The sequence below is a fragment of the Thermobia domestica genome, chromosome 3 (assembly GCF_964235325.1).
Source record: "Thermobia domestica chromosome 3, izTheDome1.hap1.1, whole genome shotgun sequence".
Classification (NCBI taxonomy): Eukaryota; Metazoa; Arthropoda; class Insecta; order Zygentoma; family Lepismatidae; genus Thermobia; species Thermobia domestica.
The window spans coordinates 129,691,292-129,763,380 of NC_137456.1; the positions used below are offsets into that span (position 1 = coordinate 129,691,292).

At 34.9% G+C, this 72,089-nt stretch overlaps 1 protein-coding gene across 1 annotated transcript; it reads left to right on the forward strand.

Annotated features, from left to right (window-relative positions):
* The first annotated feature begins 26,390 nt into the window (after positions 1-26,390).
* RpL39 (ribosomal protein L39) lies at positions 26,391-59,975 on the forward strand. Its single transcript, XM_081751692.1, has 3 exons — positions 26,391-26,549; positions 39,967-40,070; positions 59,847-59,975. The coding sequence occupies exons 1-3, from the start codon at positions 26,547-26,549 to the stop codon at positions 59,893-59,895; spliced, it is 156 nt and encodes a 51-aa protein (XP_081607818.1). The 5' UTR covers positions 26,391-26,546; the 3' UTR covers positions 59,896-59,975.
* The last annotated feature ends 12,114 nt before the right edge of the window (positions 59,976-72,089 follow it).

The window sequence follows — 72,089 nt, forward strand, 5'->3', positions numbered from 1 at the left end:
TTTGAGAGATCGCACAAATGACTCTATATCTGGATCAATCCAATAATCACTATCATCTTCCGAAGAACTACCAATAGGAGATTCATCCTCAGGTTCATGAAGTTCTTTGTTATCCAAGTTAATTTCAGTTTCTTCAAGTGGTGGTTTCTCACAAACTATTATGTCACTCGAAGATTCCAGTCCAAGTTGTTGTTTTAACTTCTTAAATCTTTCACTAAATTCTTCTTCAAAGGATTCACTCCACTCGTTAGCATTTTTGGTTTCACCTGAATCTACCAGTTCTAACACTCCATCCTTATCGGCGTACACTTCACCAGTTGCTAAGACGATTTTAGATATTTGCTTCTTTCTAGTTTGATCACGAAGTCCATTGACACGTCCAAGTTGATCCACAAGACCAGAAACTGATGTTGGAAAAGTGTTAACTATTGTATCTTCAGGTTCCGGATAGTCCAAATTAGGAACTGGTTCACACTGGATTCCAATCTCCCTAGCACCAGGCACCACTGAAGGAACGGAAGGGATGAAGTTGTTACGACGACGGAAGCCATGTAGATAAATACAAACAGGCTTCAGACCCTCATCCTTCAAGCCGCTCGAACCATTGATGCCATCTACTTCAAAGAAATTCTTTAAGGTCTCCATCGATCTAAGAGGAACGTATCTTCTTTGGTTACGAAAATAAAGTTTATTTCCAAGTACGTCAAGCATGGCACCAGTTGAACGCAAAAACGGAGTACCCAAGATAGCATCACAGGGTAATGAAGCTATCACCACGAAGTCCACTTCAAATCTGAATCCACCTAAGTTTAAGTCCACAGTGACTTCTCTAGGTTCTGTCACATTAGAACACATCATTGAGTTCATTTTCATCGACGGAATCGATCGTTGCCTCTTAATCAGATGACTAATTTGATTAATTAGAGTCGACGATGCTAAATTTACAGAACTTCCGCTGTCAATACAAAGAGGAAGTCTCTTATCACTAATGGACCCAATCACAAAGGTTGCAGAACAATTATCTCCACTAGAAGGCACTCTGTACGTAGAAGAAGCATTTACACTCTTTCTGTCATTTATGGATTTCCCAGGACTTCCTGTGCTGAGACTGAGTTGGTTAGACTTACCTGAGTTCAACCTCACATTATTACCACTTACACATGTCTTACCCTGTTCAGATTCAAAGTTTTTCTTATTGACATTATTTGAAAAATTATTTTCAGAAACTTTTTTAGAATTATTATTAGATCTATAATTCATGGTATCCTTAAACCTATTCCCTCCATTAGGACAATTAAGCTTAAATCTATTGCTTTTATAAGCATTCTCAGCTGATGGACCACTACTGGCCACCCTTACCTCCTGATCTTCATTTGCAACAAAACAAGTTTTTAAGTTTCTGTTTTTAGATGAATTAATTTCTAAGTATTCCCTTTTTGATCTTTTGTACAAATCAAGTTGCTCAATTATATTTTTCATTTCAGTAAGGTTTCGTGGAATCCTATCTGAAAAACATTTATACCTATACACAGGATTCAAACCATGAATGATAATTTCCAAGATTTCAAACTCGCTTGACCCTACATTTAAGACCTTGGCTGAATTATACACGTCATCTATAAATTGCATCACATGTTCACTAGGTTTCATTGGCCTATATACTTTAACTCCTATTAAATATCCCCTAACATTTAAAGAAATAAATTTATTCAACAAAGTCATCCTTAATTCGGGCCAAGTTTTATTTAATGTAAGACTATTCATTATTTCTGTATACAACAACCCTGAAGTTTTAACAGAAACTGAATACAAAATCATTCTTAAAGGGAAATTGTAATTTAAAACAAGATCGTTTAAAATAAACATCAATTCAAATACTTGAAAACTATCATTACCATCAATCTTTTTCAAAGAACTAAGTTTAGTGTCAATAAGAACACTAATCTTATTGAAAACATACTTATCTATTAAAGGATCAAAAGATTTCCAATTATCCCCACAATTTGTTACTACCGGAAATCTCTCAGGAATACTGTATGTGTTTAAAGGCATAAAGGCTCTAGGAGGTTCACAATATTGAGACCTTACTGATTCGTGACTATGTCCATACGTATTAGGAATACCATCAAACACTTGAGTTCCCACTCTGTCTACATACTGAGGCGGTTGTTCAAGGTTCCCTGAATTTTGTTGGTTAAGTACCCTTTGTTTTACTTCGGTTTCTATTTCAAAGTCGTTTTTACAAATATTGTGACCACTAGACTTCATTTGAGACCTAACGTCTCTTACCTTAGGGATAGCACCCTTATAATACAAGGGAGGAGGCGGAACAAAAAATTTTCTATCATTTCCCTGACTTTCTTGATTTAAATTATCAAATTTTATTTCCTTCTTATTTAAATGTTGATTCTGATCTGGCATGTGACAATAATCATTTACTCCTAAACCACTAAACGCCACTGGTATATTAGGATTATCTAAATTATGACCTTCATCAAATGGTTCTTGATGATTAACTTCAAACGACCTACCAGGCTCAAACCTTACCGCCTGTTCGCTTCTATGACTAAGATATTTATCAATAAAGTTAGGTTGTACTGTAAAATTTCTATTCGCATAGCGATGAGAATCGACAACTCGACTAAAAGGTTCAGAATTTTGCGGTAATTTACTAGAAGCACCTAATCCTGCAAAGCACCTGTTTGCGCCTTTACTATTACCCCCATTTTCTATTGTCAGTTTATTCAATTCATCGCTTAGTTTGTAAACAACATCATTTTCGAACCTAGATGGCGCTACAATATTCTCCTGTAGAAACTGAGTCGACATGTCAGAAACTTCAACTACTTCTATCATAGGATCTTCAATAATAACTGAAGTAGCATTTGAAACAACAGATCGATTGTCAAATTCCATGTTTAAACCAAAATAAATAAACAAAATGTAAATTAAACACACAATACAAATTAAATAAGGAAGTAGTAACACAAAAATAAATTCAATTATGACAATATATAAATACTCCAATTTAGCTACACTACAACTACTTCTACAATGAAACTCATTCATTCAATCTCTAGCACGCAAGCCAGTACAAATAAAGGTTGACAAAATTTTTATTAAATTTCACTTTATTGAACAATTGTAAATAGAAAGCATCCACAGCTGACAGCTTGTGTAGTTGCAAGTCACTCGTGTTTATTAATAATGGAGCTATGAAACTTCAAACTGTTTCTCAAAGGATCTAACTCTGATAATTTTTAATAAATTCCAAGTAATTTCTCTGAAATTTTCAAACTCTATATAAGCAAACCAAATTTTTAGCAAAAATATAAATGCAATCATCAACTGAACTGTGTTTAACCAACAATAACTTCAAAAAGGCAAACGCGGAGATTAATATTAATTTTGGACCTAAAAATCCTATCCCCCAATCAAAATTCCGATAATGACACCCACAATGAAATATCCTACACAAATTAACCTTTAATCAACTCTAGTAAATCCGGAATTTAACTTCAATCATGAAATTATTAACAATTACTGTAATTCTATTTACTCTGGTCGGTGATCTTACAATAGGCTTAATCTACAGACTAATTTATGAATCACCGAAACCAAAAATACATAACTGTATTGTAGTTTATCTTTTTTGTCACAATTCTCGGTATCGCGGTCAGAATGTTTCCTGCATCTATTAGCTGAAATAGTTAAAAAGGAAACTAAATGTGACCCCGAGTGACTTAACCACACCTGATTGGACAAATCCTGTAAAAAAGGTATTATTATAGCAAGTAAATAACAACTAGGTACCATTCACACCAGCACACAATCTTAATCCCTAAACTGAGTGAAGGTGGGTGATTAGAATTACAGATTTTATTTAATGAAATTCCAGAAGTGTTAATTTAAAATATTTAATGCAATTCAGATTCCTTCAGAGCAGTTATAACAATTAAACAAATTCTTAATAGGTTCTTAATTTCGAAGGAGGTGTTCAAAATTTTACTTGAAAAACCTTTACTCTAGCAACTACAGTTAATTTTTGCAAGGCAGAGATCATTTACAGTAATTAGATTTTAAATGAAGATAACACAATCAAAACTCTCAATTCATTAAATATTAAACGCTAAATTGAATTCTATAATTCATAAACAGCAAGGTAACAACCACGTCAATCAATTTAATCCAGCTGTAACAAAAAGATATCGTAACTTTCGAAGTAGCCTCGTATATTTATTAAAAATTAACCTTTGAACTATTTCTCTCTTTAATTCTCTCAGTAATTCTTAGTTAAGGAATGTACGCAGTGCTTTTACTACTATAAAACTATTTAACTAACTACAATACTTTTAACTAGCATTACTACTTCACACTTACCGTAATACAGCAGGAAATAATAGTGACAGTATAGCAGAGGTAGTTACCATTTCTCAACTCCAGATCCTCTTGGGTTTAGAGACTGTTCCTTACAATACAATTCCATACAGTACAGTGCACGCGAATATTTCAAGCATTTAAAAATTAAGCAAAAAATTTATTCGGTCGGAAAGCATGTTCTAGATTTAATCAAAATTATTCGTTTTACTTCAATTTTACGTTTGATACCTAGCCGAGATATCCAAGAGAGCTAAAATAGAAGTATATGCATTTAACAGCAATTAATTACTGAACTAGGTAACTAGTGACGTTTTCATTAACAGCACTGTAAATTAGTTAACTTATTTCCAAAGCAGGAAATACCAATTTATATTTTACTTTAGTTCTTCAAAACTTTAAACACGTTATTAGAGACTGTTTTAGATTTTAAATTTAAATAGAACGAAATTAAAAGTAATTAGTAATTTTAATTACCATTAATTACCGACAAAGTTTAGTAATGAATGAAAAGAAGTTATGGAAATCCTTCTTATATTAGTTACCACGCGAGTATGCAATTTAAAAGTGGAATTTTAATACTTGATTTAACGTTTTATTTTTCTTCCCCCATTTAAAGTTACCCAGTTAAATTTCTTACTCGACCTTCTGTGGTACAACGAAAGCAAGAAACGCACTAGACTCGATGACGTAATACACGTGTTCCGTCTCTCACAAAGCAGCGTTAGGAATTTAACGTAGTTTTTAGCTTTTAAAAGGTTTTGACTACGGAAGTATTATTAAGAAGAAATTTAGACCTTATTAATTTCATTCACTTGCAAGATACGACTTCCTTTAACACAACTTCACACACTAGAAACACAAGTAACTTTTTCACTTTTAAACTGATTAAGCTTACAGAACTTATTTAAACACAATTTAATTTTATATTTCTGAACTCTTAGTAATTTAACACTGAGTTTTAGAATCACAGTTGTAATTAAGACACACTTCACAAGTTTAAACGAGGCACAGCTATAACGAACTCTCGACCACGTTTTCTAAAAAGAACAATTTTCGGCGCGAAGTAATGATGTCTATTTCTTGAGTCCAACCCGTGTTGGCTCAATAAACTACAATACAGTTATGAGGCGCAGCGGATCAGAATGCCATATATAGGAGCAAGACTCTCGCTACTGCGCAGCGCCCAACTCATTACATACGTCACTCCAGACCCCTGCGCTAACTGAAGTGGTTGTGTAATTTAAAAAAAAAAAGAATTGATTCTCTGCCGTATTACAAGAATAACCAAGCTAACATATAAACATATATATATCATTTTAAAGCTTTTTTCATGCTCTTTACAATGAAAGTACTCTCATTTCAATCCAACAACATATAACAAAACAATTCTTCAAAAACAAAAACAATAATCTTTCTTACTTTTTTAAAAAAAGAAAACAAAAAAGTAATTTTCATACTGAAACCATCAACAAAAAATGTAACGATTTTGCAATCGTTACAACTATTTTTATATCACATTAAATACAGTCCTAATCTATATTTGACACAATAATACCAAAAAAATAATAATAAAGGAAACGCGCTCGGTCCTAATAAAAATAACTTAGTTTTTGTTTTCCTTTGCTTTATAAACAGATTACTTTTCACATCCACGGAATCCTCCTCGCTTAGAGTTTTGCTACATAAAATCCCGATATTAACATCAAGGAATTCTAAGTGGAGCGATATCGATTTGTAAACTAACTGCTTTGCATTTTGTCTATCTATACATGCCTTCATTGACAAATTATCTTTTCTTGATCATATACTAGTATGAGTCATTAACCATGTATGACATATTAAGTATGAGATATTAACCAAATTCTGATTTTTCATAGCAGTCAGTGCTTTTGGATAGTAATTTAACAATCTCACCATTCGAAGGAAACACAATTAATCAACAACTGATGATATTAAGATACTGATTATATAACAGTATCTAGAAATATCTGCTGAATTGAGTCAATGTCCATGAGTAAAAAAAAAAAAAGTATTAAGAATATTTGTGTGAATAAAATATGAACAGATACTTTATCTCAAAGTATGCTGACAAACAGTAGAAATACTATGTAGATTCTTATGTCTATCGATGTTTATAAAAGATATTCATTATAATTAATGCATGTGTTCCATTTCGCCACTAAAGCTGATTCTTAAAGGGTCTCTGATTTTTGTAGGAATCATTCTTCAACAACAGCCCGATTCCTTATATAGCAGTAAGCTAGTTACGCCATCTTTTGTAAAACCGCACGAATTAATTCCTAGACCAAATATATATATATATATATATATATATATATATATATATATATATATATATATATATATATATATATATATATATATATATATATATATATATATATATATATATATATTGTTTACCTTATGGATTAAATATCTGGAAATCTTGAAGTGACATTCTGGATATAGGGTGAATAAAAATAACTAATCAGAACTTGATAAATTCCGGTATTTATGTTGGCTACCTTCTATTGTTTGTAGATAGTTTTGTTTTCCTTTTTAATCTTTTCAAATCGCCCATGATTCATTGAGTGTTCAACTTGCAATACATAAGGTGGACTACAGAGCAATGATATCATATGTAATGAATCAGTTGTTATGCTGACGTTCTACACTAATCCTAGTATCGTACAATCCTCTTTGCTATCACAAATATTTCATAACTATCATGAGTTTTTTTTTAAAAGAATATAGTAACACCACTTTAGACTTTAAAAAATCTGTATACTGCGTTTCTTCCGAGTAAACTATAAAAAACTTCAAGATTACAATAAATAACGCTAAAATAATACACAACATACTTTAACGAACACTGTAAACACAAAATCATTCATAACTAAGAAATGTAATTTATAAATCAATTAATATAAGTATGTTCAATAAAATTCACCCATTCACGCTTTAATGCAGATATTTTAAGTATAAATATATCAATTTAAAAAACTAGCGTTTGATAAAAATTCGAGCTCAAGTTCGAAATATGTTGATGTAATTAGAGTTGGGCATTAATCCATGTGAACTACACAAACATTTCTGTCAAACTATATTGTATTGTCTTTTTATAACAGTAGATATGATCAATGTTAAGTCATTATTCAGTAATTAAATGAATGTAGCACATACAATATTTGTTTAATGCCATAAATCATATAAGATTATTTATGGTTGTATTTGCCACTTCAATATTCTCATTTTTCAATGTTGATAATATTAAAATTATTAATACACTTGTTTATAATTAATTGTTTCAATTTAGTTATAGATGTTATAGGTAGATAATGTTGTAAATAGGGAGAGTGTAATTTTGGGAATAAGACTTGTCCTTACCTGTGCAATTTCTTTTTAAAAAAAAGCTACACAGTTTTGTACAGAAGTGTTTCAGAATAACACTGAAACGCCTATAACAACCAAACTTTGTACGGTGATAGCCTAAGACATGCAAATGAAATCTAGGTGGATAAGACACCCATTGTACCATTTGGGAGGGTTCGGGTGAAAAGAGGTGACATTTAAACTAATCAAAAATCACCGATATTACTATCGAATACATAGTTTTTGATATCGCTTAGATAAATAGGGACACAGCTCATGCCGTGTAAGCTTATGGTCGTCCTTCAACGTAAAAATATCATGCATTTAGCAACTGACGGATTATTCAGACAAACATAGGTCCGAATACACATACATTTCTCAGAACGTAATATTACGTCAAACACAGAATGTGCAACAAGTACTCCTGACGGATTTTATTCCGACAAACACAGGGAAGGGGTTAATAGCCATATTATCATTTGAAAAACTTATTCATTATTGGTTTTCTTGAAAATTCTTCTTCTTTAGTGTTTTTAGTTGTACATTTTTTTTTTATTTCAAGCTGTTTATGATTATATACACAAAGTGGACGCTAGTATCTCCATTCCGTTATAAAATTAATATTTCATGCAATGATTTATAGTGAAATTAAATTTAAAAATTAATATTTAAAAAAAAGCACATAAAGTGCGTAAAAGTTACACACGCTAAAACCACTCAAACCCTGACATAATCTTGTTCAATAAAAGCTTTAAAGTTGAATGATTAACAATATTTATGAAACTTTAAATTAAATCAACTTCCAAATTGGAATATGAATTTTCTTTATAAGTTCATAAAATATTTTAGATGGCTTCACAGAAATAGGTAACTGTGAAGATCTGTTATCTTTTCTCGTTTCAGATGGACGAAGAAGACCCTGACTATCCACCGAGACGCCCATGAAGGAGATGACAACAACAAAAGGTGAATTATTTAAATATAAGTAGATATAGATTAATTTAATTTAGTATGTAAGCACATTCGGGTCTTATTACTTTCTTTTGTATATAAGGAAAGTAGTGAGATCTGAACTTGGATTCGAACCACTTAGAATTAAGTCCCGTAGAAATAATTAGATGTAAGGAGATACATCCAGGTACTTAATACTTGTCCGGATATAAGTACTAAGGACTTGGATACCCTGATCGCGAGTCGTGGGGGATGGGGAAACTAGTTTTAATTTTTGTTTTTTGCTTGTTTCTTTCTTTCGTTTCAGATCCCTAATGTATATCCACAGAGACGACCAGGCAGGAGGCATGAAAGGTAAATATTTTAAATATAAGTAGATATAGGTTAATTTAATTTAGTATGTAAGTACATTCGGGTCTTATTACTTTCTTTTGTATATAAGGAAAGTAGTGAGATCTGAACTTGGATTCGAACCACTTAGAATTAAGTCCCGTAGAAATAATTAGATGTAAGGAGATACATCCAGGTACTTAATACTTGTCCGGATATAAGTACTAAGGACTTGGATACCCTGATCGCGAGTCGTGGGGATGGGGAAACTAGTTTTAATTTTTGTTTTTGCTTGTTTCTTTCTTTCGTTTCAGATCCCTAATGTATATCCACAGAGACGTCCAGGCAGGAGGCATGAAAGGTAAATATTTTAAATATAAGTAGATATAGGCTAATTTAATTTAGTATGTAAGTACATTCGGGTCTTATTACTTTCTTTTGTATATAAGGAAAGTAGTGAGATCTGAACTTGGATTCGAACCACTTAGAATTAAGTCCCGTAGAAATAATTAGATGTAAGGAGATACATCCAGGTACTTAATACTTGTCCGGATATAAGTACTAAGGACTTGGATACCCTGATCGCGAGTCGTGGGGGATGGGGAAACTAGTTTTAATTTTTGTTTTTTGCTTGTTTCTTTCTTTCGTTTCAGATCCCTAATGTATATCCACAGAGACGTCCAGGCAGGAGGCATGAAAGGTAAATATTTTAAATATAAGTAGATATAGGTTAATTTAATTTAGTATGTAAGTACATTCGGGTCTTATTACTTTCTTTTGTATATAAGGAAAGTAGTGAGATCTGAACTTGGATTCGAACCACTTAGAATTAAGTCCCGTAGAAATAATTAGATGTAAGGAGATACATCCAGGTACTTAATACTTGTCCGGATATAAGTACTAAGGACTTGGATACCCTGATCGCGAATCGTGGGGGTATGGGAAAACTAGTTTTAATTTTTGTTTTTTTGCTTGTTTCTTTCTTTCTTTTCAGATCCCTAATGAATAACCCTAGAGACGTTCAGGCAGGAGAGGACAGCCACGACAGAGTCCTACGAGTCATAGGGGGGAATGGGAAACTAATCTGTTTCTGTTTGCTTTTGTCTTTTCAGATCGCCTACAATTCAGTAGGTTTTGATGGGGAAGGAGAGACGAGTGTTACATTCATCAGGGCCAGATGAGAGTATCTGATGAGGACTTGAGATGCATTGAATTTCTAGGTAAATTAAATTCTTATTGAATAGATCGTTAAACACTGTGTAATAACTTAAGATAGTAGTGAGTTACGGGTTTATATTCCCATCGTTTCTTTTACAATCAATGATCAATATATTTCGGATGTGGAACAACATATATATATATATATATATATATATATATATATATATATATATATATATATATATTGTTAATTTTATTACTAACTCAATTTTCTTACAGGTAAGATTTCGCAAAAGAGAAAGTTCTTTACGTTGTTCAACTATATTTCTTGTATTTCAAAATCATCTCAAGTACTTGATAATGTTTTTGAAACACAAGCAACTGATTTGCTAAGTTGAAACATTTAGAAGCTTTCTTTTTTCATAATGAAATCACTATTTTTAACCACACCAAATGCAATTTTATTTTCATATGTCAAATACAAATTGCATTAGACAGTCCTAAGTCTGTGTAAAGTGGGAAGGAAAATTGTGGCTTCAATTTCTAATATATAGAAATTCAGTTCGGTTGCTAGTAGAGTTTGTGTTCTGTACAGTAGCCTGTTTGCAGTTTAGCATTTTAACTCCAAGGCCATGAGATATGAAAATATGATATATGGACGTGTAGTTTAATCTGCGATCTGAGAACTTGTAACTATCGGGAACTGAATTTCAGTCTCGCTACGAGCTGTAACAACGATAACCATTTTGTCTCTATTGCAGTTGTAGGATAATAAAAATCACAACATGAACTTATAGTTCCGTATTTTTAAGTAAGTTTATACTGAAGTTGTCCTTGATTGCATGATAATATATACTGTATATATACGTCACAGATAAATGACAAGAAATTTTGACTAGGACTGTAGAAAAATAATATCAGTCAATCAGAAAGAAATTCTGGACATTTTCCTTAATAAATTTGCTCCTAACTGTCTGATTTACTTGAAATTTAATATTTACCATCTCTTTAATAAAGTTTTTCGAATAATAGCAAATCGGCTCTTAAAGAGAACACCCTTCCTCCAAACTGACACTAGACATGACCACAGTTAATGCGAAGCTCCTCTTAAACAATCAGCCGAAGAAAATGAAAGCTCTTTTCCAACGTTCATTGAATATTTTCTCCCGAAACGATGAATTTCATTCAGTCTCTCTCTTTTTATATATATATATATATATATATATATATATATATATATATATATATATTGTTGTTGTTGTTGTTATTGTTGATATAAGGAAAGTTTAATATAAGGGTAATTTGTGTGTAATGAATGAAATTTATTAATGATCTAATACGAAAAGCAAAAGATGAGAAAAAGGAACAGGGAAGAATGGAGAAGATGAAGAGAAAATTGCCAGTACTGGTAAGGAAAAACAAATCCAAATTTTTAGTGTAGTATGGGAACCTAGACACTCATATTTGCAAACACCTTTGAGTGATTAAATTTGACATAGACTATTTTCAAGACTGACTAAATCTCATATTCTTTCGACTTCTAGATTTTCCACAAATATCAAAGCCAATTTACATTGTAGTCAATTTTACAGATTCAAGATTAAGAACACCATTCAAATAGTAACCACAAATTATCTTCGAGAACTGCAAAATACACTTGGCAATATTTCTGTATTTCGAACATACCTTTATCATATTTGTAACATTCACTTTCATGTTCCCTGAGGACAGAAGTTTGTAAATAATCATCTGTTATTTTTTCAAAACAAATCGGTCTTCTCGCAGTAATAGCTTGTAAATTTTACATGCTTCTATTTTGCTTACGTTTTTAATTCAGTAAAACTAATTAGAAGACCCTTAAATCAATTTACAATTCTCAGGATTCGGCATCTTGGAGATATCATGTTTCCAAACACCGTAGAATGATAAAATTGACTAGAAGTGTATATCTTCTATCTAATTTACTTGTAAACTTGAAAGGAAATTGAACGCAAAGAAATTACTTGTAAAGTAGGCTTACAGATTTGATGTGTCCGACTAGCTAGATTATAAACATAAATTATTATTTTTAAGTATATCTCTATACATAAGAGCTCTCCATACAGCAGAAACAAACTACAATGTAGGAAACTATCATATAAACTACAAAAGTCATAACTTCGTTGATATGTGTTTACACATTTAAAATTATTAAGAACGAAAATGTAGTGAATATTGTGATTTGAATTTTATAGATGTAGTAGTTCTATGCATCTTGAAAATGTCAAGTATAATATTGTAGATATTAAAGTTTTGTACCGTTTTCCATACCGAACAGAAAGAAATATCTTTGAAAAAGCTTTTTACACACAGACAAGAAAACGAAAGCGCAACACTTGCGGTATCGACATTTGCGGTACTGCGACATTTGCGGTACTTCGAGTATCAACATTTGTGGTACTGGGACATTTACGATACTATTTAAAATAACTTCTTAGTCTCCAAGCTGAGATAGGATATTTTCGGGTATTTACTTAGAGGATATACACACAGTATCAACTGCTACAAAAAGATCAAGTTTTATCACATTGTTGTAGCCAGCAAGTTGTTCTATGGGAAATAACATGACTTTTAAGGGGACTCTGGCTTTTTGCATACTAAAAGCAGACTAAAAATCTTTCAGAATGTATAACCATTATTAACTCACGATACATACATACAAACCTAAGAAGTTGACTTACCTATTAATGATTTGAGTCTACGGTCCCACCCTTCAACAACACTATTATTCTGTGCTATTGATTTGAGCAGTTTCATATGGAGATGTCAAACCGGGATTGTTTAACCACTGTTCTTCAAAATAATCTAAAAACCTGTCAAGTCTTCCGTGATGTGGTGCATCTTAAATAATGGAAAGCCGCTCAACATCGACATCATCTACAGGAAGAAATGCGAGAGCAGAACACATTATGCGAAGAGTCTCACCTCTGGAACCGATTTACAGCCATTTGTGAGTCCGAATTCCTGAACTTTCCTCCACAAGCATTGATTAAAATGGAAATTACACCCGCTAATGTGCGTTTCCGATAACAGTGTTCTTGGAGATGCTGTTACTGCTAGCTCGAAATCCAATTTGATTAATTTCGGGTTCCAATCATTAATATTAGTCTTCACCAAACTGAAATACCTCTGATATGTCTTACTATCTCTTGCTGGTAAGAGCCTGAAGATAAAAAGGACAGCATTTGTTTCCTCCAAGTTACTTCCGGCCGACTACAACACTTAAATGTTCGGTTCATGATAAACATAATGTGCTCAGTTGTATACTGTCTTCCCTTCGCAGTGCAAAATATTAACATTCTTCCTTCTTCTGTGCTGTCATCTGCTAGCAGGAAGTTTGTCTCGTCATTTATCTTCATAACGTACACACGTTTTACAGTGTGTACCGCAAATGTCTCACTATCTAAGGAAAAGTTTTGAACAGTACCGCAAATGTCTAAGAAAAATTGGTTTTATCATTGTACCGGAAGTGTCCTGTACCGCAAATGTCCTGATACCCAAGAAAACACGGACTTAATACAGATAAAGGAATGCTGGTCATTGGAAGAGATCATGTGATCACCAATTAAATTTTATTTAAAAAAAAATAAAATTATTTTTCATTCCTCTCTGTTTAAAATACTTAAACGGAAAAAAGAGAAAGAAAAGAAAAGAAAGCTCAAATATCATTTAAAAACAAAAAGTTCTGCTATGAACTGGTAACTAAAATATGTAAATAAGTAAAGACGGAAAATAAAACATGAGATCTGAATAAATCGCATGACTTTCTTCTTTATAATTTTAAATTGTCTGGTATCATTAAATGGTATATCGAGGTAGACCGTATATGATTCAAAATTACTACAGAAAGGTTGAGAAGCGAAATGTTTCCTGATGTTTCTAATTAAAGAAAAAGTACTTTTTTATGTTTAGTTTGGCTACAGAAAATGAAAATTTTCTCTCTTTGTATCTTCATGATAGACTATTTTTGAAACAATCTAGAGAGAAGGAAGTAATTCCTGCCTGGGATGAAAATCTTTTTTTTCTCCGAGAGGGGATAGATTTTCGTCAGGGAGGAATCCCTGGTATTCTACAGTGAATAAACACATTGTTTATTTCATAATATAAACACAGAACTTGTTGACGTTATCTGTGTATTTGTTTTCCTAATCTTTTAATTTTCCACCAATGTTACAACGGTTCGTATTTTGTTCAAGTTTTGAAGCTTCTTGAATTTTAACTATTTTGTAACATTGTACACTTTATATATATATATATATATATATATATATATATATATATATATATATATATATATATATATATATATATATATATATATATATATATATAAGAATAATAAAAATCATGAGAAATTGTAAACTCATCCTTTGTCTTGCCAAAATTACGTATATACCATCTCGAGTTACTCACGGAGATAATGAAATTTCGAAATATGCTTTTCAAAATGACCTTTATGTTTGCGAAAAAAAGTATATTTTTATTGTACATTGTTATAACTTGAAACATGTTTCAAGTTCTTACCAATCAAACTCTTATAATATTATTAGCGTTCACTGCAAAAAAAATTCATTTGTGGGACTGATAGATCTCACTAAAAAGAACAAAATGCTATTTAAGAGTGAAAATTCTCATGTGTAGTTTTCGAGAATTATATAAACGTACATAATCCTTAAAAATTGCTGTATGGTAGCTATGCTACCTATTAAGATTGAACTGGTAGTGTAGTATACCTTCATGAACTTATTATGGCATTAACAATACAACAGTAAACAGCATGGATAATGAGATATAACCCAAAATTATGATTAATCGTTAAACTTTGTTCAACTGTGATATTATCTAAACATGCCATTATATCAATCGATAGAGTACATGGAGGTGAAGAAAACTGAAGAGTCCATGGGGAAAAGGAGAAATGTCCACTTTGGGGCCAATTTAGATTATCATGCCATCTTGTAGAGCACGCTGAGTAGTTTCATTCTATATATCAAAAAGGGGGGAAAGGTTTAGCCTATGGTTAGCCTGCTATAGCCTTTTAAAAATCCTTGTAAAATGGAAGAAGGCGGTATTGTCATCACTTATAGTGAAAAAAAAGGTTGATGTCCACTATTGGGCAAAATTTAGATTTTCATGCCATCTTGTTTTGTCACAGACATGCGTGCAATACAGGTATATTCAATGAATTATATATACTAAATGAGTTAAACATAAACCACTCTTGCCCCAGAACATGATTCTAATGTCGTCAAACTTGCTTAAGAAACTGCACCTTTCGTAAGCAATGTCAGACAGTCGTTTATACGACGTTGACTATCAAATCAACAAAATCAATGAACCTTTGTACCCCACTTGTTCTCCTTGCCCCACTCTCCCATACTTGATACTGATTCGAGGATAAAAGTACATTTCAAAAATTTTCGTCCCACAACAAACTGCTAGGTTTAATCGGTTGAGAACACAACATTTTAATTATTGGTGTGATTTAGAAAATCTTTTCCTTTATTTTAAAGGGAAGTTGCATATCTCGGGGAAAAAAAACGGGATCTGCAAGCTTTGAAGGTCTTATGCAGTTCAGATGCTCAAACTTTCTATATGGAAGAAATAATTAGCGGAGTAAAGGAAAATGAAAACGAAAAAGGAAGAAAACAATCTAGCCTCGATGCTGAGGTCCCCATTGATCACTCTATAATTAAAAAAAAAAAACAATCGCCTCTTTTTCCCATTGTTTTGCCTGTAAAGACCAGGTTTTCCGCAGTACAAATCTCACGTTGTTTTTATTTTCTTTCTTTTTTTTTTGTGTTCTTTTCCTTACAATAATATACATTGAACATAAGATTTTGCAAGCTAATTTCCAATATAATAACAAATTGGTAAACCAAATTTGAAGCATTTTCCACTATTAGTTTAGGAAATGAAATGTTTTGAACTTTAAAAATCGTTTCCTGAAAAATTAGTAAAAATGGACATCCTCCTTTTGCCCTGGACTCTTCAATTTTCATACGAAGATTTGGAAGAAATAGAGGAAAACTAATTTTCATGATGTTAAAAAGTATGTTATTCATTGCTAATTTTTTATCATTTGATAATCTTTTATTCTGCTGGAATAGATTTTCCATTTATTTATGTACCGTTTATGAAAAATATATAACGATAAGTAGCAGATTGTGTCTATTCTTGTTTGGTTTTTCGTAACAGTGATACTCATACTACTTGTAATGAGACAACAAAATACATCTTTTATCTGTCCCATTCGAGGGTTAAATATTTAACCCACGGATGCAAATAAGCACTCGCCCACCCGTCCGGGGCAAATGGTCCATCGGTGCGGGCGAGTATTTGATATCATACCGAAGGTAAGTAAATCATTTCTATTGTGGGATGTGGGCTAGTAGCCTTTTTCTTGGGCGAGTAAAATTGCGTTGCTTATTTGCATCCCTGATTTAACCCCTTGCGTTCCAGGTGTCATTGTTCTATGTGCGTGCTGTATACAAGGTTTTCACTTACTGTTAAAAGACTGTTCAAACCGTTATATAGGGCATAGTTGTTGTGCATTCATATTAGGAGTGCTTTCCATTCCTAGCATGAGCATCTTATAGATTTATAAAGGATCAAGGCAAATACATAACTATTCTGCGTTTCGTGCATGCATTTCCATTTATCTTTGTCAAATAAGCTATGAGCAATGCGTATTATGGCTGAGCATCAACGTCAACAGTGAAGATGTTTAGCTGATCAGTAAACGGATTGGGTAGCATAAAGCTTAGTGCAACGGCCGGAGATCCCGGTTCGTTTCTCAGTACAGTAGAAAATTTTTCACGCTTTGAATTACATTAAATTTCCAGAATACTAGAAGATATAGGTGGGATTCAATAGGTTGTTTGTTTTCTTCATCTACCATATAAGTTGGCTCTGGTTTGTTTTAATTCCGTGTGAACAGTTTGAAATATCTGACAGTAAGTATATTAGAATAAAATTTGGCAACATATGCAACTGAAACGATGATTGCAGAACGAACCCGAGCCACGTTTATTTTCTCAAATTTGATTTATGAACTTTTTTCCCTAGGGGTACATGCAAGTTTGTGTACATTAAAGGGCAGATGTAGAAGGTGTTACCATGGTGTAAAGGTAGCATTGAATAACAGGTGGAAGATAAGAAAGGTCTATATACAGTCATAAATGACCTCGCACAATCCTTATGGAAATTGGATTTCGGTGGAATTGCTTGAAAACCATGATGTTTTAGATATTATAATTCTGAGAAAAGTTTCAGAGGGCATAGCCACCAATCACTGACCTATTGGCCACTACGAGGCCACCTTTCTGAAAGCAGCTGAAGATAATGATATTGTCCCTAGTAGCAGAGTCAACTTGCTAACCGCTTGTTGTAAGCTTGCATTGCAAGTCGGCCAAGCTTGCATCCAACTTAATTGGAAAACGTGCAAGCATTCTGCAAGGTGAATTCCATTAAAGAAGTTACATGGGGACAACCTTGATTTCAGTGTTCCATTCAAGCTTGACGCAAGCGTTTTACAAAACAATCCAAGTCAATAGCCAATGAACTGCCAATGATGCTATGACGCTCTGCGAAGGATCTAAAGCATCGCTTGCAAGTGCAACAAAAGGCAGATTGTGTGCTAGCACGCGTTTCAAGTGCAAGCGTAGAAAGCCAAAACCCGAGCACGCGCCAACTGGCCGAAAGTTTTCTTGCTACTAGGGATGGATTTCGGTGAAATTGTTTGAAACTGTGATATGTTGTAAATATTGTTATCATGAGAAAAAGTCTTAATGGGCACAACCACCCATCACTGACCGTTTGGCCATTACAGGGTCATTTACTTTAAAACAGCACACGTTATAACGGTATTCTGGATTTCGGTGGAATTGCTTGAAAACGTGATGGGCCTTATGCAGAGTCGTTTTGAAGTCTGATTAACACCTTACTACAAGGTTGACTAACGGATGGTTAACAAAATTGTATTCAGAGTCTCTGATTAGGACGTAGTATTGGACGAAATTAATCACACGTGACTAATTAATCCAGAGCAGATACTAATCTTTTACCCACGGTTTAGCGTGCGACACAACATTTCGTATTTCATAATTCATGTGTTTTCTTTTTTACAGACGCTCTACATGCGCTCATCTACTTTTCCGTAGTTGCCACATTTATTTTACTCACCGATGCATTGGGGTTCTATAAGTTAATCATACCCAAATGATTTTTTTTGTTGTTGTACTAAAAGTAGACTCTGAATACCAAAAAGTGCAACTTCCTTAGTAAAGAGTTAGTATGCTAACTAACTACTCTGTGACTAAACTTTTATTAACGAATTCTCTCTGAATACCGCTCGATATGTTGTAGATATTGTGATCCTGCGTAAAGGTCTCAATGGTCATAACTACAATTCACTGACCATTTGACTTCTACGGGGTCATAAGGATTGTGTGGGATCCTTTAAGCAGTTTTTCTTTAGTACCACAAAGTTACACAAAATGGACTCAGATGCTCTCTACAATTGTAGATTTCACTAGATTTCTAAAATTAGTGTTCATGAAGTAAGCTCAGTGTTCTTTTGTGTTGAAATGGTCAGTATTCCTGTCTGCGGTTCATGAAGTAATTTACATAGTTTGCATCCACATTACGCTATAAAGAAAGTCGTTTCAGGTTTATGGTAATGAATTTGGCGCCTTTATCAGTTTAAGAAATACTGCAGTGTCACTTGTGGTTGTACAAGATGTGCAACTCTGTCTGTTCGTTATCGCCGTGCATCTCGTTTCTACTAAAGGAGACTGTATTGAAGTGCAGTTTGATCAATTTTGTCTCTTTCCTCTTGACAAACTATGCAAGAACTATCGAGTGTACGCGGATATCGGTGGTACAATGCTCCTTTCAACAACAGAAACTCACAAAAAATTGTAGGGGAGTTTATAAGAGTGTCTATAAGAGAAATGGCATAAATTTCCGTTTCACATGACATCCGCTCTGTATACGTCACTGCTGACTTCGCTGTATGATTGGATGTTTTGTTCTTTTGAATAATAGCGAGAACGACTCTGCAGAAGGTTCTTGATCTTTCTGGTCTAATAATATAATAAAATAATCCTGCTGATACATCTAAAAATATTTGTAATGATACTACATTACAGATCATTTTTAGTGCATTTTAAACTAGAAGAATAGGCCTTATTAACATGTTCTTTACCTATAGTAATTATTTACTTATTTTGACACTTTTTCTTTTATTTTTCCACTATTAAATTTATTTGTAGTTTACAGTAAGAAACTACAATATGAGAATTTCCGGAATCTTTCAAAATGTACTTAAATTCCATATGAAAGTTTCGTGTATATTTTCAGTTTGTGTGTTGCATGTTTAGTGGTGTCTTCGACTAACAATTACGGAAAAGAATTGGAATCGACGACAAAAGTTCAAGAAATTGTTAAACATCTTTCGTCAATGATCCCAGATAAAAGTAAGGTCTAAATATTTCAACTGCGAATTAAGAATGAAAATATTTTTGTGAGAATATTACTGTATATTTTAGAAACTACTCTAAACAGTTAAAATGTGTTAGCAATAATTTTAGGTAACTTATCACTTTTAGCCAGATTCCCTGCAACATTTAGCTACTTTTTGAAGACAATTATTGGCAACTCTTCAAGTGCGTCAGTCGCTCGAATATTGTTAAACTTCATACAATATTCCCATCCATGAGGAAGTTCGTCAGAGACAGCCTTGTGTGCTTATCAATTTCCCGCGGTGCTGTGTAGAGGCGAGAGTCAAGTGGCACTTTCTTCACACATACACTACACTTACAGGGTAGGATTCGGAAGTAATGAGCCTCACTTTATATTGACGCGTCCGCTTGACAGCGACGGTGGTAGTGGGTGTTGGCTTCACAGCGCAACGCGGGTCAGTTGCCTCCCAGCTTTCGGAGCGGTAGCATCAGCCTTAACAGTAGCCCCTATACGGTGGTGCGTGACACGAAACTTGGACTTTTCAGTACGATCCAAAAACAAAACGACAAAGCGCGGAGTGGCACACCTCAAACTCACCCCGTCCTAAGAAAGCGCGGATGAGCAAATCGAAGACGAAGACCATGCTCATCGCCTTTTTCGAAGTGACGGTGATCGTCCACTACGAGTTTGTCCCGCCCGGACAGACGGTGAAGGTTGCTTACTACCACGAAGTTCTGAAAAGGCTGAAAAGAAGCGTCGCGCGCAAGCATAGAGACATCTAGGACAGCTGGAAGCTCCACCACGATAACGTCCCCATCCACACCGCCTTTATCGTCACCGACTACCTGGTCCGAGTCAACGTTCCTGTGCTACCCCAGCCTCCCTACAGTCCGGACTTGTCGCCTCCTGACTTCTTCTTGTTTCCGCGCTTAAAATCAGTGCTGAAAGGAAAACGTTTGGACTCGATCGAGGACATCAAAGCAAATGTCAAGGCAGCCTTTGCAGCCATTCCGGAACAGGCCTTCGGGGAAGACTTTGAGTCATGGAAAAGCCGCCTACAGAAGTGCATTGATGCAGGAGGTGCCTATTTTGAAGACTATTAGTTAGTTGTACCGATCAGATTAATAAATCTGTATTTTTGAACGAAGGCTCATTACTTTTGAATCCTACCCTGTATGTGTTTTCTTTGTACATTTTCTAGTTTTTACATCCATTTCTCTCCTTTATACTATTATTTCTTCATCATACATTTCCCCTTTTCCACTTTTTCGCCCTATTCATCTGGGTATTAAAGCTTTCTTTCATTGTCTGAACTTCTCTCCTATTTTTAACGTCTGCTTTTCCTGATTGTGACATTTACTTTTCATGTTACTTACCTTATCATAATTATTACTTTGTATATTTTCAATTACTTTTTCCTATACTCATTACTTTTACCTTTTTTCTACTACTCATACCATAACATTATATGTGTTTAATTACTTTCGTAAATTGCCGATAAGTCTTGTTCAAGAGAGTGGCAACGTCTTTTCGTCGCATATGATGATGCTAAACAGAAGAAGAAGAAGAAGATCCGTCAATGTTATGCTATCTAATACTAATAGCAAAACCAAATGAATAGAGAGTCTCATTTCCTATCAGTCTTCGATAAATTTGAGGATCACATCTCAAACAATACAACTGACTATAACTGCTATGCTTATAGCAAATTGAAACTCAAATTTTAAGATAGCCGGCAGTGCAGTAATATAGTAATTGCTTATTAAATTATTTGTGTTTCGTTGTGATCTGTTCCGTAATTTGAGGAGAGTTGACTGGAGAAATTAAACTCTCTCCTTGAATTTGAGAAGTACATATTTTTAATCAATTCTAAAATAATATACTAATAAAATATGTGAAATTCTTATATAACTTGAGAATTTTAGTCAAGTTTTAGACGGAATTATTTATCGTAGCAGATGTAATGCTAAAAATCAGGACCAGCTCAGGAGAGTAATGCTCCCGGAAGTGGGAACGAAAAACACAGTTCTGATTGGTTGGCGTTATCCATTTCTTGCCATGTTGCATTCAAATAGCAGACATCAAACAATTTTGATATAAATTTTGTGACCAACTTAAAACAACTGGCTAGAATAGCGCGTAAAACAGCTGGCTACGGTAGCGCGCGAAAAAACGTACTTCCGGGAGCATTACTCTCCCGAGCGGGTCGTCAAAAATCTCGTATAATATTCTATGGCATAGAAAGTATATGGTGGTTTTACACGGTACCATTTTGATAAGCATCTTGTCATGACGTAGCAAACAAATCACTGGAGAAGAGTGCAATTATGGCTCCGAAGCTAAAGCGTGAAGTGGCTAAAGCAAAGTGGTTGAACAACAGTTTTCGCCGGTTATATTAAAAGTGTATGTGGGCAAAGAATTGATTGTTTCTTGCCCGCCTGAGGATCATATTGCATTCAAGAACTTCCTGCGTATGGATAATGAAGCCTTCAAAAAGTTCTTTGTACGAACAAGGATGCTCCTCATATTTTTCAATCAGCACAATAATAGCATCCCTACTCCAACTCACACACAAAACAAGAGCATGGATATTTGACACAAAATCTTTCGCTTCCTTTTAACACACGACGACGGTCGCGGTGGTGCAATCGGACCAGAAATGTTACTAAATAGATCAGGTTATATCAACAAGAAATGCCATAGGATATGCCATCATACCTGTAGAAAAGTAGCTGAAACTGACCTATAGCATAGAAGCTGGAACAATCATTTCTAATGTTGTTTGTACACTGTCAAAGAAAGCTTGAACAAGACCATTCACACCTCAAATTTACACGTTCAAAGGAATATTGTTGAAGACACTTGAACAAGAGTCTCGAATGAACTTGAAACCACTTTTACACGATCATAGAGGTATTGAATTATGTTTTGTATGCTTGTTGATAGGTGGCAGTCCAAAACAAGTTACCGAAACTATGAAAACAAATGAAAGCGAAACTGCGTAGTGATTTAGTTCAGACCAGTGTAGGAATAGTTATAATATTAGCATTTATTTCCACACTTTCTGCGGGTACTTGGAATTTAATATAATATATTAAATCGTTTAGAAAATAGGTCATTTAATTTTGTAGCAACGAAATCGGATTTTCACTACGTATTTAGTCCCTTTACATTAAATGCGGGTTATGTTAACTTATGTTAAAAGAGTAAAGTGCTATCTAAGTATAACATCATTCCCTGTACTAAGCTTCTTTTAAAAATCCGATTCTTCACATGGCGTACTGATGACAGAATCACACTCAAGAAAAACAGAACAGTTTCCCAAAGTTGTTTGTATCACGAGGCAATGACTGCCTTTTTATGTTATTTATGCTATGACATCGAAGATAATTTAAAGAAAAGGCTGAAAACACAGGAAACCAAAGCAATGACAATCCTTTTTTTTTCTGCCACTGGACTTACCGCCCATATCTGCATCATACTTTCTCACAAAAACCTATACCATATTTGGCACTGTTTAAGAATAGCCGTTCAAATAAATAGTAATTTTACTGTTAAAATATGTGAGTGTGTATGAAAGAGGACTGTTTGAGATAATAATTTCCACTGTCGGAACTTGCTTGTATAATGTAGGAAATTAGTGTTTATGTTTAGAAATATAGGGTCTTATGCAGAGTCGTTCTGACGCATGATTAGCACTATACTAAAGAGTTCGACTAACATTTGTTTCCTGCAGTAGTCAGGCCTTTAGTATGACTCTAAACATATCAAAACGACTCTGCATAAGGCGGATAATGTTACCAGTATCAAATCATTACAAGGGCTATAGTTGAGTTCAAATGAGTGAATACGATGTCAAGGGTTTGTTGCACTATTCTAATTTATTATTTACTAGCAGCGTTCACCCCGCTTCGCTGCGGTCACCCCGGAACGCAATAAACTTTGTTACTTAGATAATTTTTACTTTTTCGCTTTCAAGTGATATGATAAAAACCATAGAAGATTGCAGTAAATCTTAACATTATATCGCCTGTCATTTATGTTAACCCGCCCCGCTTCGCTGCGGTCACCCCAAAAGTTTTCACTTTCAAGTGATATGATAAAAACCATAGTAGATTGCAGTAAATGTTAACATTATATCGCCTGTCATTTATGTTAACCCGCCGAGTGACACGGTCATGCGGGTTGCATATAAATACGTTTATTTTTACCTATGATGAACTAACAAAGGATTTGTACGTTATGGACACTTGAATGGTCAATTATCTCAAGACACTGGTAATTAAAAATTAAAGTGATATGATAAAAACCATCTAGGGTCCAAATCCTAATAACCCCCCAAAAATAAAAGAAATTGGTTCAGCCGTATTAGCGTGATGAGGGAACAAAGGATTTGTGCGTTCTCTTTTATATAATAGACTAGCAGCGTTCACCCCGCTTCGCTGCGGTCACCCCGGAACGCAATAAACTTTGTTACTTAGATAATTTTTACTTTTTCGCTTTCAAGTGATATGATAAAAACCATAGAAGATTGCAGTAAATGTTAACATTATATCGCCTGTCATTTATGTTAACCCGCCCCGCTTCGCTGCGGTCACCCCAAAAGTTTTCGCTTTCAAGTGATATGATAAAAACCATAGTAGATTGCAGTAAATGTTAACATTATATCGCCTGTCATTTATGTTAACCCGCCGAGTGACACGGTCATGCGGGTTGCATATAAATACGTTTATTTTTACCTATGATGAACTAACAAAGGATTTGTACGTTATGGACACTTGAATGGTCAATTATCTCAAGACACTGGTAATTAAAAATTAAAGTGATATGATAAAAACCATCTAGGGTCCAAATCCTAATAACCCCCCAAAAATAAAAGAAATTGGTTCAGCCGTATTAGCGTGATGAGGTAACAAAGGATTTGTGCGTTCTCTTTTATATAATAGACTAGCAGCGTTCACCCCGCTTCGCTGCGGTCACCCCGGAACGCAATAAACGTTGTTACTTAGATAATTTTTACTTTTTCGCTTTCAAGTGATATGATAAAAACCATAGAAGATTGCATTAAATGTTAACATTATATCGCCTGTCATTTATGTTAACCCGCCCCGCTTCGCTGCGGTCACCCCGGAACGCAATAAACTTTGTTACTTATATAATTTTTACTTTTTCGCTTTCAAGTGATTGCAGTAAATGTTAACATTATAGCGCCTGCCATTTATGTTAACCCGCCGAGTGACACGGTCATGCGGGTTGCATATAAATACGTTTATTTTTACCTATGATGATCTAACAAAGGATTTGTACGTTATGGACACTTGAATGGTCAATTATCTCAAGACACTGGTAATTAAAAATTAAAGTGATATGATAAAAACCATCTAGGGTCCAAATCCTAATAACCCCCCAAAAATAAAAGAAATTGGTTCAGCCGTATTAGCGTGATGAGGGAACAAAGGATTTGTACGTTCTCTTTTATATATATAGATTATTCTTAAGTTTCTTGCATTATAACCTCCGTTGATAACGCGCCTGCCCCCTACAGACATACTCGCTTGTGGGCCCTCTTCTATGCTCCTGCTCTGACACTATTAAATAGCATTCTCGTTTTTTGTTTTTCACTTTCCTATATGTTGCATATATTAGGATGCCCATTTGTACCTTACGGGAAAGCTCTCGTAAATTAACCTGCACGCATGAAACATGCTTCTACCTGTACGTGTGGATTTTGTGATAAAATAATTACATATAATAAGGTAACATGTAATCATTTCCAGGTACTTCAGTTTGCGAGCATATTATTAATATGTACGCAATTATTTGATATTATCTCACATTAATAAGAGTACAAAACGTCTTACTAAATCAAGAAAAGTCAGTTATATATTTTTCCTTTTAATCCTCTTTTTTTTTTATTATTATTCTACACTCGATATTCTTGTATATTAAATTCTCAAATTAATACTTATATTTCTCATTGCCTCAAACTTTAACAATAGTTATGGACATGCAAACACTGTAACTAAATAAATCATGTATATTGTCAACAAAAAATACTAACAATATCTTCCAGCGAGATGTTAGCTTCACTTGGAAACGCAGATAATTATGGAAAAGAGTAATGAAAATATATTTATTCATCAAATTCCGCTGTCTCACTTCGCTATCATACTTGATTTGGATTTTCCTGCACTCAACTCGAGCGCTAATTGGCCATTGAATGCTCTTGAATTGGATTGTTTAGAACACGACCGAAACGAAGTTTCTTGAACGAAACTATTGAATTCAAGACAAAAATGACATCAGTGTTGACGTCTTTTTCATCAAATAGTCTTGAATGGTCTTGAACAAAAGTCTTGTTCAAGCTTTCTTGGATCATCTACAAGAAGTATAAAAGAGAAGTTTAGAAAACTAATAAATATCCTCTAGCTGCCATCCGCAAATTTTGCTACGATTCTTACAAAATTAGGCCCATTGAAAAATTGTGAAGTATATATGCTTCTAGCGCTGGTCGTATCGTACGAGACTTCGCAAATTTTGCGGACTACTACACAACACAATACTTGGAAATGTTATAACGATTACCACAAGGCGTTTACGGTACCGTGTCATATTTTGCTTTACATTGACGCAAATCTTTCTTGATAGGAGCCCCATGTTGATTTCAAGTAAATATTAAATAGCGAAATTTGTAATTTTAAAGAGGGGAACTTTACGTAGGATACTGGTAACAATGCATTTTTCTTCCTTTTCGTTCATTTCATAACGGGTAGTTGTGTATGGAACAATTGAAACCACGTGGATAAAAATTTTAAAGACTTATACATAGTTTTCCGTTCAACAAAATGGTAAGTGTTTTGTAAATCAGTAATAACAATAATGCATAGTGTCAAAAAATTTAAATTAAATGTAGTTGTAAGGTTTAATATGATTTGTATTGCTTGTGAACATTCACATGGCTTAGTCCGAATGTCAATGCTATTAAACATGTTGGCATTTATTCCGTAATTTGTAAGACACTTGGTTTTCGACAAAAAGCGTAATAACAGCACGAAAATTTAAAAATAAGGGATATAGTATACATGAAGCTGCATCAGTCCCCGAAGGAGCAGGACGCTCATACTTTTAGGGATTATTCATTGAGTATGTACGAACTTACAAAGGGGGTAACAAAGCGACTTTTATTTACTTATCGACTGATACGAAAATAAAAAAGGCCTATGTTTAGCAGAAGGGGTCCAGCTCTTCTCTAAAAAAAGTTTCAATTTTGGCAATTTCTGTTCACATTCGGTTAGGGTAGGTTAGGTTAGTTAGGTTACGTTAGTTTATGTTACGTTATATTAGTGTAGGAGTCCCGCATAATTTTCCAAATGATGATAGAATTTCGCTTATTTCTACTAATATTAGGTTAGTTTATGTTAGGGTAGGTTAGATTTGGTTACGTTATATTACGTCTAAGTACTTGCATCATTCATTTCTCCTGTAAATTTTGTTTTTTACGTGCTTGTGGACCCCTTGTACTAAACATACTTCATAAAAAAGAACGTACCTGTACTTTATATCTGCGTGTGTGTGGAATTTAACGCATATCGCATGTTTTGTGCACATGGGTACTTCTTGACAGGGTGGATAAAAATCATGATTTTTTTAAAAAAAAATCATTTTTGTTGATTTTTTTTATTTAAATCAAATCTTTCTCGTCGTATAATACAAGTCGCAAACTGAAGAAAAAGCATTAGGAATTAGTATTAAATGCTAATTATGCCATTTAAGTGGAAGTATTGGGGTTGAATTTTGAATTATCCCCAGTCGTTAACATATATCAATCCCAAACAATGTTTCTTAACCCTTTTAAATTATGGCTCTTTTTAAAGGCAAATTATAGATTTTCAGTCAAGCAGCTACAGGATCAGCCCTATTTATCCTAGGATCATGGTACATACATCACTCTCTTTAGAATAGAACAGCTTTTGAAACGGTAATGTTCACATTTCTGTATCATGTCCCTGAAGCGGGAAATCTTGGGAGTAATCGGCATTTTTTAAACTTTTTTCTTTAATTTTTGATCCCCTCTGGATTCTTCTGTGTTGACACACAGATCTCAAAATCTACTGGGAAATACTAAGGGGTGTACTAAATGTGTGTACAGAATTTCAAGCTATTCTCGTGAGTAGTAAGGGTGAGGAAACTATTTAACAATGAGCTAAGAACATTTCCACAATGCCCCAGATGACCCGGATGTAATTTAACAATTTCCTCAGATATCCCTATTTATCCTAGGATCAGGGTTGGCAAAAACCATGATTTTCATTGAAAAACAAAAAAGCTTTTTTTTTGGGTTAAAAACCCGTTTTTTTTTTTTTGTTTAAACCAGTTTTTTTTTTTTTTTTGTTTAAATAATTTGCTCTACGTATTTATACACATATGGACAGAAATAAGTTTTTTTTTTTTTTTTTCGCCTTGGTGTTACTATGCAACAACCGGGTTATGCAAGAAGGAGTCATATAAGCCCAAAGTGGAATCCAAACCGCTTCTCGGCTTACATCCGAGAGAAATTATCCTCCGTTTGAACTCTGAACCGGGACTAATTGGCCACAAATGCGATACGTCTGCCGACTCACTCACGAAGGACTCCTGGTAAAAAAAATACTTGTACTAATCTTTACATACTTGTAAATATAACTGTCAAGAATCATTTCAGAAGGAAAAAAGATAATCAGTTGCACAAGTGAAACCATTATACAGAATTACATATGGACAATTTCAAAGTATTGCAGAGTACAGAAGAACTAATTTAGTCCAAGTTAGTTCACTACGACTTTTATTAGTCCAAGGTAAAGAAATACAACGACTTAATTTGCATATCAGTAAGAAAAGTGAATAAAGATATGAACTATTTTAGTTCATTTTGACTCTGACCCATTTATACATAAATAGTTACAAAAGATACTTATGATTTCAATAAATGCCTCTCGTAGCGTTTGTATACCCACCCCCACAGTACGGCATTTCAATGTATTTTATCAATAGTAAACAGTATTAAAATGAAACAATATTTAGAATTTCTTTGATTGCAATTGCATAACAATAATAACAAACTATAAAAAATCACAAAGGAGACATTCATAAACTTATACATTAAAAAAATTGCTTTTGTAGTATAATCTCTGAGTAATGAATGGGGAATGTAGGTCTGAGTATAATACCAATAATATACGGGAGTGAAACGTGATAACCCACAAATGTATGTTCATCACGATTTTACGAAAATTTTTCGCTTTTTGGTTTAAACCAGCTGGTTTAAGTCACCTTGGTTTAAACCAGCCAACCCTGTCTAGGATCATGATTTGTACATTATTTTCTTCAGAATAAAACAAATTTTCAAACGGTACTCTTCAAATGTCTCCATGTATCTGGGGCGGATAAATCACGAAAAATGGAATTCTTTGTTAAAAATATCCTTTTTTAATTTTTACCTCTGTGGACCCCTCCCCCTGTTTTAAGGCAGAGAATCTAAAAAATACTGAGGGGGTGCACTGAGTAAATGTGCAAAATTTCAATCTTGTAGGTGCAAAAGTAAGCCCGCGGAAAATAATATTCCCCAAATACCGCAGATTACCGTATAAAACAGGATCTCAGTTAAGTTTCCTGAGACATCCCTATTTATCCTTGGAGCATAGTACGTACATCATTTTTTTCAGAATAGAACAGCCTTTTAAACGGTACCATTCATGTCTCCATCTGAGGCGGGAAAATCACGAAAAAAAGTTATTTTTTGTTAAAAATATCCTTTTTTAAACATTTTTGACCCTCTGGACCCCGCAGTTTCCATGCAGAGATCTGAAAACATCTGAAAATTATTAAGGGATGCACTGAACGAGTGTGCAAAATTTCAGTCTTCTGATTGCAAAATGTAACCCGCCAAAAAATAATACGCATAACAAAAAATATCTTTTTAAATTTATGACGTCATCACACACTATGCTTCAACGCAGAAAAGCGTGAAAGCATATGTAACGTGTTCTAAAATGCCTCCAGTCTTGAAGAAAACGAAGTAAAAAGCCTTATTCGTACTTTTTTTAATCGAAGAATGAAGATTCTACCCTATCACCGAAAAATAGGTGATATAATTTAAAAAGGTTAAGCATTAAGGAAAAGTACAGCAACGTTTATCAAAATGACACTTTTTTTTCACAAAAGTTACTGATATTTGGCAGGGGCCTATTTTTAAAAACTCAGAACTAGCTTGCGGGGCATGAAATACATAAATTTCACCTAAAGTTATAAAATAAACAAAAAAAAAAAAAATGGATACGACCCCTCTAAATACACCCTATTATATGGGAAAAAGCAAACAGACACGCACAAAAAAGAATTTTCGCCTTAAATGTCGACGGTGATTTCCCCGTTGGAATAGTTAACGATTTTAAAATCCAAACCCAATGTTACGAAAAGAAGAAAGCAGGATTGCTCCGTTACCTGTTCAAAACGGGATTTTCCCTAATCACCCTCTGCATGACACTTGTTTTCATACTATACTGCACATTTGAGTCTCGTTGTATTATGACTATTAACCTCCATAATCGAAATAACAGAATAGAAACGGGATTTTACTTATTTTCACTTTAATTTATTTCGGAATTCGATTTAAATCAACGATTTTTTTAAAAAATCAAGTGATTTAAATCAGACTGATTTAAATCAATCCACCCTGCTTCTTACTATTGCACTACGTAGAAAATTTATGGTATTTTATGTAAAGTGGTAATAGAACACAGAAGAAACGCAGATCAGGGGGTTCTCATGTATACTATTACCAAAAATAAGTTTTAGGACCGCTTTAAAAGGGTTTAATAGAGTATGGTAGGGTAGAGTAGCATAGAGTAAGGTAAGGATTAGTAGGGTAGGGTTCGTCGGGTTAGCTTAGTGTCGGGGAAGTTTAGACCCCTTTTTTAAAAAAAAAACAAAAATGTATGTTGGGTGCAGTTTTACTATACGGGTCCATAGATTGTAAAATGCACGGAAAAATGTGGGGAAGTCTTTAATTCGCGCATTTTATGTCGGGAACAGAATCCTACGAACTCCTGCGGGCTTAATGACTCTTCTTGAGTACTCAAAGGAACGAATACTCTAAACAGCTCAATGGATTCGGAATCTTGCGAGTCCAAGGACTCAAAGTATTCATTTGGGTTCAGATGTAAAGTTAGACATATGATTCCTGAATTCAATTCATATCTGCATTGCAGAGATTGACAAGATTTAGTAACGAATACTCACACGAAACAGTAGACAAAAAGACACGTTAGAAGCATATGGCTATTATAGTGCGCATGCGTTGAAGAGAAAAGCACCTTCTTTGCTTGATTCTTCTTGTTGAGTGCTCTCTTCTCTTCTCCCTTATGCACGCTTCGTAAACAGGAAGACGAAGCTAAACTGTTTTCCTCCTCCCCTTTCTCTAATCCAGCGGTTTGAGAATCCACGGCTTTGCCCATAGAAGGGGACAAACAACAAAGTAATAAAAGAAATGTGGTGCCATCTATTCTCTAGTTATATACAAATTGTTTTTAAATGTATTTACAACTATTTACACTGGCAGTCTTTCTTACATATTTAAATATAAAGCAGAATTTGGGAGACTTTGGAAGATTGTAATCACCTGCGCCCTCACAAAAAATTCAAAAATTATTTTTATGTCAGTCGTTTGATCAGGTATGTTCAACAATTTTTAACGTTTGATCAGGTATGATCAACAATTTTTAACGTTTGATCAGCTTTAGTAATATAAATATAAGCTATATTTAGTTGGGGGATAACTACACCCTAGCCCCTCTCTCCGGCTATGGCTTAAAGAACCAGATAGTTCATAGCCGCAGAAACAAAATATCTTCACCTGTTGTTATTTTGAGCACCTCCAATTCAATTTTAATTCTTATATGGCTGTATTCTAATAGTTAAATAAGACTTGTTATATTTGTAATAAGCAAGATCGTTTTGAAATACAATTATCAGAATTAAGTAGATGTAATATTTAAAAATACCTCAAAGACAACACAATTTATCATTTAATGCCGTTGAATTCATTGTTCTAGTCACTTTCGTCACATAGTTTTTTTTTTTTTTAAATCATAATTTGTGGTAACACTGCAAATGCCTACAGATATCAACGCTAATGGTTGCTTTTATGCATCTTTTCTGGTGCATAACACCATTATCTATGATTATGGTTATTCACATTGCAGTATTTGCTTTCATTTTTGGCCAACTAACAGACAAAAGAAAAAAAATGTTAAAATGTTGTCAGATTCGACGTATTATCGGCTCTCAAAGTTTATAGGATTAGGAATTAGGTTTCTGGGCTTTCAGCATGGATGGCCAAGTTAGCCCGTCATGAGGGATGATGTCCTCGGCTAACCGGGGAAGGGAGGAAGCGGCCTAGAACCAATGTTAGGTACCATCCCGGCATTTGTCTGGTGTGAATGAGGGAAACCCAGAAAAATCCAATCAGAATGGCCGGCCTCAGAAAGATTTTACACTTTTTCGACCGAGTGTCCCCACCGGGAATAGAACCCGGGACCGCTCACACCAAAGACGACAGTGTGTTAGCGACTACGCTATACAATTCTTGCGCAGAAAGTACCGGTACCTTAAATTTTAGAACCTTGTCGATTGTCACTTGTAGTCACTATGCGAATTAATTTATTTCGCAATTTCTATTTAGTTGCGGGAGATATTTCCGGGGGAGGAATTCCCAGGTATTCTCCACGCAGTCCGCACACTGCTTGTAGCTGCTATTTATAAAGGCTTTATTTGTAATGAAGGCCAGAAAGTTTTGCGTTCTACGTTTTTTTTTATCTCAAATTTCATTGTTTTCCCGGTAATTTCTTACTTTCGAAGGATATTATGTTATTTCACTTCAAATTTATGTAAATAACAAATACGATTTTTTTTTTTAAATATAATACAGTGAAACACAACCCTTCATTCTTTTATTTAGCGGCCCCGCAGTTATTCACGGTAGTGCTATCAAACTTATTTTGCACCACTCGTTGAAGTCACTCCCTCTAAAGAGGATGGATCAGGAGGTGTTATTTTCTTTTAAAGTCAGTTGCCTAAAAATATTCTTTCCTTTTCTCCCTTTCACTCATCAGAAGCAGAATTCTACTTGATTGCTTTATGAATAGTATACTGTCGAAGATATACGAACTACTACGAAGCCAAACTGTAACTGAATGCACAGGCAAAAGCCAGGGACAAGCTTTTGAAAATGTGTCTGAGTACTGGTAATCAGAATTGAGGGAAAGAAACCCAAAAGGCAACTGAGTACAGGGATTCAGAGGGACACATGAGTCCTTGTAATCAAAGTAACGGAAGTAGCGGTTACTTTTTATGATTTCTTGAACTCAGCGAATCCAAAGGAATCAGAATTTCCATCACTAACTCCTACTTTACTACTACTTATACTATGAATCCGTATAGTTAAACTGCACGGTATGTTTTCTCTGCGTCAGTATACCGACTGACGTGCAGTTTTACTATACCGGTACGGATCTATAGTTACAATCTATGGATCCGTGTAGTAAAACCACCAAATTTAATAGCTTAGGGATAATTTTGGGGTTAAGTGCCGTCTCGCCGGACCAATATAAGGATATTTACCGGTTAAATTGGAGAACGTATTAAAGTTTGAGAAGCTGAAGGAGTGAAAGTGTGGTAGGAATAGTAAAAGTGAAGAAAGTTGTTTTTGATGTAAACTATGGTGAGATGGAAGGACCATTTCGCGGAGAAGTACATTTGTTGAGATAGTAGCGAAAGGCAATGTGGAAATAGCGCGTGTATGTTAACGCTGTGACATTTCATGTCTTAGTTATGTGTAACTGTATAAGAATAACCAAAGACAGTTATTGAAATTTTGTGAAAGACACGATATGCTGCACAGGTGAACAGTGTGTGGTAAATGTGGAAATGAGTTGAAAACACAAAAGAGGAAATGTACATACTATTTTCAGTGTGGGGGGGAAAGTGTAAGGAAACCCCAGCAAACTGTTGTACACGATTTTCGTCTTGAAATTGAAAAAGTTTCCAAGCTTCGGTTTTGAAGGTAAGTGACTTGCTGTATTGTATGTTAACAAGTGAAGCGTTGCAAGCATGAAACCATGGCAAGTGTTTTTCAAATTTTTATGATTGCCAAAACCCAGATTTTGTCACTAACCTCGCTTACTTGTATACCCATTGTTGATGCGCTACCGCGCAGGCCCGCCCGCCTCGCCTCGCCCTACTCTGACTTGATTAGAGAGCATTCGTGCTTTTGTAGAGCCCACCTAGCACAGGTTGATTTGTGGTTTCTGCACTGTAGTTTTTATGCCCCTAACGTAATGTAATCCAACAAAATATAATCGAATGCAGTACATTTTGGTACTTTTGGCGGTACGGGAATAATGTCTAATTTTGGAACTCGGGGAAGGGGGGGGAATCAGGTAAAATCACATATTTACAGGAGAAATGACTTGATGTTACGTAAGTGTAATTACTAAGTACTATCATAACATTACACAACTTAAACCAACCTAGCCTAAGCCATCAAAACCACAGAAAATATAGGAAGAAAGTACGAATTTTAAGCTAAGAATTCTTGCCCACTAAATCCAAATATCCTAACCTAACTTAAACTATACTAGTCTATCTTATAGGTGTTGCTTTACTACGTGCACATTGACTTTAGGAGGCTGAGTATAAAACACGAACGAACTTGTGATAGTGTCCACTAGAAAGCACGAATCCTATGTAAACAAGTCAGGGCAGAAGCGCAGCGCGGCACTCAAGCGGTTAGCGGGGTGGTGTGCTCGTAGGGAGCAGGCGCGTCAGTGATGGTAAGTTTATACATAAACGAGGGTAAAAGAGAAACATTTCGATTATGGCATAAAACCCATCTTGCGTGTGGCACAGTTTCGCGACACTTGTATGATACTTGGTGTACTACTTTTACATAGCACTTCACTTGGCTTCCTTACGAAGTAAAATGCAGCAAACTTAATTTCAGCAGATTTTCCTCGTTCGTATTTAACTGTACAAAGCTAAATGCTGTTAAATCACAGGCCGAACAGCTGTTCATTTTCGCAGAATAGATCCGTCCTTTCCTTATTTTATTACACACTAAAACCACTACAGTTAACCAATTCTTCCCAGTAAATTTTGCAACCTTTCAGTTATCGTGTAAACTGTATCAGTTATCGGGATTAACTAAATTTAATCTTTTTCCCCATAGAACAGGGGAGAGGAAAATTGCAAATATCGATCTAAGAGAATAGTATTGATTAGACGGAATGGATAAATGCTAATCACTCCAATAGCAAATGCTGAACTTACTTAAGACGGGATGCGCCGGTTATGACCACCACATCCCTTATGGACACTTTCGTGTTTTTAATCGATTTTTAACCTTCATACTTTTCTCAACCAATCAAAACAAGACTTATCCTAAGCGCTAGACTTAAGCAAAGAATTTAGTCAGTAGCCATTATGAATCTAATTAATGGGGATATGCTGTTACATTGTGTGTGTTGTGATGTACAAATTTCTTGTGAAATTTCTTAAAAGGTTTGATTTTTCAAAAAAAAAAAAAAAAAAAATAAATAAATAAATAAATAAAAATAAAAAATAAATAAATAAATAAAATAAAATGGTGGAAAATTCATCGGGTGGCTTAGAAAAAAGTTTCCTGGTAAGAAAAAGCTATATTTACTGTATAATGCTATCATAACTGACAGAATCTCAAAACACAACAAACAAATGCCGTGATCATTAGTGGGTCGGCGTGTCTTGAGTAACCAGTTATGGCCAGTAGGTAGCCATAAGTGCCTTCATGAGAGACTTGTTACTGTTTATGGCCACCTTTTGCAATTGGTAGTATTTTGATTGTTTATTAGTAAAAATAACAAAGAATTTTTATTGATATTAGAACACATTTTTGCCAAAATTTATTGATATAAGACATTTTTGCTGTAGACCTAAACATTGTTAACTTGAAATTACAAAATAAAACGTATTAACGAAATTACAAATAATAATAATAATAAAAAAATAAAATTTCTTAATCCTACCTAATCATATAATGCAATGAAATACAATAGTTTTAGTTAGTTAACTGTACTCGGTTAAAAAAAAAAAAAAAAAAAGTTAGTCTGTGTAACCGTAATAAAATCTCTCCGTGTACAAATGTTGGTGTAATATTGAACAAAGTATCAAATTTATAGTAGGCGTATGATATACAATGTTTCGAATGTGTGGACTTAAAGAAAACACAATTTTTGATCACTGAGAATGGCTTACCGGAAGTAAATATTTTGAACGTTGTCAGTAAATTGGTAGAACTGATCCTTAAAGAACAGTCGAATATTGGTAAATGTATTTCGTGAACCTCTAAAAGCATTTGGAAAATACTAAGACATTAATATTTTCGTATGCTTGACTAGTTTTAACCTATTTAAGATTCTATTAAGCAACTTCTTGTACATTTAGTAACGTGCCCAAAAAATCTTGAGCATTTAGACAATAAATATACAAGAGCCCCTTATCTAGGCTAATTTCATGTATAAGTAAATAATTTTTGATGTCTTTTTACTTAATAATCCTTAATTTGGAAGTTACTTTTTCATACCGGTATGTATTTTGAGTGCCAAAAAGTGGTGAAATATATATTGTTTTTAAAAAATGTTTACAAGAGGGTCTAGGACAAAACCCCCACAGCCAAAATCCCCACACTCAAGAAATGTCAAAACGCCCACACGATCGGTCATAACCCCCACACAAATGGACAAATCCCCCAAACGCACGAACGGTCAAAACCCCCACAGCCAAAACCCCCACACTCAAGAAATGTCAAAACGCCCACACGATCGGTCAAAACCCCCACACAAATGGACAAAACTCCCACACATAGCAACGGTCACAATCTCCACATAAATGGACAAAACCCCCACACAAATGGACAAAACCCCCACACAATCGGACAAATCCCCCACACTCTGAAAATACCGTGATTGCACGTCTTTGTTGCGGCTCTTTACGACGCCCACCTTAGTGTTTCTGTCATTACAAAACAGTGCAAGAAGAATAGTTGCAACATCGGTTTAAGTGGAATAAAAAATGCTATTAAAACGTACAAGGGCAAGATATACAACCAGGATCATTTCAGAGTGTCGGAGATTTGACCGATTGTGTGGGAGTTTTGTCCATTTGTGTGGGGGTTTTGTCCATTTATGTGGGGATTGTGACCGTTGCTATGTGTGGCTGTTTTGTCCATTTGTGTGGGGGTTTTGACCGATCGTGTGGGCGTTTTGACATTTCTTGAGTGTGGGGGTTTTGGCTGTGGGGGTTTTGACCGTTCGTGCGTTTGGGGAATTTGTCCATTTGTGTGGGGGTTATGACCGATTGTGTGGGCGTTTTGACATTTCTTGAGTGTGGGGGTTTTGGCTGTGGGGGTTTTGACCGTTTGTGCGTTTGGGGGATTTGTCCATTTGTGTGGGGGTTATGACCGATCGTGTGGGCGTTTTGACATTTCTTGAGTGTGGGGGTTTTGGCTGTGGGGGTTTTGACCGTTCGTGCGTTTGGGGAATTTGTCCATTTGTGTGGGGGTTATGACCGATTGTGTGGGCGTTTTGACATTTCTTGAGTGTGGGGGTTTTGGCTGTGGGGGTTTTGACCGTTTGTGCGTTTGGGGGATTTGTCCATTTGTGTGGGGGTTATGACCGATCGTGTGGGCGTTTTGACATTTCTTGAGTGTGGGGGTTTTGACCGGTTCCCTTACAAGAGGTGTTCAAGTTAAAACTATACACTTTATAATAATAATGAAAATATCTTACAAAATAATAATAATAATAATAATAACAACGAAAGGAAAAAGTCCGTGGAAGTGACTATAACCGTTGCCTCCGCCCTACGCTACTCTTTCTGTGTGAATTAATAGATTTTGAGAAAATTTTCCGAACAACTGACCTCGTATTGTTAATCTACACAAAAACTGTATAATTAAAGTATGCGACTGTCTTCTTTTCGCTATCAGTTCTTCCTCGTCATTGTACTGAAGAACTTTAAATATAATATCAGTTCATTCAGTGTGCAATGTAGTCTCTTCAATTTCCGTAAAACTTATAACGTTGCTACATTCATTGTCCAAATCATTGCAATTCATTTTGCATTTGTTGATACATCCTACGACTGCTATCTTTGCTATCTTTGCTATTTAGAGCCAATGTGAATAAGATGCTCTTACTGAAAACTGAATATGCCAATGTTGCTAATGTTCTATGTTTTGAGCATTCTTGGTTTGAATAGTGAATAACGTTAAATACACATTGATGTTATTGTTGTAAATTGAAACAGAATATTTTTTCTTCTATTGATCATCCTGAATATGAAGCACCAAGCATAGATTCCGATATACAATTTATATATGTACCGTGTCCTGCGAAAACGAACTAAGCGCCACTTTCATACTTTTAAGAAAATCACGTATAAAGGTTGATGTCCAGCATTAATGTAGCCGTAATCAAAAGTGAAATTATTATTATTTTTTTTTTTTTTTTTTTTTTTTTTTTTTGGAAAGGAGTTGGTTTTTCTCTCTTTTCGATTGTGCAAAAGGTTCTAATGCTTATCAGGAACCAATCGTCGCATTTACGTGGATTTTCAAAGTTTGGCGCTTAGTTCATTTTTGTATAACACGGTACATATATCTTAAAAAACCCAGACAGAGAAATGATTCTTAACCTTCATTAATAAAAGGGTTGGCAGATTTTTTTATTTTTATTTATTTATTTATTTATTTTTGCATTTAGCGAAAAATTGTGTAAGCGAGAAGGAATAAGATATACGAGGATGTTTCTTTTTTTCTTTCCAATGTGATGGTAATTAACAAATCAAGGTTTCTTGATCGGAGTGGCACTTGCCGCAAGTTCCTGGACTGTTTCAAACCAATAAGTGTAAATATACCGTTGCGCATAGGAAAAGTTTTGTGACTAGAGAAATTATTTTTTTATATATTGACAATTTCGAACATATTCTTTAATCTTCCTAATAAACAAATTATTTAGTTCATTTATTTTTAATTCTTACACGTTGTTCTCTTTCAAGTGAAGGGCTGCTGCTCCAGAGCTGAGCATAAGACGAAGACACGGCTTCATTGAAAATAAACTTCGTCCGACATAATTTGGTAAAGAAACATCGGATTTTCATTTAGGATGTGTAATAGTCAGTTGCGAAATAACACTCTTGCGATCTTCTTCCTGTAATTTATGTACAGTCTTCGTTCCATACGCCCTAACCTCCAGTACACGCAACATTCTATTTAGCGAACTTCTTATAATGTAAAGAAAACACCGGATAGATTTTCTAGGCGAACAAACTCAGTATGAATATCTTCGTTTTTAGTACCCCCGGTGGAGATGTATGCTGGTCGTCGTCGTTGACACGAATGTTCTGTATTCAAGTAGTTCTTTCTAAACTGGTCATAAAGACAAACAAGTTGTGAATTGCTTATTTTCACACCCCGCTGTACAACCACCAATTTGCTAGTAATAGTGAACTGTTTAATTAATTCGGCATGCTATTTCTTTGATCAACTATCAATTCTGATATGTAGTAACATTTTTACATAAATGAAGAGAATAAACGTTACTTTATGATGATTCTTGTTTGCATATAATCACATTTAAACGAAAGAATAAAAGAATTAATGATGGACACAATGCGAACCCAAATGTATCACTATGTCTGTCCAACTGCATAATATCTTCGAAGACCACTTAACCAGAATTGTTGATAAGACTCCAATATATCAGATTATTATTTATTGCTGTGGTTAGATTCTATTTTTTAATTAAGGCAAAGTAGTTACGACATTCAGACGAATTCAATAGGGCCATACCATTATACCATCGATCTTATCTGGTTAGAGTGGTAAACAAACGGTAAGACATCACCGATCAGAGAACGGAAGAATGCAGTAGGTTTCTCCGAGGTTGTTTTATTCTTTTTAGTTCCAGTTGTGTTTATATCGTAAGTTGTTGAATTTTGTATCAAACAAATGTCACAGGTGTCGCAACATGGTAGGGGCCATTGTTTTCTGTTCAACTAATGGAAAATTATTCTTGGATTCAATCTTTACACATAATCAATCAATATTCCCACTTAAAAATAGTGTGAGTAAAAATCTATAATTTTGTATTTTTTAAATTGATAATGTTTGTAATATAGTTGTTTTTAATTTTTCAGTCTGCTCACAAGACATTTAGAATCAAACGGAAGTTAGCTAAAAAGCTGAAGCAGAATCGCCCCATTCCTCAGTGGATTAGAATGCGCACAGGGAATACAATAAGGTAATAATTTATGGTTTTGTTTCATTTACCATCTTCATTAAGAAAAAACATCTTCAAAGAAATTTTAACTTGATCCAGTGAATCAGGGCTGCGTATTATGAATCACGCTTCACAACCTACTATACAGGGTGGCCCAAAAGTAGGTTACACCCATGCATTGATCAAGTATAACATTCTGGTTTATGGATTTATTTGCTTCAACTGTTCTGGGCTTAAGTTATAAGTAAAAAGACGTTAAGAATAAATAATATAAAAAAACCTAGGTCTACCTATTTGATAACAATAAGAAATGATATAAATAACGGACGGGACTGTATATCTACTTTTGGGCCACCCTGTAGATTGATGAATGACAGTATTGATGACTATAATGTAAGGTATATTATTTTTGTCTTAGCTAGCGTGTGAAATCATCAATGTTTAATAAGATGTAACTGTTTATCTCGTACATGGTAAATCGAGGAAATGATCTGTATCATGTGGTGTATCCAGTGATGAAAATTTTCCGGGAAATTTTGAAACGAAAAATTTTCCGATTCATAAAAACATACTTCACTTATTCCTACATCGTTGTTTAGCTGTGATGTGAGGTGGAATTTTTTCTTCTATATTTTTCCGGAAAATTTTTCGTTCTTAACAAATATCAGTGATCAAGTTACAATTCCTCAGTATTCATAAAATTGATTGAATTCATGTATAGAAATGTTAAAAATTGAAAGATCGTTTAAAGAATCTGATAATTTTCAGTACTATGTAGGAGCAAGTGAAACAATTTTTCATGAATCGGAAAATTTTCATCATTTTGAAGCATCATCGTAAAACAACTTTTTGTGAATCGGGAAGTTTTATTGTTCTGTAGAAACAAATGAAAGGAATTTTCATGAATCGGAAAATTTTCATCACGATGAAGAAACAAGTGAAAAAAACTTTTCATAAGTTTTAAGTGGGGGGAGCATTTATCTATAGACCGATTCCATTTCAAATCGTCCAGACAAGACATAATTGGTCCCCACCGTAGTCTCAGATTTCATTCATATTTTTTATATGGGATCTGCATGCAATATTATTAGACCCATATTTTTACTTTTTGCTGAAAATAATTTCTCCGATATACCTTCCAAAATGGCGGCCTTCCTCTCGGATTGTTCGAAAAAACTGAAAAACATGTCAAATTTAGTTTTATTGTAGAGAAACGAGTGTACTTAGTAACATAATCTCAACAGAAGGAAGAATATAAAGTAGTATGTTTCGATGGAAGGGAAAAATTCGTCTGTTGGTCCAATAGGAATCGCTCAATTCACTCGCAATGTTGCCAACTTTGCTGAAAATTTTGCTACCTTCAAACATTTTTATTTCCGTCCTCACGAGTCATATCAACTTCTGCTTCTAGCATCGAAATCTACTCAATAAGGTCTCTTGAAAATGTAAAGGACTTACATTTCTGGTTATTACATCCTACGTTATACTATGATAAAAAGCTGAAAATTTCATTAAGACGCCATGTTTGACTGTCATTTTCTCAAAAACCCCACCTTTTAAAAATGTGAATTTCTTATAACTATTGGAGAAGTACCTAAGTATTTAATATCCGTTAACCGTTCATGCGGCTGCAGCCCCTAACGTTCACAATTAATTATTGAAATTTTGATTTTTGTACTTGGAATGTAAATATTTCCTATGGGCCTTTAGGTCTTGTACACAAAGCGAATTGAATGGGAGTACGAACACTTGAGAGTTGAATCCTGACATCAAATCAAGTAGAAATGTTCCTATAAACATGAGTCGAATTCCGCTTCGTTTTCAAGTTACAGGGTTTCCAACTCGGGACCCAAAATCGGCTCGCGACAATGGAAAATAAAATATATATTTCGCGTTAAATCAGAAACTGTGCATTAAAGTTATGGTGAAATTCAGAAAGTTGATTTGTTTTAATACGATGATATTTACGTGCGTTGCAACTCGGATGGCAGTGTTGCCAACTTGGTAGAATTTTGTTTCCAAATGACACTACGTGGTTTTTATTTGATATTTGGTATTCATTTATGATTATAAACATCACATAAAGCACAATTTTCCCCACGTCACCACACTTTTCGAAAACGTACATGTATTTCATTAAATTATCAGTAATGCATTATTGATAGTTTGAAACATTGAGTGTGAAATTCACTTGATGATTGCTATGATTAGTAAACCACAACGTCGAATAAAACTACGTCTGTGTAAGTTGTAATAATAATAATAATAATAAGAAGAAGAAGAAGAAGAAGAAAGATTTTTTTTTTTAATTATTATTGCAGAACCTCTCGTAACTCTACGCATCAAGTTCGAACTTGTTCAAGAAGTTCTGCTGCAACAACTAAACAGTTCATTATGTGATTCGGTGCCATGAACGTTGTCCTAGTGCTCTCTGAAACCATGAAAATTGTTTTCACGGGTAACATTACATTGTAGTGCATTAATTACAGTGTTTTTGTGAATAACAATGGAGAAGTCCTATCACAGTAAGGACCGTATTAAATGTGTTGATTATGCTAAAAGGTATAAGAAGATTGTGTACAGAAAGAATTCTCGACAAAAATTTTATCTTGCAGTAAGATATATGGATTGCGTAGAGCATGTTTGCCCAAATGTAATATTAGGGGAGGATGATTATTTATGTCCTGTGCACAAGGCGATTTGAAACGCAATATGAAAAATTTTGAGAAGTGAATCCTTCACCGTAGTCTAAGTTTCACCGGTAACGGTCGTTTTCATTACAACACATTCATGTTTAGTACGTTTACTGTCTGGTTAACGGTTTCCAAATCTCTGTTGAGAGGAAAAAAATTGTTTATCATGCTGGTGCATAATTTCATCCTTACACTTTCTTCTGTGGTCTCCAATATCACACAGGGGGCGCGGTGGCTCAGTGGTAGAGCGTTCACCTCTGGTGCTTGGGGTCCCGGGTTCGATCCCAGCCCCCGCCAAGTGAATTTTGTGGTGGACAAACATCGTGCTCGTGGGTTTTCTCGGGGTTCTCCCGTTTCCTCCCACTTTCTTCATTCCACCATTTCACTCATCTCTCATTATCACCGTCTCCTTTAGCCTAATCGGCATAACCGTGGGACGTAAAACTCAAAGATTTCATTTCATTTTTCCAATATCACACACACACATTCACGGTAAATATTCAAAGCACCCTTTACACAAATAATCATTCTCTCCTAATACTACGTTTTAGCAGGCACGCTGTAAGCAATACATATATTTTACCGCAAGATAAAACTTTTGTCGAAAATTCTTTCTGTACACAATCGTCTTATGCCTTTTAGGATAATCAACACATTTAATACGGTCCCTACTGTGATAGGATTTCTCCATTGTTATTCACATAATCACTGTAATTAGTGCACTACAATGTCATGTTACCAGTGAAAACAATTTTCATGCTTCCAGAGAACATACTTGGACGGTGTTCACGACACCGAATCACATGATGAACTGTTTCGTGTTTGCAGCAGAACTTCTTGAACACGTTACAGCTTGTCCAGCAAATATCACTTCATTTCTAGGCCAAGTTCGAACTTGCTGCGTTGAGTTAAGAGAGGTTCTGCAATAATAAAAAAATCTTTCTTCTTCTTATTATTATTGTTATTACAACTTACACAGACGTAGTTTTATTCGACATTGTGGTTTTACTAATAATAGTGAACATCAAGTGAATTTCACACTCAATGTTTCAAACTATCAATAATGCAAGAGAGAAAACCTTTTAATGAAATACATGTAAGTTTTCGAAAAGTATGGTGACGTGGGGAAAATTGTGCTTTATGTGATGTTTACAATCATTAATGAATACCAAATATTAAATAAAAACCATGTAGTGTCATTTGGAAACAAATAAAATTCTACCAAGTTGGCAACACTTCCACCGAGTTGCAACGCACGTAAATATTATCATATTGAAACAAATCAACTTTCTGAATTTCACCATAACTTTAACGCACAGTTTCTGATTTAACGCGAAATATATATTTTATTTTCCATTGTCGCAAGCCAATTTTGGGTCCCGAGTTGGAAACCCTGTAACTCGAAAACGAAGCGGAATTCGACTCATGTTTATGGGAACTTTTGATGTCAGGATTCAACTCTCAGTTTTCATACTCCCATTCAAATCTCCTTGTGTACAGAACCTAAATGCCCATAGGAAATATTTACATTCCAAGTACAAAAATCGAAATTTCAACAATTAATTGCGAACGTTAGGGGCTGCAGCCGCATGAACGTTTAACGGATATTAAATACTTAGGTACTTCTCCAATAGTTGTAAGAAATTCAGATTTTTAAAAGGTGGGGTTTTTGAGAAAATGGCGGCCAAACATGGCGTCTTAATGAAATTTTCAGCTTTTCATCATAGTATAACGTAGGATGTAATAACCAGAAACGTAAGTCCTTTACATTTTCAAGAGACCTTATCGAGTAGATTTTGATGCTAGAAGCAGAGGTTGATATGGCTCGTGAGGAAGGAGATAAAAATGTATGAAGTTATCAAAATTTTCAACGAAGTTGGCAACATTGCGAGTGAATTGCGCGATTCCTATTGGACCTACAGACGAATTTTTCCCTTCCATCGAAACATACTACTTTATATTCTTCCTACTGTTGAGATTATGTTACTAAGTACACTCGTCTCTCTACAATAAAACTAAATTTGAGAGGTTTTTCAGTTTTTCTTGCAATCCGAGAGGAGGAGCGCCATTTTGGAAGGCTGTGTATCGAAGGAGATTTTTTTTTTCAACAAAAAGAAAAGATACGGGTCTAATAATTTTGTATGTAGTTTCTCATTTTAAAAAAGAAACTTGACAGTTGTGTGGACCAGCCTGGACGATTTGAAATGGAATCACTCTATATTAAAATGTACGTACGTATGTGTGTATGTTACAGCATAACTCAGGGATATCTGGAGCAAATTCAACCACACTTGTACAATATAACATACAATCTGAAAGAAATGCTCTGAAAGAATATGACACACCTAGCATTTCTTGATGGGGAGGATCGAAAAGGGGAAACACGTGTAAAAATAATCGAAAAATACCGATATTAGTATCGAATCCACAAATTTCGGGGTCGCCGAGGTGATTGGTGACACCCCTGATTGACATTTAAGTCCAAATTTTGGCAAGATGTGGCCTGGGAGTCGACAAGGGAAATGTCAAAGGCACTGCTCATCAGTATTTATTTTACTCATTTCTTTATTTTTCAAAGGGGCAACGCCAAATGCGTTTCTTCTCATTATTTAGCCGGAAGGTGTTTGCTCTTCATTACTTATTCATTTATTTTCAAAGGGAAAAAATGCATATTCTTGATGCGTTACCAAGAATTGACATTAGCAACGTTTAAACGTGGAAATTGCAGAACCAAAGATGTTGCTGTTTATTTTATTCATTTCTTTATTTCTAAAGAGAAAAAGGATATACTCTTTATGCATTACCAAGCTTCTTATTTTCCTCATTTCTTTATTTTAAAATATTGCATATTCATATTCTTCCCGTGCATGTCAACTGGCCTGGGAGTCGACAGGGAGTTGCTTGTCGTTACGATATGACTTACCGTATTTCTTGAATTTCAACGAGAGCGTGGAAACGGAGTGACATTACGGAGTTTTATTATTACATTTTATTGAGATGCGTATCCTAAGCGGGTAAGGAATTAACATACTTTCCGTAAATCTATAAGTCTATTTTCTCCTTACAAAGACGGGGCATTTCAGCTAGTATGATATAATCATCATATTTCTATTCAGCCGTCCCGTCCTATGAGGGCGTCTAGATAGCAATCATAGACTAGCTACTTCAACCTTTTTATGATCCATAGTGGTTGCATTTTTCTACACATTTTCAATCACTCCGAATGTGTCATTTCTCTAAGACAAGGAAAGTGGTTTATTAGGTTTATTTCCCTACTTCAGGCTTGAAAGTAAAAGGCAAGTTGTTTTCGGACTGTCCTCATTTGACGAAAGTCATCTCGTCTTTTTCAACTTGAAATTCCTGTTATTAGTAAAAACGCAATATAGTATGAACCGTATATTAAGAATTATCTTACTTTCAATTCTGATTCCCGACACTTTCAAGTTTTCGGTTCTTCCCTGGAGTTTCTTTCACGGATTGCTTGGAGGATATAATAGGAATAAAAGAAATAAAAACAAAGAAAATAAAAAGGAATGGGTTCGCTGTAGAAGAACAGTGAAGCTACACCTTGTTAACTGCTATGCGTGTCAACTGAATAAACAACGTACTGTTCAACGCCGGAAAAAATGTTCTTTGTCGCAAATTATGTATGAGAATTTACCCTAGGGCATGGCATTGTGTTCAGATAGATATGATATATATGGATTGATATAGGCTGTACGCTTTGTCTTTCAACAATATCTTAGTTAAACAAAAATTAAATATCTATTCATAATTTTTCATTGTATCTCATTAACCATTGTCTGGCTAGTGTCTTAATGCAAATCTTGGTGAGAGTATATCCCAATACACAGTTTAAATTTATATGTAAGTGGATTTTCGAAACTTGACTCTACTACAGATATTTTAAGCATATTAAATTTTTAAATGTTATAAACTAATTAGGTTGGATAACTGCCAGAAGACGCATGTCCCACCATTTGATCAACATTTGCGCATAAATATTTATGTTAACAATGTTTGCAAGATACTGACTTATAATTTTCCATGTAATATTTCCACACGCACCTTTCTTCCTACATATTTCTCGAAATTTGGTGCGTTAATTCACATGTAAGGGAAGTCCGAGTTCCTCTTCAGAAATTCGAGTCAGAGAGAAGAGACAGACCGATGTCTATTACTAACTGTGGTTTGGGGTGTATTAATAGTACTTCATCTCTATTTCTACATAATTTTTACATTACTGTACAAACTGGTTCCTTTTCATCATTTGAAATTAGTGCTTTGCTACTTTTAGTGCAAATGGAAATAGAACTTGAAAAAATCATAGTATCAGTTATATAAAGTACAATCAAGGAATTTTATTTTTTTTAACCTCCAAATTATTTAAAACCTAGAAGTAAATCATAATAAATGAAAATAAAGTATTTAGTGATATAGTTCTTATAATTTGGAAGATAAAGTAAAGAAATGAAAATAAATTTCATCCCGGGAATTTATATGCCAGGGAAAAAACCCGGGAATATTCCCATTTTTTATTTTCCTTCCCACCGGGAATATTCCCACTGCCCATCACTAATGGTGACCACACAAACTTAATGAAATGCAATCTGGTTGCCCTGGATATACAGTAAAAATCATGTTGGAAATCGATGTACTCACTGCACATCACTCAACCGAAAATGGTTTGGTAGATCATAGCTCGAGGCTGTTATGTCAGGCAATTTATTATTATTATTATTTGTAAATGAAGTACAGCGTGTTGGTTTTACGAATTGAATGCTGGAAAAGAACCCTAAAGTTCAAATCAGCGAACTTAATTTAATGATCTCCCTACAGGGAGACAAATCTAGGAGCATGCACAAATAAAGCATGGGCTCCAAATTGACATCGACATGTATTGTAGTGTCGATTTCATTCGAAATATTGGTCACTGACATTACGAATGTAAGAAATCTTTTAAGTAATATAATTAAATAAAATATCCATTAATACAAAAGATTCGGATCGTATCTAGTGTAATATATGTATATGCAGGGTTGATTGGTTTAAACCAGCTGGTTAACGAAAAATGTTCGTAAAATCTTTATGAACACACATTTGTGGGTTATCACGTTTCACTCCCGTATATTATAGTATTATATTCAGACCTAAATTCCCCATTCATTACTCAAGGATATTACACTACAAAAGCAATTTTTATTTTTGTTATAAGTTTATGAATGTTTCTTTTGTGATTTCTTATAGTTTATTATTGTTATGCAATTGCAATTAACAGAAAATTCTAAATATTGTTTCGTTTTAATAATGTTTACTATCAGGGTTGGGTGGTTTAAACCAGCTGGTTTTTTTTAAAAAAAAATCAGTTGGTTTAATACAAAACAAAACAAAAAAAAAAAAAAAACGAAACATGCTTTAAATCGTGTGAACGTCATGGTGACGTTTCCACATATCAAACCATCCGCATTACATTTCTTTACTTTTCACCTTTTAATCAAGGGGTCCCGTGTTTAATTCTCGGTCGAAGGTCAAACCACAACCCATCTTTCAAGTATAAACCAAGTAGCGATTCGAGATGTCCCTCTAAGCGAAAGTCTTCTCCGTGATAAGGATGTTAAGCCTAAACATACTAAATGAAACCAAATTATATATTTCTACTTGAGTGAATGCCTGTTGTTTGGTAAAGAAGCCAAGGTTGCTTAAATATATTGATAGAAATTGCCAAATTTATCAACTGCCTACGTAGCTTCCAACATCAGTTTGCATTTGATTTGGTTTTAATTTTATTGAATGATATATATACATACCAAATTTGTAATTTAATACATCAGTTTTAGCGTAGTGATTATGATATGTTGACCTTAAAATTTTACATACAAATACATTTAAAGTAATAACAGGATTTTCCCAATGGCTAAGGCGGGAGTTTCCCGATTTATATATAATTCTGTATAATGTTTTTACTTGTGTAATTGTTTATCTTTTTGTCCTTCTGAAATAACTCTTGACAATTATATTAACAAGTAGTCCTATGTAAAGATCAGTACAACGTAGTTTTATCAGAAGTCCTTCGTGAATGAGTCGGCAATCGCATTTGTGACCAATTAGTCCCGGTTTCGTGTCCAAATGGACAATTTCTCTTGGATGTAAGTCGAGAAGCGGTTTGGATTCCGCTTTAAGCTTATGTGACCCCTTCCAGCATAACCTTGTTGTTGCATAATAATACCAAGGGGGAACAAACTAATTTCTGTCCATATTTAATATTAATACATAGAGTAAATTATTTAAACCAAAAAACCTGGTTTAAACCAAAAAAAAAAAACGGGTTTAAACCATAAAAAACGGGTGTTTTGGTTTTTCCAATAAAAACCGTGGTTTTTGCCAACCCTGTTTACTATAATAAAATACAACGAAATACCGTATTTTTTTTGGTAGGGGGGTCATACTAACCTCATGAGAGGCATTTATTGAAATCAGAAGTATCTTTGGTATCTATGTATAAATTGGTCAGAGCCAAAGTGGACTCAAATAATTCGTATCTTTATTCACTTTTCTTACTGATATGCAAATTAAGTCGTCGTATTTCTTTAACTTGGACTAGTAAAAGTCGTAGTGAACTAACTTGGACTAAATTAGTTCTTCTGTACTCTGCAGTATTTTGAAATTGTCCATAGGTAATTCTGTACTGGTTTCACTTTCTGCAACTGTTTATTTTTTGTCCTTCTGAAATGACTCTTGATAATTATGTTAACAAGTATGTAAAGATCAGTACACCGTATTTTTATCAGTGAGTCGGCAGACGTATCGCATTTATTCCCAATTAGTCACGGTTTCGAGTTCAAATGGAGGACAATTTCTCTTGGATGTAAGCCGAAAAGCCGTTTGGATTCCGTTTTAAGCTTATGTGACACCTTCCAGCATAACCTTGTTGTTGCATAATAACAACAAGGCGAAACAAGCTCATTTCTGTCCATATGTAATATAAATACATAGAGCTAATTATTTAAACCAAAAATACCCGGTTTCTTGGTTTTTCAATAAAAACCATGGTTTTTGCCAACCCTGTATATATACATCAGGTATGCAAATAAACAACAAAAAGTTTTACTAGCCCAAGAAAAAAGCTACTAGCCCAAATCCCACAATATAAACCATTTTGATTACCTTTGGTATGATATTAAATACGCACCCGCACTGATGAACTCGCCCGGGGCGAGTGGTAGTTTGCACCCGATATATATATATATATATACAGTGTGTTAATGAACTGTACCGGCAAACTTTAAGAGGCGATTTCTTACATCAAAATAAGAGAAAAAGTTCATATGGACCTATGGCAAAAAGTGTATAGTTTCAGAGCTAGGGCTGTCCAAAATCGCGAAAAAGCCAATTTTAAGAGACTCTATTTCGAATTCGAGAGACTGTAGATGGTAGATCTTATCAGGATAAAGGAAGTCACTCATACGCAATCCAAAAATGCATATTTCATTAATGTTCAATGGATGTACAGATTATTCCAAGACATGCCATCAACCAAATTTTGAGATAGGCTCTGACTTTATGGTTGGTCTAAAGTAGGCAAACGATAAGCCTTGATAGCAGTGAACACGGAATCCTTTGGCACGATGTCAGAAGTGTTAAGGATCATCAGCACCACGGTTTCTCGTCCTCGAGAAAACGCATGGTGCGATGTTTTCTTTCACGCTTATAAGTGAAGAAATCGTAAAATATACCGTGACGAAATACACCCTATTTCAAAAAGTATATACGTATTACGAAGAATTGTCTTGTCCAAACTATCGATCGCTGCGCCTCGGCTCGTCTATTGGAGAAGCGAATACAGTCTAGTTTATATTAATAGCCGCTAGATGTCAGTTGTCTTCTATTATGCTTGGTAACCGTCATATGTTTAAAATGGCTACTCCGCAGCAGAAATCATTTTGTTTTCTCGAGCTTGCAAAGTGCAATTCCGTGATTACAGTGCAAAGACGTTTCAGGTTGAGGTACCAAACTGATCCTCCGAATGGGTGGAACATTCGCAGATGGTATCGACAGGTTGTAGATACAGGATGTGTATGTAAAGGAAAGAGTCCTGGCCGCCCTTGTGTTCCTGAAGAAAATGTTGCACGAATTCAAACTGCTTTCCAACGTAGTCCTTCAAAATCAACTCGTCGTGCCAGTCGGGACTTACAAGTGCCGACAACAACAATTTGGCTTGTTTTGAGACGTCAGTTAGTTATGAAGCCGTTCAAGTTACAGCTGGTACAAGGTCTGCGTCCTGATGACAAACGCAAATGTGTGGCATTTTGTAACGAGATTCTGGATGCTGTTGACAATGATAACACTTTTGCATAACGCATCGTGTTCAGTGATGAAGCGACTTTCCGTGTTACTGGTCAGGTAAACTCACAAAATGTTCGAATTTGGGGCCTACAGAACCCACATGCAGTCATTGAACATGTACGAGATTCGCCCAAAGTCGATGTGTTTTGTGCGATATCCCGATCATCTGTTTACGGCCCATTCTTCTTTAATGGAAACACGGTTAACAGTCAGCAGTATCTCGCTATGTTACAAAACTGGTTGTTTCCGAGGCTGCACAAAGACAACTTCATTTTTCAACAAGATGGGCACCCCCCTCACTGGAGGCGCCAAGTGTGTGAATATCTGAATGAAACTCTACCGAACCGTTGGAATGGTCGTCAAGGAGCTGGCGATGTAGCATGTCTCAGCTGGCCTCCTCGGTCACCGGATTTGCCAACCTGTGACTTCTTCCTGTGGGGTTTCGTTAAAGACAACGTTTATGTACCACCACTCCCACAGAACCTGGAAGAGTTGAAGAACCGGATCCGTACTGCCATAACATCAGTGACGCAGGACATGCTTGCCCGAGGAATTTGAGTATCGATGTGCTATTGTTCGTGTCGCTGATGGAGGACATATTGAGCATCTGTAGTTTGAACTTTGCACTGTAATTTGAACTTGAGGGGTTCGTAGTTTATGCATTCGAAATACGTATATTCTTTTTCAAACAAGATGTACATATCATTACACGTTATTCCGAACACAAAGAAATATAAAGCTGTCAGTTTCGAACACTTCCGCCTTCCACCGAAGCATTGGATGGCCATTGTTGTTAAGATTTACCTCCTGCCTACTTTGAACCCTTCTTGAAATCGGGATATATCCGAAAACACTATTGAAAACATATCTGAGAATTACATCATGTAGGGAATACCCTCTACACCTATTGACAATTGATGAAATATGCACTTTTGGATTGTGTATGCGTGGCTTCCTTTACGCTGATAAGAACCATCATCCAAAGTTTCTGGAATTTGAAATAGGGCCTATTGAAATTTAGCTTTTTCGCGATGTTGGACAGCCCTAGCTCTGAAACTATGGACTTCTCGCCATAGGTCCATATGAACTTTTTCTCTTATTTTGATATGAGGAATCACCTCTTACAGTTTGTCGGTATAGTTCATTAACACCCTGTATATATATCCCTAATGCAGAAAAGAGAACGTGTTTAGCAGTTTCCTTACATATATTTTTTAAACGTAACACAACTGTCCTTTCTTCCCTCCGCACCTCTAAATGAGTAGTGTTTTATATAATATTCTTAGGCAGAAAATGTCTTTAGCCATACTTAAGAAAAGAAAAAGAAAAAAAATACTTGTGCCTTAACTTCTTCGCTCCCCAGATCCACGTATGTGGACCTGAGTTCTGAAACGTTATGCTCCTATACATTGGTAATTCTTGGGTATCTGTGAGCGAAAATCGCATTACTGGGTTCTCTAGTTGAAAAATTTGTCACATGGTGGCACATTTGATGATAGTTTTTCCACCTATTATGTTTTGTTTCTATGAATGCTGAGTCAAGATGGCTTCGGTGGAGAGGACGGCATTTTTTTCTATTATTTTCAATATTTTGAAAATACCCCCTTTTTTTAAGAAATGTGCCTAATACTTCTAGAAATAGTAGCAGTTTTACATTTTTTGGTCTGCGTAGTAGTATTTCGTGTACACTTGTGTTTAGTGTAGGTCCACAAATGTGGACCTCAAGTATACAATACAAATTCTTAGGAAAGTATCACCTATTTCGTGATATACAATAAAAATGTTAATAAACAGTATTAAGTTGTACAAAACAAATTAAAAGCACACATGGCAAATATTTTATCATCGCATGTGTTTACAGATGTTTTCCATTTGGGCGATGATATGGCTGGGCATAGGGGATACTGGCCCCGAACTTCAAATGTTAATAGCTTTTATTATTATTATTATTATTATTGTACACGTAACATTCAATTATTTAAATTTAAATTTTCGAAAGTTATGTCTCTGGTGCCCGCATTATTAAATGTTTACATTACTGCTGAAGTCAAGTTCAGTATCCAAAGTGGAAGATTAAGGAGAACGGGCGGGGGGAAGGGAGGAGGGACAAGACCGGAGGTATTTTCCTAATTTTGAAAATAGAAACGACGCCAGGTACTAAATTATTATTATTTTGATTCCACGTACACCTAAATAAGTGTTGATCCATTTTGCGTTATTCATATCTAATACTTGTGTAAACTTCAAGTTGGGACAGGAAGGAAAGGTACCCAGAAATTGATCATTGGAGTCATATTCTTCTATATTTAAATTTAGAATTTTTTAATCATGTCTTCGTTTAAATAAGTTGCATTAGACTAAATCATGGAATTTCTATCTTAATTGTTCTCTTCGATTTCTGACTTGTGTGTAATTTCTAACAGTGGCAGATTTAGAAAATATTTTGGGAAGGGTCTTTGCGTAGGAATACTTCCTTTTTCTCAGAAATTCCGGAATTTTCGAAACGGAGCGCTTGAGGTTTCATGATAGCCATGACTTTTTTTTCTTCTTTAGTAATACCGGAAATTTAGGGACTTCAACCCGAATACCCACTGCCCCGTAAATCCGCTACTGGTGGTTAGTATTGCAATAACAATCATTAGTATTTTTTCCTAGTTATATGAATAAATTCTATTGTTTTTTATTTCAGTTGTGAAGCTGCTCGATGATCGTGAAATAAAGAATCTTCTGAAAGTACAAACAGTGACCTAATCGGTTTTATGTCAAATGGAAAAGAGTTTTCCAGAACTATGACAACACGCTTCTTCATGTATGTACAGTAGTCACTTTAAATCAACACTACATGTTCTGGGCCCCATGTAATAGGTAACCATAGTTTGAGAACCCCTGATGTACTTTTATTTTACTGCAACAGCAGTTTTTTTTTTTTTCAAAACCAATTTGTATTCGCATGGGCCGAGTTTCCATTACGTTCAGCAGCATGTATTTATCGTGTTAAATGGAAACCTAATAAATTAAACATATAGTATCACATAAACAGGTTTTAACACTACTTAAGAACCAAGGTCCCCATATGTGGAGCATCAGCTACCCTCTATGACGTCATCAAACGCAAAAATTCATATTCTTGTTATGTTCACCACCCTATTGACCTTCAAAAAAAATGCAGTGAAAAACTTGCGCTTTCCAAAAGCCAGGACCGAAGAGGTTAAGGCACTTTTATTTCTAGGCTTTGTTTATCTGTGATCGACGCTTGAGCCTCGGCATGAGAGGGAGGGGAGAAAGTCACCTGCGCGGGAGCAGTGTTGCCAATTTAGATTTACTATTCTGACTAGATATGCTTAGGCCAAAGGAAAGTTCTAAATTTCGCCAGTGTGCCACTTTCATCTTAATAGATGGTGTAGTTATCGTACATCAGGTTTTAGCTTTACCGAAAGGATATACACTCACTAATATAGTTTTTCAGCACTGAAATTTATCTGTAGGAGTCGATCCATATGAAGTGATCCAAGAAAAATTATGGATGCCTGCACATTTACATTTTTATATACATATACAGTGTTCACTGAATTGCGACCACTCCTCCACACAAGGAAGTGTGGCCAGCAACCAAGCTGATTACATGGCCACCCCGACTGGTTGCATTGCAGAGAAAGAACATACTCGAGGCTGTTGGTAGAGACAGCACATCGTTATAATGAGAGGTGGGCAGGATTTATCCGCATTCCAATAGGGCATGATTATGGGTACTTGATCAATAGGTGCGTCGATAATCCAAACAGTAATACTTGTCGGATGCGCCCGTTCCTATGTAATGAAGATGTACAAGGAGTGGGAAGAAAATGGGGTAACGATCTCCAAGAGACGGAACTGCAGAGGCGTACGGAAGTTCAAAACGTGGGGTGAGCGTACCGTCAAACAGCTTGTGACAGCCAAACGAACCATCAGTGTCCGGGAATTACGTGACCAATACAACTATACAGCGTACACTGGCACGTATGAAGCTCCACAGCAGTCGTCCCAATCGTCACCCACTCCTTACGAATCGTGACTATCGACTTCGCCGCGCGGCACAGGAACACTAATTGGACTGTAGATGATTAGAAAGGGTGTGCTTGTCCAATAAATCACTCCTCTCGGACAGACATGTACATGTGTAGCGCCAGCAACACGAAGTTATGGACCCTTTGTGCATGGTGCACACTGTACAGGCAGACGGGAACGGCTCTATGGGTTGGGAGTGCTTCTGTTGATATGAACGGGGACCGTTGGTGTGCATGAACCACAGTGAGACATCCATTGTGTACCTGTATCTGTTAGAGGATCACGTACATCGTACAATGCAAGCAACACTTCTACCCACACAGAGACGGCATTTTCCAGGACGACAGTGCTCGGTGCCACCAAGCCAGGACTACTTGCTTGGCTTAAGGAGCATTCCACGGAGCTGTAGCATATGAATTGCCCCCTAACTCTTAGATCTTATAGAACATTTATGGGATGATGTGGAAAGAGCTATTCACACCATGACTCCTGCACCAACATCTGTGGGCTCATTGTGGGATGTTATCAGATTAAAGTCGATCAAGAAAAATGGGAAGAAAATGGAACTTGGAGCGACTAAGAAATATCGACGATGATGTGAAAGAAGAAATTGAAGAAAAATTCTGTGCAATGCGCGATGTGGTTGACAATATAAAGAATAGTTGGGGAAAACGACTGGCAAAAAGCTTTCTACTGAGTCAATTGGACGAAACTTCTGAAACTACTTAAAGAAATCGAAGTCAACTGGAGAGATCGACGACTCATTCGAAACCTGTACACAGGACAATGAGTGAAGCTGCGCTTGAATGAAGGAGAAACCAATAGTATGGAGATTGGGACAGGAGTCAGACAAGGATGTAGTTTGTCGCCCCAATTATTCAACATTTACAGTGAATGTTTAATGAAGAAAGCATTAATGGGAATTGGAGATTTCGAGATTGAAGGGCAGATCATTAACAAGATCAGGTATGCAGATGATACGGTTATAATAGCTAAAACCGAAGGAGGACTACAGGAGATGATTCACAAAATAGTTGACACTGGAAAACTGTATGGAATGGAAATTAACATCGAAAAGTTGAAAGTCGTGAGAATATCCCGTGGAAACACGCCCTTACGGATCAGAGTAAAACAAAGAACTTGAAGAGGTCGATAATTTCAGGTATCTGGGAAGTATTTTGACGAGAGACGCTTATTGCACCAAAGAGATCAGGTCAAGAATTGCTATAGCTAAAGAAGCATTCAACAAGAAAAGATCACTCTTAACTAGCAGTCTCAATATTGGACTTAAGAAGAGTTGGTCAAGTGCTATATATGAAGCATTGGACTGTATGGTTCAGAGACTTGGACATTACGGAAGTTAGAGAGGGAATGTTTGGAGAGCTTGGAAATGTGGTGTTGGTGGAAGATGGAGAAGATAAAATGAACAGAGAGAGCAAGAAACGAAGAAGTTTTAAAACGAATAGAAGAAAAGAGGACACTTCTAGTCACCATCCTTCGTAGAAAGGCCAATTGGATTGGAGACATCTTGCGAAGAAATTGTCTTCTTCACCCGCCATAGAAGGAAAGATGGAAAGGAAGTGAAGAATAGAAAGAACAACACAGCTGATCGATGATTTGAAAGATAGGAGAAAATATTGGGAGTTAAAAGAGGAAGCTGAAGATCGACAAAAATGGAAGAAACATTTCCAGGCCAAAATCTAAAATTGAAAAAAAAAAAAAAAAAAAAATCCTCATTAATCCCAGGACCTACCGAAAGGCAGAATACTTAATAATAATAATAATAATAATAAGGAATATATGGTGTCAGATCCCTATGGAAACATCAGTAACTACCAGAATCTAGACCCTCCTCTGAGCAAAAGGTGGAGTAACAAAGTATTAGATGGGTGGTCGCATTTCAGTGAGCACTCAGTGTACTATTATCATGTATATATATATATATATATATATATGATTAAAACAGGAATGCTCGTGAAATCAAAAGAAATCCATTACATATCAGTAAAAAATAAATAAATATTATTAACCTCTTAATCTTGGTTATGAATTGAGAAAAATTTGACTTTTTTTCTAATTTTAATGACTTAATGTTTATTTCTTTAAGAGATTTTGTCGAATACTATGTGATCCGTCTGTTTCCATTGTAAGATCAAGAAGTTTTTAAAGAATACTTTTAATAGGTATCCACACACAATTGCTGACAGACTTCTGAAATAAATCTTGCAAGATGGTAAAATCTTACATAAACATTGTTCTCCAAACTGACTGGTTCAACCTCTATTGGCGACCAGTGTCCATCATAAACACATTTGTTGATAGTCAGGCGCATAATTTGCCAAAGACAATCAAACTTAGTTTTTTTACGTCTAGGTTTCTATGACCAGAAGAGTACAAACAATTTGTGTGCTATGTTGTAAATTATCACTTAGGATAGAGATTGAATGACTGAATTTTACTTTTGTTTTTAAAAATATAAAGCGAATGGGTGTGCAGTTCGTTGGGCATTAATCCAGTGATATCCCAGAATGTTATCTTGAACCAAAAAAATCTCAGCAAAGATTATGCATTCCATGTCAGAGAGACTCTTTTCTTTTCAAAACTGATCTTGAATTTCGTAAACATAGTGCTGACTCTTCAGTTTTTCTAGTTTCTCAATTAATAATGCAAAATACTCATCTTATGGTTTCGTGATTGTCACAATTTCAATCCAGTGTGTCACTCATTGCTTAAATTGTGTATCTTCTGGCATATCTTCTTCCAGTTCTTTGATTTTTTTTAAATACAGAAGCTCATCATGCAATTATAGAACTGTTCCTGTACAGGGTTGTAATGTTATCTTTCCTTAAGACGCTGAATAAATTTCAAAAAAATGCTTTTCACTATCTATTACCGTTTTTGTTCTATGGCGATCAAAGTTGAAATCAGGAACGGTTGATTTCTGCCACTTCGTGTTTCATTAGAAAACTTAACTTTTTTTTTTTGGAGGGGGGGGGGGGGAATGCTCAATCAATACGAAAAAATCGATTCTCGTGATCTCTTACCGTTTCTGTTCTATGGACATCAATATTGAAACCCGAAATACTAGTAAATTTCTATCAATTTCATTTAGTAGAGTATTATGAGTTAAGATGGAATATTTTCTTGACGCTAAATTTATTCCAGTGTTTAATATTTATTGTTATTATGTATATTTATTTATCTGTTCTTTTAGGTTTTTTATTTCTATTTTGGGAGTTCTTTTGTTTCCTGTATTTAAATTTTATTCACGGTACCTAGTTCGTGTGTGAGCAGTCGTGTTGATCGTGATTGGGACAAATAACCTCGATGTTGACGTTCCCATTGAACCCCAATCAATCGGTCAATTTACCTTCCTCCCCCCCCCCAAAAAAAAAAAACAGTTACCGTTTTTGTTCTATGGCGGTAAACGTTGAAAATTGAAGCACAAGTAAATTTTACTATTTCCACGTTTAGTAGACTAATATAGGTAGAGATAATAACTTTTCTTGAGACTGAATCGGTTAGAAAAAGTGTTCGTCGACATCTATTACCCTTTTCCTTTTCATATCACTTCCTGTTTGAATAAAAGACTAAGAGAAGAAACTGAATTATTCCTAGGACGCTGAATCGATTCCGAAACCACGCTCTTCGATTTTATTTTTGTTCTATAGAGATGAATATTGAAACCGTAAATAGTGATAAATTTCTACCACTTCCGGTCATAGTAGACTAATACGGATCAGGAGCAGTATTTTTTCTTGACGCTGAGTCGATTCCAATAATTATTTGTCGCTATTGATTACTGTTTTTATTCTATGGCGATTGACGTTGAAACGCGAGCTCTTACCACTTTTGCACTGATATTTGTGGACAAACTAATGGACGGATTTAGCAGTTCATTATTATGCATATTATGGTTTCGAAGTCTAAAGACTGATGTTTATGCCTTTTCGTTATATATGCAATGATCCATTATAGATTACATAACGTTTCGCTAATGATAATGGAAAGGACGACAATGTGGTGTCATATATATATGTTCCTATGTTCTTGAGAATAATTTCTGATACACTATTTCGTGAACTACAACAATTTTGTAAATTATGAAACATAGTCCCCGTTCTACATTTTCTCGATTTGTGATGCTCTGAACTTTAGAAAAGCAGTATTCAATATACTTAAAATTAAATGTTCAAATTCACATTAAAATATCGGATTTAATATCTAGGTCAGTGACTGTTCATCATGTAGACGTACAGTTTGTAATATTTTGCTTACTTGTGGTTTGTTCTGTGTAGCGTTTGCTGTGTGTGTCTTCAAATTTAATGTGTTGAGAACAGGGAGAGGGATAGGCAATATACTAGAACAGAATGGGAGACTGAAAATCTAGTATTAGCAGCAGCAATTAAAGTTTCTCATTAGATGTATTTCACAGTTAAATACTTTTTTTTTTTTAATTTCTCCATTTGTACTGATACAGTATTGTCAGGAAAATCACTGTTTCCACACATCCTTCAATTGACGATGAATATCGACAATCTTTACACCACATGGTTATTTAAAAAAAAAAAAAAAAAAAAGCGTGATTCATCGTTTCAAGGCAGTTAACAGCAGCTTTGCTTTACAAACCAACAACTAAAGATAATTACAAGTAGAAGTTAGAGATTTTATTTTTATTGCATTATTTGTTTATTCATTTTTTCTTTTTTGTTTGTAGGTACAATGCAAAAAGACGTCACTGGAGAAGAACCAAGCTCAAACTGTAAGAGGGACTTGATGTGAATTTACACGTACTGTTCATGATGTACATACAATGCATATTTCAATAAAAGAAATAATATTTTAATATCACCATTTTTATTATTAGTGTTGATTCTACACCTTTCTTGAATATAATTATTTTGTGGACTATTCTTCAAAATATTGAGAAACCGTACTGAAGAAGTAACTCGGGATCACATTAAAAGGTAATTTAGTTTATATGTCAACTTTAATGATTCTGTACACGATTTGATAGCTTCGGGAACTGTTTCGGTAATCAATTACAGTTGAATTCTTACCTCGGAAGGTTCTATTTTTGTTTTGCCACTGCGTTAGCTTAACTGCATCAAAGGAAGTCCTGACAACGTCGTTATGTCTTTGAAGCTGATAAATCGAGACTGTTTTTCGTTCTGGACCTCTGGAGAAAGATTAAAATAATAATAATAATAATACTAAAAATAAAAAATAAAAATGCGCCCGTTATTTAAATACCATTTTATTAGCATGACGTCGCCAGAAATCTGAGAAATTAGATTGGTTCGATACTCTTCCACTGAAAATCGAAACTAGGATCTCGTGCAAAAAATACAAGCACTGCAGCTAGGAGGATTTGTTTTAGGAGATTCCTCTGGGCTCTGCTCTAAATTGACTGGGGTCACTGGTAGTTGTAATTGTATTTGAGTGTATGTGCTATATGCCATAGTAAATTTGAAAAGTTTACATTTTCCTGTTAGAGCAGCGTTTCCCAACCGGTGTGCCGCGAATGGGCAGCTGGTGTGCCGCGAGAAAATCGAAACAAATTATTAATTCTATAGGAACCAAATTACAAGACATGGGGGAAGTGTATATTTGTATTTCACATTACTATGAACTTCTATTATAAATCTACAATTTTAAGTTTCATACTGTGTTAGTTTTCTGTACATTTTTAATGTTGAAAAACGTATTTATCATTGTCATGACCATTATTGCTCCTTTATTGTTGCAGACTATTTCATAACTTGAAATTTTAACATATCATTCAATAAATTCAACAAAGCAAACATGCATACAAATTACCTACATTTGAGTTTTAATAGTATAGGATATTTGTTTGTTTATTCGTTATTTAGTGATCTTCCCTTTTAGTTAAAGGTTAGATACAGTTTTCGAAAAAGAAAGTGGAGTTTTAAAACCCGAGTCCTATATTTCATTGCAATTGTTTTCTATTTTAAAATTAGAATAACAAATATACATAATGATTTCCCACGGGGGAAAATTAGTGATCGAGCTTTCTTCTCTGTAAGAAGGAGATAAGTAATCACATAAAAATACAACGGTATTTTATATTTATAAATAATAGTATATATATATATATATATATATATATATATATATATATATATATATATATATATAATATATTGGTGTGCCGCGAGAATTCAAGTTACACCTGTAGTGTGCCGCAAGTTGAAAATGGTCGGGAAACGCTGTGTTAGAGGTTTTGTGGGGAAAAAAAAAAGTCGGTGTTACATTCGGTTTGTTGATCATAGTGTGTCTAACGTTTTGTATTTTGAGGATCAAAAAAAGCCAGACACAAATGGTTTTTAGATTCGGACTTTGCACCATGGATTTTTATGGTCATTTCCAATGTATATGAGGAGGCACTCGATTTTATCTTTAACGAAAGATTCGGAATCAGCACTCCCGATTTATAAGATAGATTCCTTTAGTGTCATCGCCAGAAACCTAAAAGGTAACCGAAAAAACACTCTGGTTTAGAGCAGTGATAAAGAAAGAGCAATACAGTAAACGATACGTGCCTTTAGGTTTCTAAGTTATCTCCATCAGCATCCAACACCTTTTTCCAACGTTCCTCGAGCTGCACAATATCCTGGTGATAAAACTCGGCGGTCGTGGATGTTCATCATCACACGTTAGACTACTATCCTTCTCGATGGCTGCTTTCAGGGGCTCATCATCTACCACATGTGGTCGTCCAGTACAAGGTTCATCCGAAAAGCCCACGTTTCCCGAACGGAATTTCTGAAACCAATGCCTGACGGTGCTATCGTTCACGACATTCTCCAAATATGGCATATGCGGCAGCTGTCAGAATCATACAACACACGCGAACAAGCTACTTCGTTACCTCAATTTCTCTTCGACACTGTACGAGTTATGCTGTGCCTGCGCAACGTGCCAGTATTACTGAAGGTTGTTTGCAGTGTTGCTGGGTTGGACAGTTTTTTAAGTGCCTTCGCTACCAAAATTTCAAATTGGGTGACACTACTTCTAATTATCTACACTACAGGCTATAACTCTTTAAGAATGTGCTATTTTCTTATTTTTATATACGAATCACAAATTATTGGTTTAATATAATAAAACAGAAGTTTTGTTTGCTGAATATTCATAACGGACAATTGTTTTAATAAAACTAACGTGTTCGATACTAGTTTGATTTTTGTTTGTCCTTTTTGATCTCCAAATCTGACAACACTCGAGTTTTGTTGTGAGTTGTAGCAGTATCAGTGACCGTGTTGATGTCTCAGTTAATGCCTAAGGTTTTTCTCAAACCTCTTGACGTCTGTCGAAAGCCAATGGTGTGCAGGTGCGACATTGTCGGATTTCGCTTCCTTTCATGTACAGGCATAGCGTGAAACAAATGCAAGAAATTAGAATTGAAAAAACAAATTTGTTCGTAGAAATTTATTAACTTTATAGTGACATTTATCATAAGGACGTATCTTTGAAATTGCTTTCTCCTAATCAGAAACAAGCTATTAGACAATTGCTCAACTTGCGTTGGATATTGTGAAAAAGAGGAGACGCCTTAAACGTCAATTGGTTTGAGCTAGACTGTAGGTCTAATAATTGTATGTACGGAGCTGTGCAAACGTGAACATCCCAAATTTAATTGTGTTACTGTATTAACCATATTAACGTAATGAATAAGTAGAGCTACAGTAAACACTTCTAAAATTCATGGCTCATAGATAAAGAATTTAGTGAGTGAATTAAAGAAGTGAGTAATGCCAGTGAAAAATAATACCATAAACATTATAAAGTGTATTTAACAACCTATAAACTGATTTAAGAAAACACGTCTCTTTAAAAATCAGAAAAGTCGCCCATTATATATTATCACCATCTACCTAGTTCATTCCACACTGCAGTTCTACTGCTCTTAATGTAGTATGGAGTTTGTGTAATACTCCACCGCCAACGGTCCGAAATTGCAATTGCCGCTTGACTGTTGCCAACCCAGACATGACGTATTTCCAACTTCAAGTATTCCTATTAAATCGATGTATATGATTAGTAAAAGTGTAGGGGAAACTGTTGTACCATGGAACACTTTTTGCGTTTTCCAAGAGAGAATATTACCAACAGTTATTTCTGCAATTCTATTGCAGTGCATTTAAACTCGGAAGTTTTCTGAATTAAATTGTGTCATTATTTAAGTTCTTATTTCTGTTATTCGTTTTGTTTTTAAGTTTTCAAAAATTTCCAAGAAAGTGTTCCATGGTACAAATACTCATGTACTTAGAAACATATATTTCTAATACGTTAATTCACAAGAATAGTCAATTTTCTAAGCTTTATTTTATATATACAGATTTGTTGTTTTTGATATACAAAGGCGTGTGAAAGAAGAGAATGGGAATTTCTGATACTCTGACCAGGCATTTACCTTCATATTGAACCTAATATTAATCGGAAGGTTAAACTTAATTTATTAATTTATTTATTGAACTCGTAAACCTAACACAATAACAATATTCTATTTGTCACTCTACTCTGAAAATCCCGAAAAACAAACAAAGAAAGAACGATGGATTTAAAACAGCTACAAAATTGATATGTTGAGCATATTTTCTAATTCTTTGCACGTGAAGTAGACATAGGCCTATCAGAACATAAGGAATTACTAAATGAATTCACTTATTGGTGGAAACGACCTCGGCCTACGCGATCTATTACTCTGCATTATAAGAACCAAATCCACAATTGTTCAGACATTCTACTGGAACCTATTGTCCTAACGGGTGGTGGCAGTTTCACTATAATATCAGATGCATTCACATCAAACTGTCCTGCAGTGTCTTCATAAAATTTATTTGCAGTACCTGAAATATGCTTAAAAATTTAATTTTAAATTCCTTGTAATTAGATTCAGCTGAACAAATCTTTCCTGCATAAAATTCAATGCTTCGTTTCTTCTTAAAATGCATCAACACAGTCATCCGGATTGACATTTTGGCTTCAATGCTTTAGTCTAATTAAACTTCTGAGTCCATCAGTTCTGCAAGCATAACATCACTATCATCATTTTCATGCAGGCTTATGTTCTCAGATTCTTCGTCGGATGTTTCGAAACTAGTTTTTCTGTTGGATTTTTTCTTTCCTTTTCTTTGCTGTTCTTGCTTCTTATTTCCTTTCCGTGTGATTCTGTGCTCTTTCTTACCTTTCAATTCTTGCTTTGCAAGTGTGTTTGTTACTATTTTACTTCTACCTGTGACAGTCTTGCTTCGACTTTTTGTACTTTATGGAGTTTCTTTTTTCTGGTATGGCTGTAGGCAAAACTTGCACGAGTTGTACAATTGTTTCATTTCGTTCATGCACCAGTGTGTTGGCGTTTTCACGTATATCACAGTAGTAGTGGTCCGCGTTGGCGCGAATTGACCTTTATGACGTCATAGGTCAAAGGTCAATGACCTTGGCCCCGGGGTCAATGACCTAGGGGTACATAGGACCACCCCCTCTAAATTTTGGCAGGTGTACCATGGCCCACCCCCTAAATTTTGGCAGGGGTACATAGGACCACACCCCTTAAATTTTGGATATTGCCAAATCTAAAAATTTGGTATAGTAGCCTAGGACCATAGTATGTACCTCTATTAGTATTGGGTGTCTATGTCGTTCCCTTTTATGGGTAAAAAATTGCCAAAAATTCAAATTTCGGGGGTTTTTGACTTAATTTATTCCCTTTGATGAGGTGTTATTACCTTATATAGTTATATGGGCGTATACAGGGGTCCATTCCCTTTCATAACATATGTGTATATTAATGCACCCCTTGAAAGTTTGGGAGGGGTACCTTGGCCCACCTCTTAAATTTTGGAAATTGACCAATTTAAACATTGGGTATTATAGTACAGGACCCTAATATGTATTATGATAAATTTGGATGGTCTACCTCGTTCCCTTCTAGGGGTACAAAATTGCCAAATTTTAGTACAACCACGTGTTTGGTTTCGACCTAAGTTATCCCCTTGCATGAGGTCCTATTACCTTATATGGTTATATGGGCGTATACAGGGGTCCATTCCCTTTCATAAGATATGGGTATATTGGTGCACCCCTTTAAAATTTGGGAGGGGTACCTTGGCCCACCACCTAAATTTTGGAAATTGCCCAATTTAAACATTGGGTATTATAGTACAGGACCCTAATATGTATCATGATAAATTTGGGTGGTCCACCTCGTCCCCTTTTAGGGGTACAAAATTGCCAAAAATATAAACGTAAGCTATACGTTATACCACGTGTTTGGTTTTCGGCCTAATTTATCTCCTTGGATGAAGTCATATTACCTTATACAGTTATATGCGCGTATACAGGGGTCCATTCCCTTTCATAAGACATAGGTATATTAATGCACCCCCGGGAGGGGTACCTTGGCCCACCCCGTTAAATTTTGGAAATTGCCAAATCTAAAAATTGGGTGTGGTAGCCTAGGACCATAGTATGTACATCTATCAGTATTGGGGGGTCTATGTCGTTCCCTTTCATGTGTAAAAAATTGCCAAAAATTCAAATTTCAGGGGTTTTTGACCTAATTTATCCCCTTTGATGAGGTGTTATTACCCTATATGGTTATATGGGCGTATACAGGGGTCCATTAGCTTTTATAACATATGGATATATTAATGCACCCCTTGAAAAATTTGGGAGGGGTACCTTGGCCCACCCCTTAAATTTTGGAAATTGTCCAATTTCAACATTTGGTATTATAGTACTGGGCCCTAACATGTATTATGATAAATTTGGGTGGTCCACCTCGTTCCCTTTTAGGGGTACACAATTTCCAAAATATAAACGTAAGCAATACGTTATACCACGTGTTTGGTTTTTGACCTAATTTATCTCCTTGGATGAGGTCCTATTACCTTATATGGTTATATGGTTATGTATAGGGGTTTATTTCCTTTCATAAGACAGGTACATTTGTGCACTCTGGGAGGGATACCTTGGCCCACCCCTTAAATTTTGGAAATTGCCCAATTTCAACATTTGGTATTATAGTACTGGACCCTAACATGTATTATGATAAATTTGGATGGTCCACCTCGTTCCCTTTTAGGAGTACAAAATTGCCAAAATATAAACGTAAGCAATACGTTATACCACGTGTTTGGTATTTTGGCCCAATTTATCCCGTTTGATGTAGTCTTATTACCTTATATGGTTATATGGTTATATAGTTATGTATAGGGGTTTATTCCCTATCATAAGACATAGGTACATTTGTGCACCCCTTTAAAAATTTGGGAGGGGTATCTTGGCCACCCCTTAAATTTTAGAAATTGCTCATTTTATATATTTGGTATTATGGTACTGGACCCTAACATGTATTACTATAAATTTGGGTGGTTCATCTTGTTCCCTTTCACGGGTACGAAATTGCCAAATTTTAGTACAACCACGTGTTTCGTTTTTGACCTAATTTATTCCCTTGGATAAGGTCCTATTACCTTATATGGTTATATGGCCATGTATAGGGGTATATTTCTTATCATAAGACATAGGTACATTGATGCACCCCGGGAGGGGTACCAATGCCAACACCCTTAAATTTTGGAAATTTTTCAATTTAAGCATTCGCTATCATAGTACATGACCTCAATATGTATCATGATAAATTTGGGTGGTCCACCTTGTTTCCTTTCATGGGTAAAAATTGCCAAAATATAAACATAATCAATATGTTGTATCACGTGTTTGGTTTTTGGCCCAATTTATTCCGTTTGATGTGATCTTATTACCGTATATGGTTACATGGTCATGTATATAGGTTCATTTCCTATCATAAGACATGAGTACATTGATGCACACTTTAAAATTTGGGAGGGGTATCTTGGCTCATCCACTCAGTTTTAGAAATTGTTTAATATAAGCATTTGGTATCTTCGTACAGGTCTTCAAATATGTACCACTATAAATTTGGATGGTCCACATCGTTCCCTTTCATGGGTAAAGAACTACCAAAAATCAAATTTCGGAGGTTATTGGCCCCTTTGATAAGTGTTTAGCACGTTATACGGTTTATTACCTTTATATGTTTATGTTCCCTTTTAAATTTGGGAATTATCAGATAAAATTCGGTAAACGTTTTCTAGAACCATTGTAGATGTTGGTGTTCCTCTTATGGCCAAATATTCAAAATTTAAAGGTTATTGACCGGCTTTATTATTGAATAACTACAGGATTTATTACTTTTTCATAAGACACAGGTGTATTTGTAATTGGTTGATCACTATCTTTCGTGCAATCTCATTGGCTGATCACTATCTTTCGTGCAATCTGATTGGTTGATGAGTTTCAAATCTTTGCTGCATGCAGTTTTGTTTTAACATTTAAAAAGTTTTTGAATTTTTTTATTTGAAACATTGGTTTGACATTTTTTCGTTTGATATTTTTAGTTTAAAAATTTTTGTTTCGAAATTTTTGTTTGAAAATTTTGTTTCAAAATTTTGTTTGAAACTTTTCGTTTGAAATTTTTGTTTAAAATTTTGTTCGAAATTTTTGTTTGTAAATTTTTGATTCAATTTTTTTGTTTAAAATTTTTTGTTTCGAATTTTTTTCTGTTTAAAAATTTTTGTTTGAACAGTTTTGTTTGGAAAATTTTGTTTCAAATTTTTTTGTTTGAAAATTTTTTTCGTTTCAAAATTGTTTGAATTTTTCGTTTGAAAAATTGTTTCAAAATTTTATTTGACATTTTTAAAAGTTTGTGCACTCATTAGTAAAGAACCGGAACTGTTTAGAACAAAAACATCTGGCAACATTATGGTGCAATAGTACACGTCAGGACGTGGGGTTTGTTCTTGAAATGAAAAAACACAATTCATTGAAATGGATCATTTTATTACACTCCACATACATCCATACCAGATAGTGGTTCTGGATATTGTCGATACAATGTATTTTGAACTTCTTGCACTAGTTTGTCTTTAGCATATAATTTTAACTCCAATTGAAGTCTTTTAAGGTCTATTGCAATATCAATTGGTGGAAACTCAATGTCCATTTGATCACAAATAAACTGTTTATCAATACAGGTATGCACCCACGAACGATGTTGACAACCATCACAATATCTAGATACATGTTGTACAATATGCATCACACATTTTTCAAAATAGTACTTTTTCAGGAATATACTTGTTTTGTTGCACATTTCCACTGCATGTTTAACACTCTGAAATATGCTGATGAATTTGTTCCATTCTGTTTGCGTTAGATACACCATGTCGCGAGGGACATGGAATGTACTCTTTTTACGTAACAGCACCATCTTCTCTTCGAGGACTGTACGCAGCACCACTTCATGATTTGAGCCTAATGATTTGACTATGGTCACATTTAGCTCATCATGAAAATAATCGTTCATTTGGTCGATTCGTGAACATAATATTTGCCATTCTTCACAGGTCAGTTGTACACCAAATTGTTCTGCTTTGCCCAATCGAATCACAGGTTCAAATGTTCTAGCACTGATACCAATCATCACATGTTTTGTTTGAAATATATTTATTGGATAATAGCTTGCGAAGATGAACTCTTTATCGTTAGAAGTACACATCTTTCCTCCTGAAAAGCACTTGCTCAAATGATTTCGTGGGATGACAGTGTATTGGTTGATTTATAGAACTACGGCTGACGTCATAGGAAAGGAATGTGCTGACATTTGAATTCATGATTTCGTCACAGTTACTGACGTCATGCTGACCAACCAAATTCATACAACTATGTCTGACGTCAAACGAATGTGCTAACGTTTGAATTCATGATTTCATCACAATTGCTGACGAATCCGGCTGTGTACTAAATTCAAATTGATGACTTCGACCCAAGAATCCTCTGTAACATAAAGATACAGATCCAGTATTTAAGAAACGTAACAGTTCTTGTTGTTTTGATGCTTCCATGGGTAAATATCTTGCTGGTAAAATTATATTCTTATCATTTTCAAGTTTCACTACGATTCTTAATCCAAACTTAGTAGGGATTTTTTGGCTAGCTAAGATTCTATAAGGTACATTCTGTTGTAAATCAGTAATCTTGGTAAATGATTTCATCACGTCACGTGTGTTTAGAAACTGCAGACAAGTAGCCATGATGACGTTATCATGAATACTAACTCGAACGATACTTATATATGATCCAAAACTGATGACGTTGCATTATCATGTTCTGACGTGTACTATCGCATCATGATAAACAATGTTGCTAGAGGTTTTTGTTCTAAACAGTTCCGGTTCTTTACTAATGAGTGCACAAACTTTTAAAAATGTCAAACCAAACTGTGAAACAAAAATTTCAAACAAAAAATTTCAAACGAAAAAAATTCAAACAAAATTTTGAAACGAAAAAAAAATTCAAATAAAATTTTGAAAAAAATTCGAAACAAAAAAATTTGGAAACGAAAAATTTCAAAACAAAAATTTCGAAAAAATTTTAAACAAAAAATTTTCAAACAAAATTTTGCAACAAAAAAATTAAAAATTTTCAAACAAAAAATTTTGAAACAAATTTCAAACAAAATTCTGAAACAAAAAATTCAAACAAATTTGAAACAAGAGTTTTCAAACAAAAACTTTCAAACAAAATTTTCAAACTAAAAAAATTTACGTTTCGCGGTTAACCGTCAAACTTTATCCGGTTTTTAACTATTCGATTAACAAATAAACGGTTTTGATCATATTTATCAGCGAGTGCAAAATGTTGAACGAAACCAAGATTTTTAAATGTTAAACAAAACTAAAAACTGAATGCAGCAAAGATTTGAAAATCAGCAACCAATCAGATTGCACGAAATATAGTGATCAGCCAATCAGATTGCACGAAAGATAGTGATCAACCAATCAAATTGCATCAACAATAACTTTGCCAGTGTTGTAGCATGTATTCCCTTAAGACTATGAGTCATAAGATTCAATAAAGTTAGCTATGTATCCCTGTACACTACCTCATCAAGGTCAATCACATGGTACATCGTATTGCTTACGTTTATATTTGGCTGTAATAATCAATACCAATGACTCAATTTCATTTGACAATTCTCAAATTATCCTACAAAGTTTAAATGTATCAATGTCCTGGACTCCTAATCCCATCATAGGTCAATAACTGATCACGTGATCATACTCATATTTGACAATGATTTACCCAATGAATGAGATACTATCCAATTTTAAGAACAATTACCAATTATTGATATGACAATAAGAAATGTACCCCTCCCAAAATTAAAGATTGGTACACAAATACACCTGTGTCTTATGAAAAAGTAATAAATCCTGTAGTTATTCAATAATAAAGCCGGTCAATAACCTTTAAATTTTGAATATTTGGCCATAAGAGGAACACCAACATCTACAATGGTCCTAGAAAACGTTTACCGAATTTTATCTGATAATTCCCAAATTTAAAAGGGCACATAAACATATAAAGGTAATAAACCGTATAACGTGCTAAATACTTATCAAAGGTGTCAATAACCTCCGAAATTTGATTTTTGGTAGTTCTTTACCCATGAAAGGGAACGATGTGGACCATCCAAATTTATAGTGGTACATATTTGAAGACCTGTACGAAGATACCAAATGCTTATATTAAACAATTTCTAAAACTGAGTGGATGAGTCAAGATACCCCTCCCAAATTTTAAAGGGTGCATCAATGTACTCATGTCTTATGATAGGAAATGAACCTATGTACATGACCATATAACCATATACGGTAATAAGATCACATCAAACGGAATAAATTGGGCCAAAAACCAAACACGTGATACAACATATTGATTATGTTTATATTTTGGCAATTTTTTTACCCATGAAAAGGAACAAGGTGGATCACCCAAATTTATCATGATACATATTGAGGTCATGTACTATGATAGCGAATGCTTAAATTGAAAAATTTCCAAAATTTAAGGGTATTGGCATTGGTACCCCTCCCGGGGTGCATCAATGTACCTATGTCTTATGATAAGAAATATACCCCTATACATGACCATATAACCATATAAGGTAATAGGACCTCATCCAAGGGAATAAATTAGGTCAAAAACGAAACACGTGGTTGTACTAAAATTTGGCAATTTCGTACCCGTGAAAGGGAACGAGATGAACCACCCAAATTTATAGTAATACATGTTAGGGTCCAGTACTATAATACCAAATATATAAAATGAGCAATTTCTAAAATTTAAGGGGTGGCCAAGATACCCCTCCCAAATTTTTAAAGGGGTGCACAAATGTACCTGTCTTATGATAGGGAATAAACCCCTATACATAACTATATAACCATATAAGGTAATAAGACTACATCAAACGGGATAAATTGGGCCAAAATACCAAACACGTGGTATAACGTATTGGTTACGTTTATATTTTGGCAATTTTGTACCCCTAAAAGGGAACGAAGTGGACCACCCAAATTATTCATAATACATGTTAGGGTCCAGTACTGTAATACCAAATGTTGAAATTGGGCAATTTCCAAAATTTAAGGGGTGGGCCAAGGTACCGCTCCCAGAGTACACAAATGTACCTATGTCTTATGAAAGGAAATAAACCCCTATACATAACCATATAACCATATAAGGTAATAGGACCTCATCCAAGGAGATAAATTAGGTCAAAAACCAAACACGTGGTATAACGTATTGCTTACGTTTATATTTTGGAAATTGTGTACCCCTAAAAGGGAACGAGGTGGACCACCCAAATTTATCATAATACATGTTAGGGTCCAGTACTATAATACCAAATGTTGAAATTGGACAATTTCCAAAATTTAAGGGGTGGGCCAAGGTACCCCTCCCAAATTTTTCAAGGGGTGCATTAATATACCCATATATTATAAAAGCTAATGGACCCCTGTATACGCCCATATAACCATATAGGGTAATAACACCTCATCAAAGG

Excerpts from the sequence above, each read along its gene's own strand:
- RpL39 (XM_081751692.1), top strand. Across the intron at positions 40,071-59,846 it reads CGCACAGGGAATACAATAAG|GTACAATGCAAAAAGACGTC; the intron begins GTAATAATTTAT and ends TTTTGTTTGTAG.